We start from the raw sequence: 68,761 nt of genomic DNA on the forward strand, positions 1-68,761 counted from the left end.
TCCTGCTAGCAAAACCGCCGGGTTGAGGGAAGGGTTCAGACTGTGCCTGGGCCCTGTGGTCTCTTCCAGGTCAGTGTATGGCATTTCCTTCCCCTTGCCACAGGCACCTGGGAGCATGTCTGCACGTGGAGAAAGACTTTCCCGTGGGAAGCCGGGTTTTGTCAAACGGGTCCCAGTGCTCTGCTCCTCTCTTTTCACTCCTGCTGCCAGAAGCCCAGGGAGGATGGGAGGGCTTAGAACATGGCTGGGCACTGTGGTTTCTTCCAGAGAAGTGGAGGGCATTTGCTTTACCTTGCCACAACCACTTGGGATAGGGTGTGCACCTCAGGAAAACTGTCTCCGTGGGAAGCCGGCTTTTTGCAAAGGGGTCTCAGGGCCGTGTGCCTCGGCTGTCCCTCCGGCTCCCCAAAGCACAGGGACGAGGTGAGGGGCTTAGACCATGCCTGGGCAATGTTGTTTCTTACACCTGGGTGTGTGGCATTTTGTTGAGCTGGCTACCCCCACTTGGGATAGGTGTTCCACAGCAAGCACCTATTGTTCGTCGGAAGCCGTTTTTGCCCCAGGGGTCTCCGGGCTGTGTTCGTTGGGGTTGAACTCCTGCTAGCAAAACCGCCGGGTTGAGGGAAGGGTTCAGACTGTGCCTGGGCCCTGTGGTCTCTTCCAGGTCAGTGTATGGCATTTCCTTCCCCTTGCCCCAGGCACCTGGGAGCATGTCTGCACGTGGAGAAAGACTTTCCCGTGGGAAGCCGGGTTTTGTCAAACGGGTCCCAGTGCTCTGCTCCTCTCTTTTCACTCCTGCTGCCAGAAGCCCAGGGAGGATGGGAGGGCTTAGAACATGGCTGGGCACTGTGGTTTCTTCCAGAGAAGTGGAGGGCATTTCCTTTACCTTGCCACAACCACTTGGGATAGGGTGTGCACCTCAGGAAAACTCTCTCCGTGGGAAGCCGGCTTTTTGCAAAGGGGTTTCAGGGCCGTGGGCCTCGGCTGTCCTTCCGGGTCCCCAAAACACAGGGACGAGGTGAGGGGCTTAGACCATGCCTGGGCAATGTTGTTTCTTACACCTGGGTGTGTGGCATTTTGTTGAGCTGGCTACCCCCACTTGGGATAGGTGTTCCACAGCAAGCACCTATTGATCGTCGGAAGCCGTTTTTGCCCCAGGGGTCTCCGGGCTGTGTTCGTTGGGCTTGAACTCCTGCTAGCAAAACCGCCGGGTGAGGGAAGGGTTCAGACTGTGCCTGGGCCCTGTGGTCTCTTCCAGGTCAGTGTATGGCATTTCCTTCCCCTTGCCCCAGGCACCTGGGAGCATGTCTGCACGTGGAGAAAGACTTTCCCGTGGGAAGCCGGTTTTTGTCAAACGGGTCCCAGTGCTCTGCTCCTCTCTTTTCACTCCTGCTGCCAGAAGTCCAGGGAGGATGGGAGGGCTTAGAACATGGCTGGGCACTGTGGTTTCTTCCAGAGAAGTGGAGGGCATTTGCTTTACCTTGCCACAACCACTTGGGATAGGGTCTGCACCTCAGGAAAACTGTCTCCGTGGGAAGCCGGCTTTTTGCAAAGGGGTCTCAGGGCCGTGTGCCTTGGCTGTCCCTCCGGCTCCCCAAAGCACAGGGACGAGGTGAGGGGCTTAGACCATGCCTGGGCAATGTTGTTTCTTACACCTGGGTGTGTGGCATTTTGTTGAGCTGGCTACCCCCACTTGGGATAGGTGTTCCACAGCAAGCACCTATTGTTCGTCGGAAGCCGTTTTTGCCCCAGGGGTCTCCGGGCTGTGTTCGTTGGGGTTGAACTCCTGCTAGCAAAACCGCCGGGTTGAGGGAAGGGTTCAGACTGTGCCTGGGCCCTGTGGTCTCTTCCAGGTCAGTGTATGGCATTTCCTTCCCCTTGCCACAGGCACCTGGGAGCATGTCTGCCCGTGGAGAAAGACTTTCCCGTGGGAAGCCGGCTTTTGTCAAACGGGTCCCAGTGCTCTGCTCCTCTCTTTTCACTCCTGCTGCCAGAAGCCCAGGGAGGATGGGAGGGCTTAGAACATGGCTGGGCACTGTGGTTTCTTCCAGAGAAGCGGAGGGCATTTGCTTTACCTTGCCACAACCACTTGGGATAGGGTGTGCACCTCAGGAAAACTGTCTCCGTGGGAAGCCGGCTTTTTGCAAAGGGGTCTCAGGGCCGTGTGCCTCGGCTGTCCCTCCGTCTCACCAAAGCACAGGGACGAGGTGAGGGGCTTAGACCATGCCTGGGCAATGTTGTTTCTTACACCTGGGTGTGTGGCCTTTTTTTGAGCTGGCTACCCCCACTTGGGATAGGTGTTCCACAGCAAGCACCTATTGTTCGTCGGAAGCCGTTTTTGCCCCAGGGGTCTCCGGGCTGTGTTCGTTGGGGTTGAACTCCTGCTAGCAAAACCGCCGGGTTGAGGGAAGGGTTCAGACTGTGCCTGGGCCCTGTGGTCTCTTCCAGGTCAGTGTATGGCATTTCCTTCCCCTTGCCCCAGGCACCTGGGAGCATGTCTGCACGTGGAGAAAGACTTTCCCGTGGGAAGCCGGTTTTTGTCAAACGGGTCCCAGTGCTCTGCTCCTCTCTTTTCACTCCTGCTGCCAGAAGTCCAGGGAGGATGGGAGGGCTTAGAACATGGCTGGGCACTGTGGTTTCTTCCATAGAAGTGGAGGGCATTTGCTTTACCTTGCCACAACCACTTGGGATAGGGTCTGCACCTCAGGAAAACTGTTTCGGTGGGAAGCCGGCTTTTTGCAAAGGGGTCTCAGGGCCGTGAGCCTCGGGTGTCCCTCCGGCTCCCCAAAGCACAGGGACGAGGTGAGGTGCTTAGACCATGCCTGGGCAATGTTGTTTCTTACACCTGGGTGTGTGGCATTTTGTTGAGCTGGCTACCCCCACTTGGGATAGGTGTTCCACAGCAAGCACCTATTGTTCGTCGGAAGCCGTTTTTGCCCCAGGGGTCTCCGGGCTGTGTTCGTTGGGGTTGAACTCCTGCTAGCAAAACCGCCGGGTTGAGGGAAGGGTTCAGACTGTGCCTGGGCCCTGTGGTCTCTTCCAGGTCAGTGTATGGCATTTCCTTCCCCTTCCCACAGGCACCTGGGAGCATGTCTGCACGTGGAGAAAGACTTTCCGGTGGGAAGCCGGGTTTTGTCAAACGGGTCCCAGTGCTCTGCTCCTCTCTTTTCACTCCTGCTGCCAGAAGCCCAGGGAGGATGGGAGGGCTTAGAACATGGCTTGGCACTGTGGTTTCTTCCAGAGAAGTGGAGGGCATTTGCTTTACCTTGCCACAACCACTTGGGATAGGGTCTGAACCTCAGGAAAACTGTCTCCGTAGGAAGCCGGCTTTTTGCAAAGGGGTCTCAGGGCCGTGTGCTTCGGCTGTCCCTCCGACTCCCCAAAGCACAGGGACGAGGTGAGGGGCTTAGACCAAGCCTGGGCAATGTTGTTTCTTACACCTGGGTGTGTGGCATTTTGTTGAGCTGGCTACCCCCACTTGGGATAGGTGTTCCACAGCAAGCACCTATTGTTCGTCGGAAGCCGTTTTTGCCCCAGGGGTCTCCGGGCTGTGTTCGTTGGGGTTGAACTCCTGCTAGCAAAACCGCCGGGTTGAGGGAAGGGTTCAGACTGTGCCTGGGCCCTGTGGTCTCTTCCAGGTCAGTGTATGGCATTTCCTTCCCCTTGCCCCAGGCACCTGGGAGCATGTCTGCACGTGGAGAAAGACTTTCCCGTGGGAAGCCGGTTTTTGTCAAACGGGTCCCAGTGCTCTGCTCCTCTCTTTTCACTCCTGCTGCCAGAAGTCCAGGGAGGATGGGAGGGCTTAGAACATGGCTGGGCACTGTGGTTTCTTCCAGAGAAGTGGAGGGCATTTGCTTTACCTTGCCACAACCACTTGGGATAGGGTCTGCACCTCAGGAAAACTGTTTCGGTGGGAAGCCGGCTTTTTGCAAAGGGGTCTCAGGGCCGTGAGCCTCGGGTGTCCCTCCGGCTCCCCAAAGCACAGGGACGAGGTGAGGTGCTTAGACCATGCCTGGGCAATGTTGTTTCTTACACCTGGGTGTGTGGCATTTTGTTGAGCTGGCTACCCCCACTTGGGATAGGTGTTCCACAGCAAGCACCTATTGTTCGTCGGAAGCCGTTTTTGCCCCAGGGGTCTCCGGGCTGTGTTCGTTGGGGTTGAACTCCTGCTAGCAAAACCGCCGGGTTGAGGGAAGGGTTCAGACTGTGCGTGGGCCCTGTGCTCTCTTCCAGGTCAGTGTATGGCATTTCCTTCCCCTTGCCACAGGCACCTGGGAGCATGTCTGCACGTGGAGAAAGACTTTCCCGTGGGAAGCCAGGTTTTGTCAAACGGGTCCCAGTGCTCTGCTCCTCTCTTTTCTCTCCTGCTGCCAGAAGCCCAGGGAGGATGGGAGGGCTTAGAACATGGCTGGGCACTGTGGTTTCTTCCAGAGAAGTGGAGGGCATTTGCTTTACCTTGCCACAACCACTTGGGATAGGGTCTGCACCTCAGGAAAACTGTCTCCGTGGGAAGCCGGCTTTTTGCAAAGGGGTCTCAGGGCCGTGTGCCTTGGCTGTCCCTCCGGCTCCCCAAAGCACAGGGACGAGGTGAGGGGCTTAGACCATGCCTGGGCAATGTTGTTTCTTACACCTGGGTGTGTGGCATTTTGTTGAGCTGGCTACCCCCACTTGGGATAGGTGTTCCACAGCAAGCACCTATTGTTCGTCGGAAGCCGTTTTTGCCCCAGGGGTCTCCGGGCTGTGTTCGTTGGGGTTGAACTCCTGCTAGCAAAACCGCCGGGTTGAGGGAAGGGTTCAGACTGTGCCTGGGCCCTGTGGTCTCTTCCAGGTCAGTGTATGGCATTTCCTTCCCCTTGCCACAGGCACCTGGGAGCATGTCTGCACGTGGAGAAAGACTTTCCCGTGGGAAGCCGGGTTTTGTCCAACGGGTCCCAGTGCTCTGCTCCTCTCTTTTCACTCCTGCTGCCAGAAGCCCAGGGAGGATGGGAGGGCTTAGAACATGGCTGGGCACTGTGGTTTCTTCCAGAGAAGTGGAGGGCATTTGCTTTACCTTGCCACAACCACTTGGGATAGGGTCTGAACCTAAGGAAAACTGTCTCCGTGGGAAGCCGGCTTTTTGCAAAGGGGTCTCAGGGCCGTGTGCTTCGGCTGTCCCTCCGACTCCCCAAAGCACAGGGACGAGGTGAGGGGCTTAGACCAAGCCTGGGCAATGTTGTTTCTTACACCTGGGTGTGTGGCATTTTGTTGAGCTGGCTACCCCCACTTGGGATAGGTGTTCCACAGCAAGCACCTATTGTTCGTCGGAAGCCGTTTTTGCCCCAGGGGACTCCGGGCTGTGTTCGTTGGGGTTGAACTCCTGCTAGCAAAACCGCCGGGTTGAGGGAAGGGTTCAGACTGTGCCTGGGCCCTGTGGTCTCTTCCAGGTCAGTGTATGGCATTTCCTTCCCCTTGCCCCAGGCACCTGGGAGCATGTCTGCACGTGGAGAAAGACTTTCCCGTGGGAAGCCGGTTTTTGTCAAACGGGTCCCAGTGCTCTGCTCCTCTCTTTTCACTCCTGCTGCCAGAAGTCCAGGGAGGATGGGAGGGCTTAGAACATGGCTGGGCACTGTGGTTTCTTCCAGAGAAGTGGAGGGCATTTGCTTTACCTTGCCACAACCACTTGGGATAGGGTGTGCACCTCAGGAAAACTGTCTCCGTGGGAAGCCGGCTTTTTGCAAGGGGGTCTCAGGGCCGTGTGCCTCGGCTGACCCTCCAGCTCCCCAAAGCACAGGGACGAGGTGAGGGGCTTAGACCATGCCTCGGCAATGTTGTTTCTTACACCTGGGTGTGTGGCATTTTGTTGAGCTGCCTACCCCCACTTGGGATAGGTGTTCCACAGCAAGCACCTATTGTTCGTCGGAAGCCGTTTTTGCCCCAGGGGTCTCCGGGCTGTGTTCGTTGGGGTTGAACTCCTGCTAGCAAATCCGCCGGGTTGAGGGAAGGGTTCAGACTGTGCCTGGGCCCTGTGGTCTCTTCCAGGTCTGTGTATGGCATTTCCTTCCCCATGCCCCAGGCACCTGGGAGCATGTCTGCACGTGGAGAAAGACTTTCCCGTGGGAAGCCGGGTTTTGTCAAACGGGTCCCAGTGCTCTGCTCCTCTCTTTTCACTCCTGCTGCCAGAAGCCCAGGGAGGATGGGAGGGCTTAGAACATGGCTGGGCACTGTGGTTTCTTCCAGAGAAGTGGAGGGCATTTGCTTTACCTTGCCACAACCACTTGGGATAGGGTCTGCACCTCAGGAAAACTGTCTCCGTGGGAAGCCGGCTTTTTGCAAAGGGGTCTCAGGGCCGTGTGCTTCGGCTGTCCCTCCGGCTCCCCAAAGCACAGGGACGAGGTGAGGTGCTTAGACCATGCCTGGGCAATGTTGTTTCTTACACCTGGGTGTGTGGCATTTTGTTGAGCTGGCTACCCCCACTTGGGATAGGTGTTCCACAGCAAGCACCTATTGTTCGTCGGAAGCCGTTTTTGCCCCAGGGGTCTCCGGGCTGTGTTCGTTGGGGTTGAACTCCTGCTAGCAAAACCGCCGGGTTGAGGGAAGGGTTCAGACTGTGCGTGGGCCCTGTGCTCTCTTCCAGGTCAGTGTATGGCATTTCCTTCCCCTTGCCACAGGCACCTGGGAGCATGTCTGCACGTGGAGAAAGACTTTCCCGTGGGAAGCCAGGTTTTGTCAAACGGGTCCCAGTGCTCTGCTCCTCTCTTTTCTCTCCTGCTGCCAGAAGCCCAGGGAGGATGGGAGGGCTTAGAACATGGCTGGGCACTGTGGTTTCTTCCAGAGAAGTGGAGGGCATTTGCTTTACCTTGCCACAACCACTTGGGATAGGGTCTGCACCTCAGGAAAACTGTCTCCGTGGGAAGCCGGCTTTTTGCAAAGGGGTCTCAGGGCCGTGTGCCTTGGCTGTCCCTCCGGCTCCCCAAAGCACAGGGACGAGGTGAGGGGCTTAGACCATGCCTGGGCAATGTTGTTTCTTACACCTGGGTGTGTGGCATTTTGTTGAGCTGGCTACCCCCACTTGGGATAGGTGTTCCACAGCAAGCACCTATTGTTCGTCGGAAGCCGTTTTTTGCCCCAGGGGTCTCCGGGCTGTGTTCGTTGGGGTTGAACTCCTGCTAGCAAAACCGCCGGGTTGAGGGAAGGGTTCAGACTGTGCCTGGGCCCTGTGGTCTCTTCCAGGTCAGTGTATGGCATTTCCTTCCCCTTGCCACAGGCACCTGGGAGCATGTCTGCACGTGGAGAAAGACTTTCCCGTGGGAAGCCGGGTTTTGTCCAACGGGTCCCAGTGCTCTGCTCCTCTCTTTTCACTCCTGCTGCCAGAAGCCCAGGGAGGATGGGAGGGCTTAGAACATGGCTGGGCACTGTGGTTTCTTCCAGAGAAGTGGAGGGCATTTGCTTTACCTTGCCACAACCACTTGGGATAGGGTCTGAACCTAAGGAAAACTGTCTCCGTGGGAAGCCGGCTTTTTGCAAAGGGGTCTCAGGGCCGTGTGCTTCGGCTGTCCCTCCGACTCCCCAAAGCACAGGGACGAGGTGAGGGGCTTAGACCAAGCCTGGGCAATGTTGTTTCTTACACCTGGGTGTGTGGCATTTTGTTGAGCTGGCTACCCCCACTTGGGATAGGTGTTCCACAGCAAGCACCTATTGTTCGTCGGAAGCCGTTTTTGCCCCAGGGGACTCCGGGCTGTGTTCGTTGGGGTTGAACTCCTGCTAGCAAAACCGCCGGGTTGAGGGAAGGGTTCAGACTGTGCCTGGGCCCTGTGGTCTCTTCCAGGTCTGTGTATGGCATTTCCTTCCCCATGCCCCAGGCACCTGGGAGCATGTCTGCACGTGGAGAAAGACTTTCCCGTGGGAAGCCGGGTTTTGTCAAACGGGTCCCAGTGCTCTGCTCCTCTCTTTTCACTCCTGCTGCCAGAAGCCCAGGGAGGATGGGAGGGCTTAGAACATGGCTGGGCACTGTGGTTTCTTCCAGAGAAGTGGAGGGCATTTGCTTTACCTTGCCACAACCACTTGGGATAGGGTCTGCACCTCAGGAAAACTGTCTCCGTGGGAAGCCGGCTTTTTGCAAAGGGGTCTCAGGGCCGTGTGCTTCGGCTGTCCCTCCGGCTCCCCAAAGCACAGGGACGAGGTGAGGGGCTTAGACCATGCCTGGGCAATGTTGTTTCTTACACTTGGGTGTGTGGCATTTTGTTGAGCTGGCTACCCCCACTTGGGATAGGTGTTCCACAGCAAGCACCTATTGTTCCTCGGAAGCCGTTTTTGCCCCAGGGGTCTCCGGGCTGTGTTCGTTGGGGTTGAACTCCTGCTAGCAAAACCGCCGGCTTGAGGGAAGGGTTCAGACTGTGCCTGGGCCCTGTGGTCTCTTCCAGGTCAGTGTATGGCATTTCCTTCCCCTTCCCCAGGCACCTGGGAGCATGTCTGCACGTGGAGAAAGACTTTCCCGTGGGAAGCCGGGTTTTGTCAAACGAGTCCCAGTGCTCTGCTCCTCTCTTTTCACTCCTGCTGCCAGAAGCCCAGGGAGGATGGGAGGGCTTAGAACATGGCTGGGCACTGTGGTTTCTTCCAGAGAAGTGGAGGGCATTTGCTTTACCTTGCCACAACCACTTGGGATAGGGTCTGCACCTCAGGAAAACTCTCTCCGTGGGAAGCCGGCTTTTTGCAAAGGGAACTCAGGGCCGTGTGCCTCGGCTGTCCGTCCGGCTCCCCAAAGCACAGGGACGAGGTGAGGGGCTTAGACCATGCCTCGGCAATGTTGTTTCTTACACCTGGGTGTGTGGCATTTTGTTGAGCTGGCTACCCCCACTTGGGATAGGTGTTCCACAGCAAGCACCTATTGTTCGTCGGAAGCCGTTTTTGCCCCAGGGGTCTCCGGGCTATGTTCGTTGGAGTTGAACTCTTGCTAGCAAAACCGCCGGGTTGAGGGAAGGGTTCAGACTGTGCCAGGGCCCTGTGGTCTCTTCCAGGTCAGTGTATGGCATTTCCTTCCCCTTGCCCCAGGCACCTGGGAGCATGTCTGCACGTGGAGAAAGACTTTCCCGTGGGAAGCCGGTTTTTGTGAAACGGGTCCCAGTGCTCTGCTCCTCTCTTTTCACTCCTGCTGCCAGAAGCCCAGGGAGGATGGGAGGGCTTAGAACATGGCTGGGCACTGTGGTTTCTTCCAGAGAAGTGGAGGGCATTTGCTTTACCTTGCCACAACCACTTGGGATAGGGTCTGCACCTCAGGAAAACTGTCTCCGTGGGAAGCCGGCTTTTTCCAAAGGGTCTCAGGGCCGTGGGCCTCGGCTGTCCCTCCGGCTCCCCAAAGCACAGGGACGAGGTGAGGGGCTTAGACCATGCCTGGGCAATGTTGTTTCTTACACCTGGGTGTGTGGCATTTTGTTGAGCTGGCTACCCCCACTTGGGATAGGTGTTCCACAGCAAGCACCTATTGTTCGTCGGAAGCCGTTTTTGCCCCAGGGGTCTCCGGGCTGTGTTCGTTGGGGTTGAACTCCTGCTAGCAAAACCGCCGGGTTGAGGGAAGGGTTCACACTGTGCGTGGGCCCTGTGCTCTCTTCCAGGTCAGTGTATGGCATTTCCTTCCCCTTGCCACAGGCACCTGGGAGCATGTCTGCACGTGGAGAAAGACTTTTCGTGGGAAGCCAGGTTTTGTCAAACGGGTCCCAGTGCTCTGCTCCTCTCCTTTCTCTCCTGCTGCCAGAAGCCCAGGGAGGATGGGAGGGCTTAGAACATGGCTGGGCACTGTGGTTTCTTCCAGAGAAGTGGAGGGCATTTGCTTTACCTTGCCACAACCACTTGGGATAGGGTCTGCACCTCAGGAAAACTGTCTCCGTGGGAAGCCGGCTTTTTGCAAAGGGGTCTCAGGGCCGTGTGCCTTGGCTGTCCCTCCGGCTCCCCAAAGCACAGGGACGAGGTGAGGGGCTTAGACCATGCCTGGGCAATGTTGTTTCTTACACCTGGGTGTGTGGCATTTTGTTGAGCTGGCTACCCCCACTTGGGATAGGTGTTCCACAGCAAGCACCTATTGTTCGTCGGAAGCCGTTTTTGCCCCAGGGGTCTCCGGGCTGTGTTCGTTGGGGTTGAACTCCTGCTACCAAAACCGCCGGGTTGAGGGAAGGGTTCAGACTGTGCCTGGGCCCTGTGGTCTCTTCCAGGTCAGTGTATGGCATTTCCTTCCCCTTGCCACAGGCACCTGGGAGCATGTCTGCACGTGGAGAAAGACTTTCCCGTGGGAAGCCGGGTTTTGTCCAACGGGTCCCAGTGCTCTGCTCCTCTCTTTTCACTCCTGCTGCCAGAAGCCCAGGGAGGATGGGAGGGCTTAGAACATGGCTGGGCACTGTGGTTTCTTCCAGAGAAGTGGAGGGCATTTGCTTTACCTTGCCACAACCACTTGGGATAGGGTTTGAACCTAAGGAAAACTGTCTCCGTGGGAAGCCGGCTTTTTGCAAAGGGGTCTCAGGGCCGTGTGCTTCGGCTGTCCCTCCGGCTCCCCAAAGCACAGGGACGAGGTGAGGGGCTTAGACCAAGCCTGGGCAATGTTGTTTCTTACACCTGGGTGTGTGGCATTTTGTTGAGCTGGCTACCCCCACTTGGGATAGGTGTTCCACAGCAAGCACCTATTGTTCGTCGGAAGCCGTTTTTGCCCCAGGGGACTCCGGGCTGTGTTCGTTGGGGTTGAACTCCTGCTAGCAAAACCGCCGGGTTGAGGGAAGGGTTCAGACTGTGCCTGGGCCCTGTGGTCTCTTCCAGGTCAGTGTATGGCATTTCCTTCCCCTTGCCCCAAGCACCTGGGAGCATGTCTGCACGTGGAGAAAGACTTTCCCGTGGGAAGCCGGTTTTTGTCAAACGGGTCCCAGTGCTCTGCTCCTCTCTTTTCACTCCTGCTGCCAGAAGCCCAGGGAGGATGGGAGGGCTTAGAACATGGCTGGGCACTGTGGTTTCTTCCAGAGAAGTGGAGGGCATTTGCTTTACCTTGCCACAACCACTTGGGATAGGGTGTGCACCTCAGGAAAACTGTCTCCGTGGGAAGCCGGCTTTTTGCAAGGGGGTCTCAGGGCCGTGTGCCTCGGCTGACCCTCCGGCTCCCCAAAGCACAGGGACGAGGTGAGGGGCTTAGACCATGCCTCGGCAATGTTGTTTCTTACACCTGGGTGTGTGGCATTTTGTTGAGCTGGCTACCCCCACTTGGGATAGGTGTTCCACAGCAAGCACCTATTGTTCGTCGGAAGCCGTTTTTGCCCCAGGGGTCTCCGGGCTGTGTTCGTTGGGGTTGAACTCCTGCTAGCAAAACCGCCGGGTTGAGGGAAGGGTTCAGACTGTGCCTGGGCCCTGTGGTCTCTTCCAGGTCTGTGTATGGCATTTCCTTCCCCTTGCCCCAGGCACCTGGGAGCATGTCTGCACGTGGAGAAAGACTTTCCCGTGGGAAGCCGGGTTTTGTCAAACGGGTCCCAGTGCTCTGCTCCTCTCTTTTCACTCCTGCTGCCAGAAGCCCAGGGAGGATGGGAGGGCTTAGAACATGGCTGGGCACTGTGGTTTCTTCCAGAGAAGTGGAGGGCATTTGCTTTACCTTGCCACAACCACTTGGGATAGGGTCTGCACCTCAGGAAAACTGTCTCCGTGGGAAGCCGGCTTTTTGCAAAGGGGTCTCAGGGCCGTGTGCTTCGGCTGTCCTTCCGGCTCCCCAAAGCACAGGGACGAGGTGAGGGGCTTAGACCATGCCTGGGCAATGTTGTTTCTTACACTTGGGTGTGTGGCATTTTGTTGAGCTGGCTACCCCCACTTGGGATAGGTGTTCCACAGCAAGCACCTATTGTTCGTCGGAAGCCGTTTTTGCCCCAGGGGTCTCCGGGCTGTGTTCGTTGGGGTTGAACTCCTGCTAGCAAAACCGCCGGGTTGAGGGAAGGGTTCAGACTGTGCCTGGGCCCTGTGGTCTCTTCCAGGTCAGTGTATGGCATTTCCTTCCCCTTCCCCAGGCACCTGGGAGCATGTCTGCACGTGGAGAAAGACTTTCCCGTGGGAAGCCGGGTTTTGTCAAACGGGTCCCAGTGCTCTGCTCCTCTCTTTTCACTCCTGCTGCCAGAAGCCCAGGGAGGATGGGAGGGCTTAGAACATGGCTGGGCACTGTGGTTTCTTCCAGAGAAGTGGAGGGCATTTGCTTTACCTTGCCACAACCACTTGGGATAGGGTCTGCACCTCAGGAAAACTGTCTCCGTGGGAAGCCGGCTTTTTGCAAAGGGAACTCAGGGCCGTGTGCCTCGGCTGTCCGTCCGGCTCCCCAAAGCACAGGGACGAGGTGAGGGGCTTAGACCATGCCTCGGCAATGTTGTTTCTTACACCTGGGTGTGTGGCATTTTGTTGAGCTGGCTACCCCCACTTGGGATAGGTGTTCCACAGCAAGCACCTATTGTTCGTCGGAAGCCGTTTTTGCCCCAGGGGTCTCCGGGCTATGTTCGTTGGAGTTGAACTCCTGCTAGCAAAACCGCCGGGTTGAGGGAAGGGTTCAGACTGTGCCAGGGCCCTGTGGTCTCTTCCAGGTCAGTGTATGGCATTTCCTTCCCCTTGCCCCAGGCACCTGGGAGCATGTCTGCACGTGGAGAAAGACTTTCCCGTGGGAAGCCGGTTTTTGTCAAACGGGTCCCAGTGCTCTGCTCCTCTCTTTTCACTCCTGCTGCCAGAAGCCCAGGGAGGATGGGAGGGCTTAGAACATGGCTGGGCACTGTGGTTTCTTCCAGAGAAGTGGAGGGCATTTGCTTTACCTTGCCACAACCACTTGGGATAGGGTCTGCACCTCAGGAAAACTGTCTCCGTGGGAAGCCGGCTTTTTCCAAAGGGTCTCAGGGCCGTGGGCCTCGGCTGTCCCTCCGGCTCCCCAAAGCACAGGGACGAGTGAGGGGCTTAGACCATGCCTGGGCAATGTTGTTTCTTACACCTGGGTGTGTGGCATTTTGTTGAGCTAGCTACCCCCACCTCGGATAGGTGTTCCACAGCAAGCACCTATTGTTCGTCAGAAGCCGTTTTTGCCCCAGGGGTCTCCGGGCTGTGTTCGTTGGGGTTGAACTCCTGCTAGCAAACCCGCCGGGTTGAGGGAAGGGTTCAGACTGTGCCTGGGCCCTGTGGTCTCTTCCAGGTCAGTGTATGGCATTTCCTTCCCCTTGCCCCAGGCACCTGGGAGCATGTCTGCACGTGGAGAAAGACTTTCCCGTGGGAAGCCGGTTTTTGTCAAACGGGTCCCAGTGCTCTGCTCCTCTCTTTTCACTCCTGCTGCCAGAAGCCCAGGGAGGATGGGAGGGCTTAGAACATGGCTGGGCACTGTGGTTTCTTCCAGAGAAGTGGAGGGCATTTGCTTTACCTTGCCACAACCACTTGGGATAGGGTGTGCACCTCAGGAAAACTGTCTCCGTGGGAAGCCGGCTTTTTGCAAAGGGGTCTCAGGGCCGTGTGCCTCGGCTGTCCCTCCGGCTCCCCAAAGCACAGGGACGAGGTGAGGGGCTTAGACCATGCCTGGGCAATGTTGTTTCTTACACCTGGGTGTGTGGCCTTTTGTTGAGCTGGCTACCCCCACTTGGGATAGGTGTTCCACAGCAAGCACCTATTGTTCGTCGGAAGCCGTTTTTGCCCCAGGGGTCTCCGGGCTGTGTTCGTTGGGGTTGAACTCCTGCTAGCAAAACCGCCGGGTTGAGGGAAGGGTTCAGACTGTGCCTGGGCCCTGTGGTCTCTTCCAGGTCAGTGTATGGCATTTCCTTCCCCTTGCCCCAGGCACCTGGGAGCATGTCTGCACGTGGAGAAAGACTTTCCCGTGGGAAGCCAGTTTTTGTCAAACGGGTCCCAGTGCTCTGCTCCTCTCTTTTCACTCCTGCTGCCAGAAGCCCAGGGAGGATGGGAGGGCTTAGAACATGGCTGGGCACTGTGGTTTCTTGCAGAGAAGTGGAGGGCATTTGCTTTACCTTGCCACAGCCACTTGGGATAGGGTGTGCACCTCAGGAAAACTGTCTCTGTGGGAAGCCGGCTTTTTGCAAAGGGGTCTCAGGGCCGTGTGCCTCGGCTGTCCCTCCGGCTCCCCAAAGCACAGGGACGAGGTGAGGGGCTTAGACCATGCCTGGGCAATGTTGTTTCTTACACCTGGGTGTGTGGCATTTTGTTGAGCTGGCTACCCCCACTTGGGATAGGTGTTCCACAGCAAGCACCTATTGTTCGTCGGAAGCCGTTTTTCCCCAGGGGTCTCCGGGCTGTGTTCGTTGGGGTTGAATTCCTGCTAGCAAAACCGCCGGGTTGAGGGGAGGGTTCAGACTGTGCCTGGGCCCTGTGGTCTCTTCCAGGTCAGTGTATGGCATTTCCTTCCCCTTGCCACAGGCACCTGGGAGCATGTCTGCACGTGGAGAAAGACTTTCCCGTGGGAAGCCGGTTTTTGTCAAACGGGTCCCAGTGCTCTGCTCCTCTCTTTTCACTCCTGCTGCCAGAAGCCCAGGGAGGATGGGAGGGCTTAGAACATGGCTGGGCACTGTGGTTTCTTCCAGAGAAGTGGAGGGCATTTGCTTTACCTTGCCACAACCACTTGGGATAGGGTGTGCATCTCAGGAAAACTGTCTCCGTGGGAAGCCGGCTTTTTGCAAGGGGGTCTCAGGGCCGTGTGCCTCGGCTGTCCCTCCGGCTCCCCAAAGCACAGGGACGAGGTGAGGGGCTTAGACCATGCCTGGGCAATGTTGTTTCTTACACCTGGGTGTGTGGCATTTTGTTGAGCTGGCTACCCCCACTTGGGATAGGTGTTCCACAGCAAGCACCTATTGTTCGTCGGAAGCCGTTTTTGCCCCAGGGGTCTCCGGGCTGTGTTCGTTGGGGTTGAACTCCTGCTAGCAAAACCGCCGGGTTGAGGGAAGGGTTCAGACTGTGCCTGGGCCCTGTGGTCTCTTCCAGGTCAGTGTATGGCATTTCCTTCCCCTTGCCCCAGGCACCTGGGAGCATGTCTGCACGTGGAGAAAGACTTTCCCGTGGGAAGCCGGTTTTTGTCAAACGGGTCCCAGTGCTCTGCTCCTCTCTTTTCACTCCTGCTGCCAGAAGTCCAGGGAGGATGGGAGGGCTTAGAACATGGCTGGGCACTGTGGTTTCTTCCAGAGAAGTGGAGGGCATTTGCTTTACCTTGCCACAACCACTTGGGATAGGGTGTGCACCTCAGGAAAACTGTCTCCGTGGGAAGCCGGCTTTTTGCAAGGGGGTCTCAGGGCCGTGTGCCTCGGCTGACCCTCCGGCTCCCCAAAGCACAGGGACGAGGTGAGGGGCTTAGACCATGCCTCGGCAATGTTGTTTCTTACACCTGGGTGTGTGGCATTTTGTTGAGCTGGCTACCCCCACTTGGGATAGGTGTTCCACAGCAAACACCTATTGTTCGTCGGAAGCCGTTTTTGCCCCAGGGGTCTCCGGGCTGTGTTCGTTGGGGTTGAACTCCTGCTAGCAAATCCGCCGGGTTGAGGGAAGGGTTCAGACTGTGCCTGCGCCCTGTGGTCTCTTCCAGGTCTGTGTATGGCATTTCCTTCCCCTTGCCCCAGGCACCTGGGAGCATGTCTGCACGTGGAGAAAGACTTTCCCGTGGGAAGCCGGGTTTTGTCAAACGGGTCCCAGTGCTCTGCTCCTCTCTTTTCACTCCTGCTGCCAGAAGCCCAGGGAGGATGGGAGGGCTTAGAACATGGCTGGGCACTGTGGTTTCTTGCAGAGAAGTGGAGGGCATTTGCTTTACCTTGCCACAACCACTTGGGATAGGGTCTGCACCTCAGGAAAACTGTCTCCGTGGGAAGCCGGCTTTTTGCAAAGGGGTCTCAAGGCCGTGTGCTTCGGCTGTCCCTCCGGCTCCCCAAAGCACAGGGACGAGGTGAGGGGCTTAGACCATGCCTGGGCAATGTTGTTTCTTACACCTGGGTGTGTGGCATTTTGTTGAGCTGGCTACCCCCACTTGGGATAGGTGTTCCACAGCAAGCACCTATTGTTCGTCGGAAGCCGTTTTTGCCCCAGGGGTCTCCGGGCTGTGTTCGTTGGGGTTGAACTCCTGCTAGCAAAACCGCTGGGTTGAGGGAAGTGTTCAGACTGTGCCTGGGCACTGTGGTCTCTTCCAGGTCAGTGTATGGCATTTCCTTCCCCTTCCCACAGGCACCTGGGAGCATGTCTGCACGTGGAGAAAGACTTTCCCGTGGGAAGCCGGGTTTTGTCAAACGGGTCCCAGTGCTCTGCTCCTCTCTTTTCACTCCTGCTGCCAGAAGCCCAGGGAGGATGGGAGGGCTTAGAACATGGCTTGGCACTGTGGTTTCTTCCAGAGAAGTGGAGGGCATTTGCTTTACCTTGCCACAACCACTTGGGATAGGGTCTGAACCTCAGGAAAACTGTCTCCGTGGGAAGCCGGCTTTTTGCAAAGGGGTCTCAGGGCCGTGTGCTTCGGCTGTCCCTCCGACTCCCCAAAGCACAGGGACGAGGTGAGGGGCTTAGACCAAGCCTGGGCAATGTTGTTTCTTACACCTGGGTGTGTGGCATTTTGTTGAGCTGGCTACCCCCACTTGGGATAGGTGTTCCACAGCAAGCACCTATTGTTCGTCGGAAGCCGTTTTTGACCCAGGGGTCTCCGGGCTGTGTTCGGTGGGGTTGAACTCCTGCTAGCAAAACCGCCGGGTTGAGGGAAGTGTTCAGACTGTGCCTGGGCCCTGTGGTCTCTTCCAGGTCAGTGTATGGCATTTCCTTCCCCTTGCCCCAGGCACCTGGGAGCATGTCTGCACGTGGAGAAAGACTTTCCCGTGGGAAGCCGGTTTTTGTCAAACGGGTCCCAGTGCTCTGCTCCTCTCTTTTCACTCCTGCTGCCAGAAGTCCAGGGAGGATGGGAGGGCTTAGAACATGGCTGGGCACTGTGGTTTCTTCCAGAGAAGTGGAGGGCATTTGCTTTACCTTGCCACAACCACTTGGGATAGGGTGTGCACCTCAGGAAAACTGTCTCCGTGGGAAGCCGGCTTTTTGCAAGGGGGTCTCAGGGCCGTGTGCCTCGGCTGACCCTCCGGCTCCCCAAAGCACAGGGACGAGGTGAGGGGCTTAGACCATGCCTCGGCAATGTTGTTTCTTACACCTGGGTGTGTGGCATTTTGTTGAGCTGGCTACCCCCACTTGGGATAGGTGTTGCACAGCAAACACCTATTGTTCGTCGGAAGCCGTTTTTGCCCCAGGGGTCTCCGGGCTGTGTTCGTTGGGGTTGAACTCCTGCTAGCAAATCCGCCGGGTTGAGGGAAGGGTTCAGACTGTGCCTGGGCCCTGTGGTCTCTTCCAGGTCTGTGTATGGCATTTCCTTCCCCTTGCCCCAGGCACCTGGGAGCATGTCTGCACGTGGAGAAAGACTTTCCCGTGGGAAGCCGGGTTTTGTCAAACGGGTCCCAGTGCTCTGCTCCTCTCTTTTCACTCCTGCTGCCAGAAGCCCAGGGAGGATGGGAGGGCTTAGAACATGGCTGGGCACTGTGGTTTCTTCCAGAGAAGTGGAGGGCATTTGCTTTACCTTGCCACAACCACTTGGGATAGGGTCTGCACCTCAGGAAAACTGTCTCCGTGGGAAGCCGGCTTTTTGCAAAGGGGTCTCAGGGCCGTGTGCTTCGGCTGTCCCTCCGGCTCCCCAAAGCACAGGGACGAGGTGAGGGGCTTAGACCATGCCTGGGCAATGTTGTTTCTTACACTTGGGTGTGTGGCATTTTGTTGAGCTGGCTACCCCCACTTGGGATAGGTGTTCCACAGCAAGCACCTATTGTTCGTCGGAAGCCGTTTTTGCCCCAGGGGTCTCCGGGCTATGTTCGTTGGAGTTGAACTCCTGCTAGCAAAACCGCCGGGTTGAGGGAAGGGTTCAGACTGTGCCAGGGCCCTGTGGTCTCTTCCAGGTCAGTGTATGGCATTTCCTTCCCCTTGCCCCAGGCACCTGGGAGCATGTCTGCACGTGGAGAAAGACTTTCCCGTGGGAAGCCGGTTTTTGTCAAACGGGTCCCAGTGCTCTGCTCCTCTCTTTTCACTCCTGCTGCCAGAAGCCCAGGGAGGATGGGAGGGCTTAGAACATGGCTGGGCACTGTGGTTTCTTCCAGAGACGTGGAGGGCATTTGCTTTACCTTGCCACAACCACTTGGGATAGGGTGTGCACCTCAGGAAAACTGTCTCCGTGGGAAGCCGGCTTTTTGCAAAGGGGTCTCAGGGCCGTGTGCCTCGGCTGTCCCTCCGGCTCCCCAAAGCACAGGGACGAGGTGAGGGGCTTAGACCGTGCCTGGGCAATGTTGTTTCTTACACCTGGGTGTGTGGCATTTTGTTGAGCTGGCTACCCCCACTTGGGATAGGTGTTCCACAGCAAGCACCTATTGTTCGTCGGAAGCCGTTTTTGCCCCAGGGGTCTTCGGGCTGTGTTCGTTGGGGTTGAACTCCTGCTAGCAAAACCGCCGGGTTGAGGGAAGGGTTCAGACTGTGCCTGGGCCCTGTGGTCTCTTCCAGGTCAGTGTATGGCATTTCCTTCCCCTTGCCCCAGGCACCTGGGAGCATGTCTGCACGTGGAGAAAGACTTTCCCGTGGGAAGCCAGTTTTTGTCAAACGGGTCCCAGTGGTCTGCTCCTCTCTTTTCACTCCTGCTGCCAGAAGCCCAGGGAGGATGGGAGGGCTTAGAACATGGCTGGGCACTGTGGTTTCTTGCAGAGAAGTGGAGGGCATTTGCTTTACCTTGCCACAACCACTTGGGATAGGGTGTGCACCTCAGGAAAACTGTCTCCGTGGGAAGCCGGCTTTTTGCAAAGGGGTCTCAGGGCCGTGTGCCTCGGCTGTCCCTCCGGCTCCCCAAAGCACAGGGACGAGGTGAGGGGCTTAGACCATGCCTGGGCAATGTTGTTTCTTACACCTGGGTGTGTGGCATTTTGTTGAGCTGGCTACCCCCACTTGGGATAGGTGTTCCACAGCAAGCACCTATTGTTCGTCGGAAGCCGTTTTTCCCCAGGGGTCTCCGGGCTGTGTTCGTTGGGGTTGAATTCCTGCTAGCAAAACCGCCGGGTTGAGGGAAGGGTTCAGACTGTGCCTGGGCCCTGTGGTCTCTTCCAGGTCAGTGTATGGCATTTCCTTCCCCTTGCCCCAGGCACCTGGGAGCATGTCTGCACGTGGAGAAAGACTTTCCCGTGGGAAGCCGGGTTTTGTCCAACGGGTCCCAGTGCTCTGCTCCTCTCTTTTCACTCCTGCTGCCAGAAGCCCAGGGAGGATGGGAGGGCTTAGAACATGGCTGGGCACTGTGGTTTCTTCCAGAGAAGTGGAGGGCATTTGCTTTACCTTGCCACAACCACTTGGGATAGGGTCTGCACCTCAGGAAAACTGTCTCCGTGGGAAGCCGGCTTTTTGCAAAGGGGTCTCAGGGCCGTGTGCCTCGGCTTCCCTCCGGATCCCCAAAGCACAGGGACGAAGTGAGGGGCTTAGACCATGCCTGGGCAATGTTGTTTCTTACACCTGGGTGTGTGGCATTTTGTTGAGCTGGCTACCCCCACTTGGGATAGGTGTTCCACAGCAAGCACCTATTGTTCGTCGGTAGCCGTTTTTGCCCCAGGGGTCTCCGGGCTGTGTTCGTTGGGGTTGAACTCCTGCTAGCAAAACCGCCGGGTTGAGGGAAGGGTTCAGACTGTGCCTGGGCCCTGTGGTCTCTTCCAGGTCAGTGTATGGCATTTCCTTCCCCTTGCCACAGGCACCTGGGAGCATGTCTGCACATGGAGAAAGACTTTCCCGTGGGAAGCCGGTTTTTGTCAAACGGGTCCCAGTGCTCTGCTCCTCTCTTTTCACTCCTGCTGCCAGAAGCCCAGGGAGGATGGGAGGGCTTAGAACATGGCTTGGCACTGTGGTTTCTTCCAGAGAAGTGGAGGGCATTTTCTTTACCTTGCCACAACCACTTGGGATAGGGTCTGCACCTCAGGAAAACTGTCTCCGTGGGAAGCCGGCTTTTTGCAAGGGGGTCTCAGGGCCGTGTGCCTCGGCTGTCCCTCCGGCTCCCCAAAGCACAGGGACGAGGTGAGGGGCTTAGACCATGCCTGGGCAATGTTGTTTCTTACACCTGGGTGTGTGGCATTTTGTTGAGCTGGCTACCCCCACTTGGGATAGGTGTTCCACAGCAAGCACCTATTGTTCGTCGGAAGCCGTTTTTGCCCCAGGGGTCTCCGGGCTGTGTTCGTTGGGGTTGAACTCCTGCTAGCAAAACCGCCGGGTTGAGGGAAGGGTTCAGACTGTGCCTGGGCCCTGTGGTCTCTTCCAGGTCAGTGTATGGCATTTCCTTCCCCTTGCCCCAGGCACCTGGGAGCATGTCTGCACGTGGATAAAGACTTTCCCGTGGGACGCCGGTTTTTGTCAAACGGGTCCCAGTGCTCTGCTCCTCTCTTTTCACTCCTGCTGCCCGAAGCCCAGGGAGGATGGGAGGGCTTAGAACATGGCTGGGCACTGTGCTTTCTTCCAGAGAAGTGGAGGGCATTTGCTTTACCATGCCACAACCACTTGGGATAGGGTCTGCACCTCAGGAAAACTGTCTCCGTGGGAAGCCGGCTTTTTGCAAAGCGGTCTCAGGGCCGTGTGCTTCGGCTGTCCCTCCGGCTCCCCAAAGCACAGGGACGAGGTGAGGGGCTTAGACCATGCCTGGGCAATGTTGTTTCTTACACCTGGGTGTGTGGCCTTTTGTTGAGCTGGCTACCCCCACTTGGGATAGGTGTTCCACAGCAAGCACCTATTGTTCGTCGGAAGCCGTTTTTGCCCCAGGGGTCTCCGGGCTGTGTTCGTTGGGGTTGAACTCCTGCTAGCAAAACCGCCGGGTTGAGGGAAGCGTTCAGACTGTGCTTGGGCCCTGTGGTCTCTGCCAGGTCAGTGTATGGCATTTCCTTCCCCATGCCACAGGCACCTGGGAGCATGTCTGCACGTGGAGAAAGACTTTCCCGTGGGAAGCCGGGTTTTGTCAAACCGTTCCCAGTGCTCTGCTCCTCTCTTTTCTCTCCTGCTGCCAGAAGCCCAGGGAGGATGGGAGGGCTTAGAACATGGCTGGGCACTGTGGTTTCTTCCAGAGAAGTGGAGGGCATTTGCTTTACCTTGCCACAACCACTTGGGATAGGGTGTGCACCTCAGGAAAACTGTCTCCGTGGGAAGCCGGCTTTTTGCAAGGGGGTCTCAGGGCCGTGTGCCTCGGCTGACCCTCCGGCTCCCCAAAGCACAGGGACGAGGTGAGGGGCTTAGACCATGCCTGGGCAATGTTGTTTCTTACACCTGGGTGTGTGGCATTTTGTTGAGCTGGCTACCCCCACTTGGGATAGGTGTTCCACAGCAAGCACCTATTGTTCGTCGGAAGCCGTTTTTGCCCCAGGGGTCTCCGGGCTGTGTTCGTTGGGGTTGAACTCCTGCTAGCAAAACCGCCGGGTTGAGGGAAGGGTTCAGACTATGCCTGGGCCCTGTGGTCTCTTCCAGGTCAGTGTATGGCATTTCCTTCCCCTTCCCCAGGCACCTGGGAGCATGTCTGCACGCGGAGAAAGACTTTCCCGTGGGAAGCCGGGTTTTGTCAAACGGGTCCCAGTGCTCTGCTCCTCTCTTTTCACTCCTGCTGCCAGAAGCCCAGGGAGGATGGGAGGGCTTAGAACATGGCTGGGCACTGTGGTTTCTTCCAGAGAAGTGGAGGGCATTTGCTTTACCTTGCCACAACCACTTGGGATAGGGTCTGCACCTCAGGAAAACTGTCTCCGTGGGAAGCCGGCTTTTTGCAAAGGGAACTCAGGGCCGTGTGCCTCGGCTGTCCGTCCGGCTCCCCAAAGCACAGGGAGGAGGTGAGGGGCTTAGACCATGCCTCGGCAATGTTGTTTCTTACACCTGGGTGTGTGGCATTTTGTTGAGCTGGCTACCCCCACTTGGGATAGGTGTTCCACAGCAAGCACCTATTGTTCGTCGGAAGCCGTTTTTGCCCCAGGGGTCTCCGGGCTATGTTCGTTGGAGTTGAACTCCTGCTAGCAAAACCGCCGGGTTGAGGGAAGGGTTCAGACTGTGCCAGGGCCCTGTGGTCTCTTCCAGGTCAGTGTATGGCATTTCCTTCCCCTTGCCCCAGGCACCTGGGAGCATGTCTGCACGTGGAGAAAGACTTTCCCGTGGGAAGCCGGTTTTTGTCAAACGGGTCCCAGTGCTCTGCTCCTCTCTTTTCACTCCTGCTGCCAGAAGCCCAGGGAGGATGGGAGGGCTTAGAACATGGCTGGGCACTGTGGTTTCTTCCAGAGAAGTGGAGGGCATTTGCTTTACCTTGCCACAACCACTTGGGATAGGGTCTGCACCTCAGGAAAACTGTCTCCGTGGGAAGCCGGCTTTTTCCAAAGAGTCTCAGGGCCGTGTGCCTCGGCTGTCCCTCCGGCTCCCCAAAGCACAGGGACGAGGTGAGGGGCTTAGACCATGCCTGGGCAATGTTGTTTCTTACACCTGGGTGTGTGGCATTTTGTTGAGCTAGCTACCCCCACCTCGGATAGGTGTTCCACAGCAAGCACCTATTGTTCGTCGGAAGCCGTTTTTGCCCCAGGGGTCTCCGGGCTGTGTTCGTTAGGGTTGAACTCCTGCTAGCAAACCCGCCGGGTTGAGGGAAGGGTTCAGACTGTGCCTGGGCCCTGTGGTCTCTTCCAGGTCAGTGTATGGCATTTCCTTCCCCTTGCCCCAGGCACCTGGGAGCATGTCTGCACGTGGAGAAAGACTTTCCCGTGGGAAGCCGGTTTTTGTCAAACGGGTCCCAGTGCTCTGCTCCTCTCTTTTCACTCCTGCTGCCAGAAGCCCAGGGAGGATGGGAGGGCTTAGAACATGGCTGGGCACTGTGGTTTCTTCCAGAGAAGTGGAGGGCATTTGCTTTACCTTGCCACAACCACTTGGGATAGGGTGTGCACCTCAGGAAAACTGTCTCCGTGGGAAGCCGGCTTTTTGCAAAGGGGTCTCAGGGCCGTGTGCCTCGGCTGTCCCTCCGGCTCCCCAAAGCACAGGGACGAGGTGAGGGGCTTAGACCGTGCCTGGGCAATGTTGTTTCTTACACCTGGGTGTGTGGCATTTTGTTGAGCTGGCTACCCCCACTTGGGATAGGTGTTCCACAGCAAGCACCTATTGTTCGTCGGAAGCCGTTTTTGCCCCAGGGGTCTCCGGGCTGTGTTCGTTGGGGTTGAACTCCTGCTAGCAAAACCGCCGGGTTGAGGGAAGGGTTCAGACTGTGCCTGGGCCCTGTGGTCTCTTCCAGGTCAGTGTATGGCATTTCCTTCCCCTTGCCCCAGGCACCTGGGAGCATGTCTGCACGTGGATAAAGACTTTCCCGTGGGACGCCGGTTTTTGTCAAACGGGTCCCAGTGCTCTGCTCCTCTCTTTTCACTCCTGCTGCCCGAAGCCCAGGGAGGATGGGAGGGCTTAGAACATGGCTGGGCACTGTGCTTTCTTCCAGAGAAGTGGAGGGCATTTGCTTTACCATGCCACAACCACTTGGGATAGGGTCTGCACCTCAGGAAAACTGTCTCCGTGGGAAGCCGGCTTTTTGCAAAGCGGTCTCAGGGCCGTGTGCTTCGGCTGTCCCTCCGGCTCCCCAAAGCACAGGGACGAGGTGAGGGGCTTAGACCATGCCTGGGCAATGTTGTTTCTTACACCTGGGTGTGTGGCATTTTGTTGAGCTGGCTACCCCCACTTGGGATAGGTGTTCCACAGCAAGCACCTATTGTTCGTCGGAAGCCGTTTTTGCCCCAGGGGTCTCCGGGCTGTGTTCGTTGGGGTTGAACTCCTGCTAGCAAAACCGCCGGGTTGAGGGAAGGGTTCAGACTGTGCCTGGGCCCTGTGGTCTCTTCCAGGTCAGTGTATGGCATTTCCTTCCCCTTGCCCCAGGCACCTGGGAGCATGTCTGCACGTGGAGAAAGACTTTCCCGTGGGAAGCCGGTTTTTGTCCAACGGGTCCCAGTGCTCTGCTCCTCTCTTTTCACTCCTGCTGCCAGAAGCCCAGGGAGGATGGGAGGGCTTAGAACATGGCTGGGCACTGTGGTTTCTTCCAGAGAAGTGGAGGGCATTTGCTTTACCTTGCCACAACCACTTGGGATAGGGTCTGCACCTCAGGAAAACTGTCTCCGTGGGAAGCCGGCTTTTTGCAAGGGGGTCTCAGGGCCGTGTGCCTCGGCTGTCCCTCCGGCTCCCCAAAGCACAGGGACGAGGTGAGGGGCTTAGACCATGCCTGGGCAATGTTGTTTCTTACACCTGGGTGTGTGGCCTTTTGTTGAGCTGGCTACCCCCACTTGGGATAGGTGTTCCACAGCAAGCACCTATTGTTCGTCGGAAGCCGTTTTTGCCCCAGGGGTCTCCGGGCTGTGTTCGTTGGGGTTGAACTCCTGCTAGCAAAACCGCCGGGTTGAGGGAAGCGTTCAGACTGTGCTTGGGCCCTGTGGTCTCTGCCAGGTCAGTGTATGGCATTTCCTTCCCCTTGCCCCAGGCACCTGGGAGCATGTCTGCACGTGGATAAAGACTTTCCCGTGGGAAGCCGGTTTTTGTCAAACGGGTCCCAGTGCTCTGCTCCTCTCTTTTCTCTCCTGCTGCCAGAAGCCCAGGGAGGATGGGAGGGCTTAGAACATGGCTGGGCACTGTGGTTTCTTCCAGAGAAGTGGAGGGCATTTGCTTTACCTTGCCACAACCACTTGGGATAGGGTCTGCACCTCAGGAAAACTGTCTCCGTGGGAAGCCGGCTTTTTGCAAAGGGAACTCAGGGCCGTGTGCCTCGGCTGTCCGTCCGGCTCCCCAAAGCACAGGGACGAGGTGAGGGGCTTAGACCATGCCTCGGCAATGTTGTTTCTTACACCTGGGTGTGTGGCATTTTGTTGAGCTGGCTACCCCCACTTGGGATAGGTGTTCCACAGCAAGCACCTATTGTTCGTCGGAAGCCGTTTTTGCCCCAGGGGTCTCCGGGCTATGTTCGTTGGAGTTGAACTCCTGCTAGCAAAACCGCCGGGTTGAGGGAAGGGTTCAGACTGTGCCAGGGCCCTGTGGTCTCTTCCAGGTCAGTGTATGGCATTTCCTTCCCCTTGCCCCAGGCACCTGGGAGCATGTCTGCACGTGGAGAAAGACTTTCCCGTGGGAAGCCGGTTTTTGTCAAACGGGTCCCAGTGCTCTGCTCCTCTCTTTTCACTCCTGCTGCCAGAAGCCCAGGGAGGATGGGAGGGCTTAGAACATGGCTGGGCACTGTGGTTTCTTCCAGAGAAGTGGAGGGCATTTGCTTTACCTTGCCACAACCACTTGGGATAGGGTCTGCACCTCAGGAAAACTGTCTCCGTGGGAAGCCGGCTTTTTCCAAAGGGTCTCAGGGCCGTGTGCCTCGGCTGTCCCTCCGGCTCCCCAAAGCACAGGGACGAGGTGAGGGGCTTAGACCATGCCTGGGCAATGTTGTTTCTTACACCTGGGTGTGTGGCATTTTGTTGAGCTAGCTACCCCCACCTCGGATAGGTGTTCCACAGCAAGCACCTATTGTTCGTCGGAAGCCGTTTTTGCCCCAGGGGTCTCCGGGCTGTGTTCGTTAGGGTTGAACTCCTGCTAGCAAACCCGCCGGGTTGAGGGAAGGGTTCAGACTGTGCCTGGGCCCTGTGGTCTCTTCCAGGTCAGTGTATGGCATTTCCTTCCCCTTGCCCCAGGCACCTGGGAGCATGTCTGCACGTGGAGAAAGACTTTCCCGTGGGAAGCCGGTTTTTGTCAAACGGGTCCCAGTGCTCTGCTCCTCTCTTTTCACTCCTGCTGCCAGAAGCCCAGGGAGGATGGGAGGGCTTAGAACATGGCTGGGCACTGTGGTTTTTTCCAGAGAAGTGGAGGGCATTTGCTTTACCTTGCCACAACCACTTGGGATAGGGTGTGCACCTCAGGAAAACTGTCTCCGTGGGAAGCCGGCTTTTTGCAAAGGGGTCTCAGGGCCGTGTGCCTCGGCTGTCCCTCCGGCTCCCCAAAGCACAGGGACGAGGTGAGGGGCTTAGACCGTGCCTGGGCAATGTTGTTTCTTACACCTGGGTGTGTGGCATTTTGTTGAGCTGGCTACCCCCACTTGGGATAGGTGTTCCACAGCAAGCACCTATTGTTCGTCGGAAGCCGTTTTTGCCCCAGGGGTCTCCGGGCTGTGTTCGTTGGGGTTGAACTCCTGCTAGCAAAACCGCCGGGTTGAGGGAAGGGTTCAGACTGTGCCTGGGCCCTGTGGTCTCTTCCAGGTCAGTGTATGGCATTTCCTTCCCCTTGCCCCAGGCACCTGGGAGCATGTCTGCACGTGGATAAAGACTTTCCCGTGGGACGCCGGTTTTTGTCAAACGGGTCCCAGTGCTCTGCTCCTCTCTTTTCACTCCTGCTGCCCGAAGCCCAGGGAGGATGGGAGGGCTTAGAACATGGCTGGGCACTGTGCTTTCTTCCAGAGAAGTGGAGGGCATTTGCTTTACCATGCCACAACCACTTGGGATAGGGTCTGCACCTCAGGAAAACTGTCTCCGTGGGAAGCCGGCTTTTTGCAAAGCGGTCTCAGGGCCGTGTGCTTCGGCTGTCCGTCCGGCTCCCCAAAGCACAGGGACGAGGTGAGGGGCTTAGACCATGCCTGGGCAATGTTGTTTCTTACACCTGGGTGTGTGGCATTTTGTTGAGCTGGCTACCCCCACTTGGGATAGGTGTTCCACAGCAAGCACCTATTGTTCGTCGGAAGCCGTTTTTGCCCCAGGGGTCTCCGGGCTGTGTTCGTTGGGGTTGAACTCCTGCTAGCAAAACCGCCGGGTTGAGGGAAGGGTTCAGACTGTGCCTGGGCCCTGTGGTCTCTTCCAGGTCAGTGTATGGCATTTCCTTCCCCTTGCCCCAGGCACCTGGGAGCATGTCTGCACGTGGAGAAAGACTTTCCCGTGGGAAGCCGGTTTTTGTCCAACGGGTCCCAGTGCTCTGCTCCTCTCTTTTCACTCCTGCTGCCAGAAGCCCAGGGAGGATGGGAGGGCTTAGAACATGGCTGGGCACTGTGGTTTCTTCCAGAGAAGTGGAGGGCATTTGCTTTACCTTGCCACAACCACTTGGGATAGGGTCTGCACCTCAGGAAAACTGTCTCCGTGGGAAGCCGGCTTTTTGCAAGGGGGTCTCAGGGCCGTGTGCCTCGGCTGTCCCTTCGGCTCCCCAAAGCACAGGGACGAGGTGAGGGGCTTAGACCATGCCTGGGCAATGTTGTTTCTTACACCTGGGTGTGTGGCCTTTTGTTGAGCTGGCTACCCCCACTTGGGATAGGTGTTCCACAGCAAGCACCTATTGTTCGTCGGAAGCCGTTTTTGCCCCAGGGGTCTCCGGGCTGTGTTCGTTGGGGTTGAACTCCTGCTAGCAAAACCGCCGGGTTGAGGGAAGCGTTCAGACTGTGCTTGGGCCCTGTGGTCTCTGCCAGGTCAGTGTATGGCATTTCCTTCCCCATGCCACAGGCACCTGGGAGCATGTCTGCACGTGGAGAAAGACTTTCCCGTGGGAAGCCGGGTTTTGTCAAACCGTTCCCAGTGCTCTGCTCCTCTCTTTTCTCTCCTGCTGCCAGAAGCCCAGGGAGGATGGGAGGGCTTAGAACATGGCTGGGCACTGTGGTTTCTTCCAGAGAAGTGGAGGGCATTTGCTTTACCTTGCCACAACCACTTGGGATAGGGTCTGCACCTCAGGAAAACTGTCTCCGTGGGAAGCCGGCTTTTTGCAAAGGGGTCTCAGGGCCGTGTGCCTCGGCTGTCCCTCCGGCTCCCCAAAGCACAGGGACGAGGTGAGGGGCTTAGACCATGCCTGGGCAATGTTGTTTCTTACACCTGGGTGTGTGGCATTTTGTTGAGCTGGCTACCCCCACTTGGGATAGGTGTTCCACAGCAAGCACCTATTGTTCGTCGGAAGCCGTTTTTGCCCCAGGGGTCTCCGGGCTATGTTCGTTGGAGTTGAACTCCTGCTAGCAAAACCGCCGGGTTGAGGGAAGGGTTCAGACTGTGCCAGGGCCCTGTGGTCTCTTCCAGGTCAGTGTATGGCATTTCCTTCCCCTTGCCCCAGGCACCTGGGAGCATGTCTGCACGTGGAGAAAGACTTTCCCGTGGGAAGCCGGTTTTTGTCAAACGGGTCCCAGTGCTCTGCTCCTCTCTTTTCACTCCTGCTGCCAGAAGCCCAGGGAGGATGGGAGGGCTTAGAACATGGCTGGGCACTGTGGTTTCTTCCAGAGAAGTGGAGGGCATTTGCTTTACCTTGCCACAACCACTTGGGATAGGGTCTGCACCTCAGGAAAACTGTCTCCGTGGGAAGCCGGCTTTTTCCAAAGGGTCTCAGGGCCGTGTGCCTCGGCTGTCCCTCCGGCTCCCCAAAGCACAGGGACGAGGTGAGGGGCTTAGACCATGCCTGGGCAATGTTGTTTCTTACACCTGGGTGTGTGGCATTTTGTTGAGCTAGCTACCCCCACCTCGGATAGGTGTTCCACAGCAAGCACCTATTGTTCGTCGGAAGCCGTTTTTGCCCCAGGGGTCTCCGGGCTGTGTTCGTTAGGGTTGAACTCCTGCTAGCAAACCCGCCGGGTTGAGGGAAGGGTTCAGACTGTGCCTGGGCCCTGTGGTCTCTTCCAGGTCAGTGTATGGCATTTCCTTCCCCTTGCCCCAGGCACCTGGGAGCATGTCTGCACGTGGAGAAAGACTTTCCCGTGGGAAGCCGGTTTTTGTCAAACGGGTCCCAGTGCTCTGCTCCTCTCTTTTCACTCCTGCTGCCAGAAGCCCAGGGAGGATGGGAGGGCTTAGAACATGGCTGGGCACTGTGGTTTCTTCCAGAGAAGTGGAGGGCATTTGCTTTACCTTGCCACAACCACTTGGGATAGGGTGTGCACCTCAGGAAAACTGTCTCCGTGGGAAGCCGGCTTTTTGCAAAGGGGTCTCAGGGCCGTGTGCCTCGGCTGTCCCTCCGGCTCCCCAAAGCACAGGGACGAGGTGAGGGGCTTAGACCGTGCCTGGGCAATGTTGTTTCTTACACCTGGGTGTGTGGCATTTTGTTGAGCTGGCTACCCCCACTTGGGATAGGTGTTCCACAGCAAGCACCTATTGTTCGTCGGAAGCCGTTTTTGCCCCAGGGGTCTCCGGGCTGTGTTCGTTGGGGTTGAACTCCTGCTAGCAAAACCGCCGGGTTGAGGGAAGGGTTCAGACTGTGCCTGGGCCCTGTGGTCTCTTCCAGGTCAGTGTATGGCATTTCCTTCCCCTTGCCCCAGGCACCTGGGAGCATGTCTGCACGTGGATAAAGACTTTCCCGTGGGACGCCGGTTTTTGTCAAACGGGTCCCAGTGCTCTGCTCCTCTCTTTTCACTCCTGCTGCCCGAAGCCCAGGGAGGATGGGAGGGCTTAGAACATGGCTGGGCACTGTGCTTTCTTCCAGAGAAGTGGAGGGCATTTGCTTTACCATGCCACAACCACTTGGGATAGGGTCTGCACCTCAGGAAAACTGTCTCCGTGGGAAGCCGGCTTTTTGCAAAGCGGTCTCAGGGCCGTGTGCTTCGGCTGTCCCTCCGGCTCCCCAAAGCACAGGGACGAGGTGAGGGGCTTAGACCATGCCTGGGCAATGTTGTTTCTTACACCTGGGTGTGTGGCATTTTGTTGAGCTGGCTACCCCCACTTGGGATAGGTGTTCCACAGCAAGCACCTATTGTTCGTCGGAAGCCGTTTTTGCCCCAGGGGTCTCCGGGCTGTGTTCGTTGGGGTTGAACTCCTGCTAGCAAAACCGCCGGGTTGAGGGAAGGGTTCAGACTGTGCCTGGGCCCTGTGGTCTCTTCCAGGTCAGTGTATGGCATTTCCTTCCCCTTGCCCCAGGCACCTGGGAGCATGTCTGCACGTGGAGAAAGACTTTCCCGTGGGAAGCCGGTTTTTGTCCAACGGGTCCCAGTGCTCTGCTCCTCTCTTTTCACTCCTGCTGCCAGAAGCCCAGGGAGGATGGGAGGGCTTAGAACATGGCTGGGCACTGTGGTTTCTTCCAGAGAAGTGGAGGGCATTTGCTTTACCTTGCCACAACCACTTGGGATAGGGTCTGCACCTCAGGAAAACTGTCTCCGTGGGAAGCCGGCTTTTTGCAAGGGGGTCTCAGGGCCGTGTGCCTCGGCTGTCCCTCCGGCTCCCCAAAGCACAGGGACGAGGTGAGGGGCTTAGACCATGCCTGGGCAATGTTGTTTCTTACACCTGGGTGTGTGGCCTTTTGTTGAGCTGGCTACCCCCACTTGGGATAGGTGTTCCACAGCAAGCACCTATTGTTCGTCGGAAGCCGTTTTTGCCCCAGGGGTCTCCGGGCTGTGTTCGTTGGGGTTGAACTTCTGCTAGCAAAACCGCCGGGTTGAGGGAAGCGTTCAGACTGTGCTTGGGCCCTGTGGTCTCTGCCAGGTCAGTGTATGGCATTTCCTTCCCCATGCCACAGGCACCTGGGAGCATGTCTGCACGTGGAGAAAGACTTTCCCGTGGGAAGCCGGGTTTTGTCAAACCGTTCCCAGTGCTCTGCTCCTCTCTTTTCTCTCCTGCTGCCAGAAGCCCAGGGAGGATGGGAGGGCTTAGAACATGGCTGGGCACTGTGGTTTCTTCCAGAGAAGTGGAGGGCATTTGCTTTACCTTGCCACAACCACTTGGGATAGGGTGTGCACCTCAGGAAAACTGTCTCCGTGGGAAGCCGGCTTTTTGCAAGGGGGTCTCAGGGCCGTGTGCCTCGGCTGACCCTCCGGCTCCCCAAAGCACAGGGACGAGGTGAGGGGCTTAGACCATGCCTGGGCAATGTTGTTTCTTACACCTGGGTGTGTGGCATTTTGTTGAGCTGGCTACCCCCACTTGGGATAGGTGTTCCACAGCAAGCACCTATTGTTCGTCGGAAGCCGTTTTTGCCCCAGGGGTCTCCGGGCTGTGTTCGTTGGGGTTGAACTCCTGCTAGCAAAACCGCCGGGTTGAGGGAAGGGTTCAGACTGTGCCTGGGCCCTGTGGTCTCTTCCAGGTCAGTGTATGGCATTTCCTTCCCCTTCCCCAGGCACCTGGGAGCATGTCTGCACGCGGAGAAAGACTTTCCCGTGGGAAGCCGGGTTTTGTCAAACGGGTCCCAGTGCTCTGCTCCTCTCTTTTCACTCCTGCTGCCAGAAGCCCAGGGAGGATGGGAGGGCTTAGAACATGGCTGGGCACTGTGCTTTCTTCCAGAGAAGTGGAGGGCATTTGCTTTACCATGCCACAACCACTTGGGATAGGGTCTGCACCTCAGGAAAACTGTCTCCGTGGGAAGCCGGCTTTTTGCAAAGCGGTCTCAGGGCCGTGTGCTTCGGCTGTCCCTCCGGCTCCCCAAAGCACAGGGACGAGGTGAGGGGCTTAGACCATGCCTGGGCAATGTTGTTTCTTACACCTGGGTGTGTGGCATTTTGTTGAGCTGGCTACCCCCACTTGGGATAGGTGTTCCACAGCAAGCACCTATTGTTCGTCGGAAGCCGTTTTTGCCCCAGGGGTCTCCGGGCTGTGTTCGTTGGGGTTGAACTCCTGCTAGCAAAACCGCCGGGTTGAGGGAAGGGTTCAGACTGTGCCTGGGCCCTGTGGTCTCTTCCAGGTCAGTGTATGGCATTTCCTTCCCCTTGCCCCAGGCACCTGGGAGCATGTCTGCACGTGGAGAAAGACTTTCCCGTGGGAAGCCGGTTTTTGTCCAACGGGTCCCAGTGCTCTGCTCCTCTCTTTTCACTCCTGCTGCCAGAAGCCCAGGGAGGATGGGAGGGCTTAGAACATGGCTGGGCACTGTGGTTTCTTCCAGAGAAGTGGAGGGCATTTGCTTTACCTTGCCACAACCACTTGGGATAGGGTCTGCACCTCAGGAAAACTGTCTCCGTGGGAAGCCGGCTTTTTGCAAGGGGGTCTCAGGGCCGTGTGCCTCGGCTGTCCCTCCGGCTCCCCAAAGCACAGGGACGAGGTGAGGGGCTTAGACCATGCCTGGGCAATGTTGTTTCTTACACCTGGGTGTGTGGCCTTTTGTTGAGCTGGCTACCCCCACTTGGGATAGGTGTTCCACAGCAAGCACCTATTGTTCGTCGGAAGCCGTTTTTGCCCCAGGGGTCTCCGGGCTGTGTTCGTTGGGGTTGAACTTCTGCTAGCAAAACCGCCGGGTTGAGGGAAGCGTTCAGACTGTGCTTGGGCCCTGTGGTCTCTGCCAGGTCAGTGTATGGCATTTCCTTCCCCATGCCACAGGCACCTGGGAGCATGTCTGCACGTGGAGAAAGACTTTCCCGTGGGAAGCCGGGTTTTGTCAAACCGTTCCCAGTGCTCTGCTCCTCTCTTTTCTCTCCTGCTGCCAGAAGCCCAGGGAGGATGGGAGGGCTTAGAACATGGCTGGGCACTGTGGTTTCTTCCAGAGAAGTGGAGGGCATTTGCTTTACCTTGCCACAACCACTTGGGATAGGGTGTGCACCTCAGGAAAACTGTCTCCGTGGGAAGCCGGCTTTTTGCAAGGGGGTCTCAGGGCCGTGTGCCTCGGCTGACCCTCCGGCTCCCCAAAGCACAGGGACGAGGTGAGGGGCTTAGACCATGCCTGGGCAATGTTGTTTCTTACACCTGGGTGTGTGGCATTTTGTTGAGCTGACTACCCCCACTTGGGATAGGTGTTCCACAGCAAGCACCTATTGTTCGTCGGAACCCGTTTTTGCCCCAGGGGTCTCCGGGCTGTGTTCGTTGGGGTTGAACTCCTGCTAGCAAAACCGCCGGGTTGAGGGAAGGGTTCAGACTGTGCTTGGGCCCTGTGCTCTCTTCCAGGTCAGTGTATGGCATTTCCTTCCCCTTGCCACAGGCACCTGGGAGCATGTCTGTACGTGGAGAAAGACTTTCCCGTGGGAAGCCGGGTTTTGTCAAACGGGTCCCAGTGCTCTGCTCCTCTCTTTTCACTCCTGCTGCCAGAAGCCCAGGGAGGATGGGAGGGCTTAGAACATGGCTGGGCACTGTGATTTCTTCCAGAGAAGTGGAGGGCATTTGCTTTACCTTGCCACAACCACTTGGGATAGGGTCTGCACCTCAGGAAAACTGTCTCCGTGGGAAGCCGGCTTTCTGCAAGGGGGTCTCAGGGCCGTGTGCCTCGGCTGACCCTCCGGCTCCCCAAAGCACAGGGACGAGGTGAGGGGCTTAGACCATGCCTGGGCAATGTTGTTTCTTACACCTGGGTGTGTGGCATTTTGTTGAGCTGGCTACCCCCACTTGGGATAGGTGTTCCACAGCAAGCACCTATTGTTCTTCGGAAGCCGTTTTTGCCCCAGGGGTCTCCGGGCTGTGTTCGTTGGGGTTGAACTCCTGCTAGCAAAACCGCCGGGTTGAGGGAAGGGTTCAGACTGTGCCTGGGCCCTGTGGTCTCTTCCAGGTCAGTGTATGGCATTTCCTTCCCCTTGCCCCAGGCACCTGGGAGCATGTCTGCACGTGGAGAAAGACTTTCCCGTGGGAAGCCGGGTTTTGTCAAACGGGTCCCAGTGCTCTGCTCCTCTCTTTTCACTCCTGCTGCCAGAAGCCCAGGGAGGATGGGAGGGCTTAGAACATGGCTGGGCACTGTGGTTTCTTCCAGAGAAGTGGAGGGCATTTGCTTTACCTTGCCACAACCACTTGGGATAGGGTCTGCACCTCAGGAAAACTGTTTCCGTGGGAAGCCGGCTTTTTGCAAAGGGGTCTCAGGGCCGTGTGCCTCGGCTGTCCGTCCGGCTCCCCAAAGCACAGGGACGAGGTGAGGGGCTTAGACCATGCCTGGGCAATGTTGTTTCTTACACCTGGGTGTGTGGCATTTTGTTGAGCTGGCTACCCCCACTTGGGATAGGTGTTCCACAGCAAGCACCTATTGTTCGTCGGAAGCCGTTTTTGCCCCAGGGTTCTCCGGGCTGTGTTCGTTGGGGTTGAACTCCTGCTAGCAAAACCGCCGGGTTGAGGGAAGGGTTCAGACTGTGCCTGGGCCCTGTGGTCTCTTCCAGGTCAGTGTATGGCATTTCCTTCCCCTTGCCACAGGCACCTGGGAGCATGTCTGCACGTGGAGAAAGATTTTCCCGTGGGAAGCCGGTTTTTGTCCAACGGGTCCCAGTGCTCTGCTCCTCTCTTTTCACTCCTGCTGCCAGAAGCCCAGGGAGGATGGGAGGGCTTAGATCATGGCTGGGCACTGTGGTTTCTTCCACAGAAGTGGAGGGCATTTGCTTTACCTTGCCACAACCACTTGGGATAGGGTCTGCACCTCAGGAAAACTGTCTCCGTGGGAAGCCGGCGTTTTGCAAAGGGGTCTCAGGGCCGTGTGCCTCGGCTGTCCCTCCGGCTCCCCAAAGCACAGGGACGAGGTGAGGGGCTTAGACCATGCCTGGGCAATGTTGTTTCTTACACCTGGGTGTGTGGCATTTTGTTGAGCTGACTACCCCCACTTGGGATAGGTGTTCCACAGCAAGCACCTATTGTTCGTCGGAACCCGTTTTTGCCACAGGGGTCTCCGGGCTGTGTTCGTTGGGGTTGAACTCCTGCTAGCAAAACCGCCGGGTTGAGGGAAGGGTTCAGACTGTGCCTGGGCCCTGTGGTCTCTTCCAGGTCAGTGTATGGCATTTCCTTCCCCTTGCCACAGGCACCTGGGAGCATGTCTGCACGTGGAGAAAGACTTTCCCGTGGGAAGCCGGGTTTTGTCAAACGGGTCCCAGTGCTCTGCTCCTCTCTTTTCACTCCTGCTGCCAGAAGCCCAGGGAGGATGGGAGGGCTTAGAACATGGCTGGGCACTGTGATTTCTTCCAGAGAAGTGGAGGGCATTTGCTTTACCTTGCCACAACCACTTGGGATAGGGTCTGCACCTCAGGAAAACTGTCTCCGTGGGAAGCCGGCTTTTTGCAAGGGGGTCTCAGGGCCGTGTGCCTCGGCTGACCCTCCGGCTCCCCAAAGCACAGGGACGAGGTGAGGTGCTTAGACCATGCCTGGGCAATGTTGTTTCTTACACCTGGGTGTGTGGCATTTTGTTGAGCTGGCTACCCCCACTTGGGATAGGTGTTCCACAGCAAGCACCTATTGTTCTTCGGAAGCCGTTTTTGCCCCAGGGGTCTCCGGGCTGTGTTCGTTGGGGTTGAACTCCTGCTAGCAAAACCGCCGGGTTGAGGGAAGGGTTCAGACTGTGCCTGGGCCCTGTGGTCTCTTCCAGGTCAGTGTATGGCATTTCCTTCCCCTTGCCCCAGGCACCTGGGAGCATGTCTGCACGTGGAGAAAGACTTTCCCGTGGGAAGCCGGGTTTTGTCCAACGGGTCCCAGTGCTCTGCTCCTCTCTTTTCACTCCTGCTGCCAGAAGCCCAGGGAGGATGGGAGGGCTTAGAACATGGCTGGGCACTGTGGTTTCTTCCAGAGAAGTGGAGGGCATTTGCTTTACCTTGCCACAACCACTTGGGATAGGGTCTGCACCTGAGGAAAACTGTCTCCGTGGGAAGCCGGCTTTTTTCAAAGGGGTCTCAGGGCCGTGTGCCTCGGCTGTCCCTCCGGCTCCCCAAAGCACAGGGACGAGGTGAGGGGCTTAGACCATGCCTGGGCAATGTTGTTTCTTACACCTGGGTGTGTGGCATTTTGTTGAGCTGGCTACCCCCACTTGGGATAGGTGTTCCACAGCAAGCACCTATTGTTCGTCGGAAGCCGTTTTTGCCCCAGGGGTCTCCGGGCTGTGTTCGTTGGGGTTGAACTCCTGCTAGCAAAACCGCCGGTTTGAGGGAAGGGTTCAGACTGTGCCTGGGCCCTGTGGTCTCTTCCAGGTCAGTGTATGGCATTTCCTTCCCCTTGCCCCAGGCACCTGGGAGCATGTCTGCACGTGGAGAAAGACTTTCCCGTGGGAAGCCGGGTTTTGTCAAACGGGTCCCAGTGCTCTGCTCCTCTCTTTTCACTCCTGCTGCCAGAAGCCCAGGGAGGATGGGAGGGCTTAGAACATGGCTGGGCACTGTGGTTTCTTCCAGAGAAGTGGAGGGCATTTGCTTTACCTTGCCACAACCACTTGGGATAGGGTCTGCACCTCAGGAAAACTGTTTCCGTGGGAAGCCGGCTTTTTGCAAAGGGGTCTCAGGGCCGTGTGCCTCGGCTGTCCCTCCGGCTCCCCAAAGCACAGGGACGAGGTGAGGGGCTTAGACCATGCCTGGGCAATGTTGTTTCTTACACCTGGGTGTGTGGCATTTTGTTGAGCTGGCTACCCCCACTTGGGATAGGTGTTCCACAGCAAGCACCTATTGTTCGTCGGAAGCCGTTTTTGCCCCAGGGTTCTCCGGGCTGTGTTCGTTGGGGTTGAACTCCTGCTAGCAAAACCGCCGGGTTGAGGGAAGGGTTCAGACTGTGCCTGGGCCCTGTGGTCTCTTCCAGGTCAGTGTATGGCATTTCCTTCCCCTTGCCACAGGCACCTGGGAGCATGTCTGCACGTGGAGAAAGATTTTCCCGTGGGAAGCCGGTTTTTGTCCAACGGGTCCCAGTGCTCTGCTCCTCTCTTTTCACTCCTGCTGCCAGAAGCCCAGGGAGGATGGGAGGGCTTAGATCATGGCTGGGCACTGTGGTTTCTTCCACAGAAGTGGAGGGCATTTGCTTTACCTTGCCACAACCACTTGGGATAGGGTCTGCACCTCAGGAAAACTGTCTCCGTGGGAAGCCGGCGTTTTGCAAAGGGGTCTCAGGGCCGTGTGCCTCGGCTGTCCCTCCGGCTCCCCAAAGCACAGGGACGAGGTGAGGGGCTTAGACCATGCCTGGGCAATGTTGTTTCTTACACCTGGGTGTGTGGCATTTTGTTGAGCTGACTACCCCCACTTGGGATAGGTGTTCCACAGCAAGCACCTATTGTTCGTCGGAACCCGTTTTTGCCACAGGGGTCTCCGGGCTGTGTTCGTTGGGGTTGAACTCCTGCTAGCAAAACCGCCGGGTTGAGGGAAGGGTTCAGACTGTGCCTGGGCCCTGTGCTCTCTTCCAGGTCAGTGTATGGCATTTCCTTCCCCTTGCCACAGGCACCTGGGAGCATGTCTGCACGTGGAGAAAGACTTTCCCGTGGGAAGCCGGGTTTTGTCAAACGGGTCCCAGTGCTCTGCTCCTCTCTTTTCACTCCTGCTGCCAGAAGCCCAGGGAGGATGGGAGGGCTTAGAACATGGCTGGGCACTGTGATTTCTTCCAGAGAAGTGGAGGGCATTTGCTTTACCTTGCCACAACCACTTGGGATAGGGTCTGCACCTCAGGAAAACTGTCTCCGTGGGAAGCCGGCTTTTTGCAAGGGGGTCTCAGGGCCGTGTGCCTCGGCTGACCCTCCGGCTCCCCAAAGCACAGGGACGAGGTGAGGTGCTTAGACCATGCCTGGGCAATGTTGTTTCTTACACGTGGGTGTGTGGCATTTTGTTGAGCTGGCTACCCCCACTTGGGATAGGTGTTCCACAGCAAGCACCTATTGTTCTTCGGAAGCCGTTTTTGCCCCAGGGGTCTCCGGGCTGTGTTCGTTGGGGTTGAACTCCTGCTAGCAAAACCGCCGGGTTGAGGGAAGGGTTCAGACTGTGCCTGGGCCCTGTGGTCTCTTCCAGGTCAGTGTATGGCATTTCCTTCCCCTTGCCCCAGGCACCTGGGAGCATGTCTGCACGTGGAGAAAGACTTTCCCGTGGGAAGCCGGGTTTTGTCCAACGGGTCCCAGTGCTCTGCTCCTCTCTTTTCACTCCTGCTGCCAGAAGCCCAGGGAGGATGGGAGGGCTTAGAACATGGCTGGGCACTGTGGTTTCTTCCAGAGAAGTGGAGGGCATTTGCTTTACCTTGCCACAACCACTTGGGATAGGGTCTGCACCTGAGGAAAACTGTCTCCGTGGGAAGCCGGCTTTTTTCAAAGGGGTCTCAGGGCCGTGTGCCTCGGCTGTCCCTCCGGCTCCCCAAAGCACAGGGACGAGGTGAGGGGCTTAGACCATGCCTGGGCAATGTTGTTTCTTACACCTGGGTGTGTGGCATTTTGTTGAGCTGGCTACCCCCACTTGGGATAGGTGTTCCACAGCAAGCACCTATTGTTCGTCGGAAGCCGTTTTTGCCCCAGGGGTCTCCGGGCTGTGTTCGTTGGGGTTGAACTCCTGCTAGCAAAACCGCCGGGTTGAGGGAAGGGTTCAGACTGTGCCTGGGCCCTGTGGTCTCTTCCAGGTCAGTGTATGGCATTTCCTTCCCCTTGCCCCAGGCACCTGGGAGCATGTCTGCACGTGGAGAAAGACTTTCCTGTGGGAAGCCATTTTTTGTCAAATGGGTCCCAGTGCTCTGCTCCTCTCTTTTCACTCCTGCTGCCAGAAGCCCAGGGAGGATGGGAGGGCTTAGAACATGGCTGGGCACTGTGGTTTCTTCCAGAGAAGTGGAGGGCATTTGCTTTACCTTGCCACAACCACTGGGGATAGGGTCTGCACCTCAGGAAAACTGTCTCCGTGGGAAGCCGGCTTTTTGCAAAGGGGTCTCAGGGCCGTGTGCCTCGGCTGTCCCTCCGGCTCCCCAAAGCACAGGGACGAGGTGAGGGGCTTAGACCATGCCTGGGCACTGTTGTTTCTTACACCTGGGTGTGTGGCATTTTGTTGAGCTGGCTACCCCCACTTGGGATAGGTGTTCCACAGCAAGCACCTATTCTTCGTCGGAAGCCGTTTTTGCCCCAGGGGTCTCCGGGCTGTGTTCGTTGGGGTTGAACTCCTGCTAGCAAAACCGCCGGGTTGAGGGAAGGGTTCAGACTGTGCCTGGGCCCTGTGGTCTCTTCCAGGTCAGTGTATGGCATTTCCTTCCCCTTGCCCCAGGCACCTGGGAGCATGTCTGCACGTGGAGAAAGACTTTCCCGTGGGAAGCCGGTTTTTGTCAAACGGGTCCCAGTGCTCTGCTCCTCTCTTTTCACTCCTGCTGCCAGAAGCCCAGGGAGGATGGGAGGGCTTAGAACATGGCTGGGCACTGTGGTTTCTTCCAGAGAAGTGGAGGGCATTTGCTTTACCTTGCCACAACCACTTGGGATAGGGTGTGCACCTCAGGAAAACTGTCTCCGTGGGAAGCCGGCTTTTTGCAAAGGGGTCTCAGGGCCGTGTGCCTCGGCTGTCCCTCCGGCTCCCCAAAGCACAGGGACGAGGTGAGGGGCTTAGACCATGCCTGGGCAATGTTGTTTCTTACACCTGGGTGTGTGGCATTTTGTTGAGCTGGCTACCCCCACTTGGGATAGGTGTTCCACAGCAAGCACCTATTGTTCGTCGGAAGCCGTTTTTGCCCCAGGGGTCTCCGGTCTGTGTTCCTTGGGGTTGAACTCCTGCTAGCAAAACCGCCGGGTTGAGGTAAGGGTTCAGACTGTGCCTGGGCCCTGTGGTCTCTTCCAGGTCAGTGTATGGCATTTCCTTCCCCTTGCCCCAGGCACCTGGGAGCATGTCTGCACGTGGAGAAAGACTTTCCCGTGGGAAGCCGGGTTTTGTCCAACGGGTCCCAGTGCTCTGCTCCTCTCTTTTCACTCCTGCTGCCAGAAGCCCAGGGAGGATGGGAGGGCTTAGAACATGGCTGGGCACTGTGGTTTCTTCCAGAGAAGTGGAGGGCATTTGCTTTACCTTGCCACAACCACTTGGGATAGGGTCTGCACCTCAGGAAAACTGTCTCCGTGGGAAGCCGGCTTTTTGCAAGGGGGTCTCAGGGCCGTGTGCCTCGGCTGACCCTCCGGCTCCCCAAAGCACAGGGACGAGGTGAGGTGCTTAGACCATGCCTGGGCAATGTTGTTTCTTACACCTGGGTGTGTGGCATTTTGTTGAGCTGGCTACCCCCACTTGGGATAGGTGTTCCACAGCAAGCACCTATTCTTCGTCGGAAGCCGTTTTTGCCCCAGGGGTCTCCGGGCTGTGTTCGTTGGGGTTGAACTCCTGCTAGCAAAACCGCCGGGTTGAGGGAAGGGTTCAGACTGTGCCTGGGCCCTGTGGTCTCTTCCAGGTCAGTGTATGGCATTTCCTTCCCCTTGCCCCAGGCACCTGGGAGCATGTCTGCACGTGGAGAAAGACTTTCCCGTGGGAAGCCGGGTTTTGTCAAACGGGTCCCAGTGCTCTGCTCCTCTCTTTTCACTCCTGCTGCCAGAAGCCCAGGGAGGATGGGAGGGCTTAGAACATGGCTGGGCACTGTGGTTTCTTCCAGAGAAGTGGAGGGCATTTGCTTTACCTTGCCACAACCACTTGGGATAGGGTCTGCACCTCAGGAAAACTGTCTCCGTGGGAAGCCGGCTTTTTGCAAAGGGGTCTCAGGGCCGTGTGCCTCGGCTGTCCCTCCGGCTCCCCAAAGCACAGGGACGAGGTGAGGGGCTTAGACCATGCCTGGGCAATGTTGTTTCTTACACCTGGGTGTGTGGCATTTTTTTGAGCTGGCTACCCCCACTTGGGATAGGTGTTCCACAGCAAGCACCTATTGTTCGTCGGAAGCCGTTTTTGCCCCAGGGGTCTCCGGGCTGTGTTCGTTGGGGTTGAACTCCTGCTAGCAAAACCGCCGGGTTGAGCAAGGGTTCAGACTGTGCCTGGGCCCTGTGGTCTCTTCCAGGTCAGTGTATGGCATTTCCTTCCCCTTGCCCCAGGCACCTGGGAGCATGTCTGCACGTGGAGAAAGACTTTCCTGTGGGAAGCCGTTTTTTGTCAAATGGGTCCCAGTGCTCTGCTCCTCTCTTTTCACTCCTGCTGCCAGAAGCCCAGGGAGGATGGGAGGGCTTAGAACATGGCTGGGCACTGTGGTTTCTTCCAGAGAAGTGGAGGGCATTTGCTTTACCTTGCCACAACCACTTGGGATAGGGTGTGCACCTCAGGAAAACTGTCTCCGTGGGAAGCCGGCTTTTTGCAAAGGGGTCTCAGGGCCGTGTGCCTCGGCTGTCCCTCCGGCTCCCCAAAGCACAGGGACGAGGTGAGGGGCTTAGACCATGCCTGGGCAATGTTGTTTCTTACACCTGGGTGTGTGGCATTTTGTTGAGCTGGCTACCCCCACTTGGGATAGGTGTTCCACAGCAAGCACCTATTGTTCGTCGGAAGCCGTTTTTGCCCCAGGGGTCTCCGGGCTGTGTTCGTTGGGGTTGAACTCCTGCTAGCAAAACCGCCGGGTTGAGGGAAGGGTTCAGACTGTGCCTGGGCCCTGTGGTCTCTTCCAGGTCAGTGTATGGCATTTCCTTCCCCTTGCCCCAGGCACCTGGGAGCATGTCTGCACGTGGAGAAAGACTTTCCCGTGGGAAGCCGGGTTTTGTCCAACGGGTCCCAGTGCTCTGCTCCTCTCTTTTCACTCCTGCTGCCAGAAGCCCAGGGAGGATGGGAGGGCTTAGATCATGGCAGGGCACTGTGGTTTCTTCCACAGAAGTGGAGGGCATTTGCTTTACCTTGCCACAATCACTTGGGATAGGGTCTGCACCTCAGGAAAACTGTCTCCGTGGAAAGCCGGCTTTTTGCAAAGGGGTCTCAGGGCCGTGTGCCTCGGCTGTCCCTCCGGCTCCCCAAAGCACAGGGACGAGGTGAGGGGCTTAGACCATGCCTGGGCAATGTTGTTTCTTACACCTGGGTGTGTGGCATTTTGTTGAGCTGGCTACCCCCACTTGGGATAGGTGTTCCACAGCAAGCACCTATTGTTCGTCGGAAGCCGTTTTTGCCCCAGGGGTCTCCGGGCTGTGTTCGTTGGGGTTGAACTCCTGCTAGCAAAACCGCCGGGTTGAGGGAAGGGTTCAGACTGTGCCTGGGCCCTGTGGTCTCTTCCAGGTCAGTGTATGGCATTTCCTTCCCCTTGCCCCAGGCACCTGGGAGCATGTCTGCACGTGGAGAAAGACTTTCCCGTGGGAAGCCGGTTTTTGTCAAACGGGTCCCAGTGCTCTGCTCCTCTCTTTTCACTCCTGCTGCCAGAAGCCCAGGGAGGATGGGAGGGCTTAGAACATGGCTGGGCACTGTGGTTTCTTCCAGAGAAGTGGAGGGCATTTGCTTTACCTTGCCACAACCACTTGGGATAGGGTGTGCACCTCAGGAAAACTGTCTCCGTGGGAAGCCGGCTTTTTGCAAAGGGGTCTCAGGGCCGTGTGCCTCGGCTGTCCCTCCGGCTCCCCAAAGCACAGGGACGAGGTGAGGGGCTTAGACCATGCCTGGGCAATGTTGATTCTTACACCTGGGTGTGTGGCATTTTGTTGAGCTGGCTACCCCCACTTGGGATAGGTGTTCCACAGCAAGCACCTATTGTTCGTCGGAAGCCGTTTTTGCCCCAGGGGTCTCCGGTCTGTGTTCCTTGGGGTTGAACTCCTGCTAGCAAAACCGCCGGGTTGAGGGAAGGGTTCAGACTGTGCCTGGGCCCTGTGGTCTCTTCCAGGTCAGTGTATGGCATTTCCTTCCCCTTGCCCCAGGCACCTGGGAGCATGTCTGTACGTGGAGAAAGACTTTCCCGTGGGAAGCCGGGTTTTGTCCAACGGGTCCCAGTGCTCTGCTCCTCTCTTTTCACTCCTGCTGCCAGAAGCCCAGGGAGGATGGGAGGGCTTAGAACATGGCTGGGCACTGTGGTTTCTTCCAGAGAAGTGGAGGGCATTTGCTTTACCTTGCCACAACCACTTGGGATAGGGTTTGAACCTAAGGAAAACTGTCTCCGTGGGAAGCCGGCTTTTTGCAAAGGGGTCTCAGGGCCGTGTGCTTCGGCTGTCCCTCCGGCTCCCCAAAGCACAGGGACGAGGTGAGGGGCTTAGACCATGCCTGGGCAATGTTGTTTCTTACACCTGGGTGTGTGGCATTTTGTTGAGCTGGCTACCCCCACTTGGGATAGGTGTTCCACAGCAAGCACCTATTGTTCGTCGGAAGCCGTTTTTGCCCCAGGGGTCTCCGGGCTGTGTTCGTTGGGGTTGAACTCCTGCTAGCAAAACCGCCGGGTTGAGGGAAGGGTTCAGACTGTGCCTGGGCCCTGTGGTCTCTTCCAGGTCTGTGTATGGCATTTCCTTCCCCTTGCCCCAGGCACCTGGGAGCATGTCTGCACGTGGAGAAAGACTTTCCCGTGGGAAGCCGGGTTTTGTCAAACGGGTCCCAGTGCTCTGCTCCTCTCTTTTCACTCCTGCTGCCAGAAGCCCAGGGAGGATGGGAGGGCTTAGAACATGGCTGGGCACTGTGGTTTCTTGCAGAGAAGTGGAGGGCATTTGCTTTACCTTGCCACAACCACTTGGGATAGGGTCTGCACCTCAGGAAAACTGTTTCCGTGGGAAGCCGGCTTTTTGCAAAGGGGTCTCAGGGCCGTGTGCCTCGGCTGTCCCTCCGGCTCCCCAAAGCACAGGGACGAGGTGAGGGGCTTAGACCATGCCTGGGCAATGTTGTTTCTTACACCTGGGTGTGTGGCATTTTGTTGAGCTGGCTACCCCCACTTGGGATAGGTGTTCCACAGCAAGCACCTATTGTTCGTCGGAAGCCGTTTTTGCCCCAGGGGTCTCCGGGCTGTGTTCCTTGGGGTTGAACTCCTGCTAGCAAAACCGCCGCGTTGAGGGAAGGGTTCAGACTGTGCCTGGGCCCTGTGGTCTCTTCCAGGTCAGTGTATGGCATTTCCTTCCCCTTGCCACAGGCACCTGGGAGCATGTCTGCACGTGGAGAAAGACTTTCCCGTGGGAAGCCGGGTTTTGTCAAACGGGTCCCAGTGCTCTGCTCCTCTCTTTTCACTCCTGCTGCCAGAAGCCCAGGGAGGATGGGAGGGCTTAGAACATGGCTGGGCACTGTGGTTTCTTCCAGAGAAGTGGAGGGCATTTGCTTTACCTTGCCACAACCACTTGGGATAGGGTGTGCACCTCAGGAAAACTGTCTCCGTGGGAAGCCGGCTTTCTGCAAGGGGGTCTCAGGGCCGTGTGCCTCGGCTGACCCTCCGGCTCCCCAAAGCACAGGGACGAGGTGAGGGGCTTAGACCATGCCTCGGCAATGTTGTTTCTTACACTTGGGTGTGTGGCATTTTGTTGAGCTGGCTACCCCCACTTGGGATAGGTGTTCCACAGCAAGCACCTATTGTTCGTCGGAAGCCGTTTTTGCCCCAGGGGTCTCCGGGCTGTGTTCGTTGGGGTTGAACTCCTGCTAGCAAAACCGCCGGGTTGAGGGAAGGGTTCAGACTGTGCCTGGGCCCTGTGGTCTCTTCCAGGTCAGTGTATGGCATTTCCTTCCCCTTCCCCAGGCACCTGGGAGCATGTCTGCACGTGGAGAAAGACTTTCCCGTGGGAAGCCGGGTTTTGTCAAACGGGTCCCAGTGCTCTGCTCCTCTCTTTTCACTCCTGCTGCCAGAAGCCCAGGGAGGATGGGAGGGCTTAGAACATGGCTGGGCACTGTGGTTTCTTCCAGAGAAGTGGAGGGCATTTGCTTTACCTTGCCACAACCACTTGGGATAGGGTCTGCACCTCAGGAAAACTGTCTCCGTGGGAAGCCGGCTTTTTGCAAAGGGAACTCAGGGCCGTGTGCCTCGGCTGTCCGTCCGGCTCCCCAAAGCACAGGGACGAGGTGAGGGGCTTAGACCATGCCTCGGCAATGTTGTTTCTTACACCTGGGTGTGTGGCATTTTGTTGAGCTGGCTACCCCCACTTGGGATAGGTGTTCCACAGCAAGCACCTATTGTTCGTCGGAAGCCGTTTTTGCCCCAGGGGTCTCCGGGCTATGTTCGTTGGAGTTGAACTCCTGCTAGCAAAACCGCCGGGTTGAGGGAAGGGTTCAGACTGTGCCAGGGCCCTGTGGTCTCTTCCAGGTCAGTGTATGGCATTTCCTTCCCCTTGCCCCAGGCACCTGGGAGCATGTCTGCACGTGGAGAAAGACTTTCCCGTGGGAAGCCGGTTTTTGTCAAACGGGTCCCAGTGCTCTGCTCCTCTCTTTTCACTCCTGCTGCCAGAAGCCCAGGGAGGATGGGAGGGCTTAGAACATGGCTGGGCACTGTGGTTTCTTCCAGAGAAGTGGAGGGCATTTGCTTTACCTTGCCACAACCACTTGGGATAGGGTCTGCACCTCAGGAAAACTGTCTCCGTGGGAAGCCGGCTTTTTCCAAAGGGTCTCAGGGCCGTGGGCCTCGGCTGTCCCTCCGGCTCCCCAAAGCACAGGGACGAGTGAGGGGCTTAGACCATGCCTGGGCAATGTTGTTTCTTACACCTGGGTGTGTGGCATTTTGTTGAGCTAGCTACCCCCACCTCGGATAGGTGTTCCACAGCAAGCACCTATTGTTCGTCGGAAGCCGTTTTTGCCCCAGGGGTCTCCGGGCTGTGTTCGTTGGGGTTGAACTCCTGCTAGCAAACCCGCCGGGTTGAGGGAAGGGTTCAGACTGTGCCTGGGCCCTGTGGTCTCTTCCAGGTCAGTGTATGGCATTTCCTTCCCCTTGCCCCAGGCACCTGGGAGCATGTCTGCACGTGGAGAAAGACTTTCCCGTGGGAAGCCGGTTTTTGTCAAACGGGTCCCAGTGCTCTGCTCCTCTCTTTTCACTCCTGCTGCCAGAAGCCCAGGGAGGATGGGAGGGCTTAGAACATGGCTGGGCACTGTGGTTTCTTCCAGAGAAGTGGAGGGCATTTGCTTTACCTTGCCACAACCACTTGGGATAGGGTGTGCACCTCAGGAAAACTGTCTCCGTGGGAAGCCGGCTTTTTGCAAAGGGGTCTCAGGGCCGTGTGCCTCGGCTGTCCCTCCGGCTCCCCAAAGCACAGGGACGAGGTGAGGGTCTTAGACCGTGCCTGGGCAATGTTGTTTCTTACACCTGGGTGTGTGGCATTTTGTTGAGCTGGCTACCCCCACTTGGGATAGGTGTTCCACAGCAAGCACCTATTGTTCGTCGGAAGCCGTTTTTGCCCCAGGGGTCTCCGGGCTGTGTTCGTTGGGGTTGAACTCCTGCTAGCAAAACCGCCGGGTTGAGGGAAGGGTTCAGACTATGCCTGGGCCCTGTGGTCTCTTCCAGGTCAGTGTATGGCATTTCCTTCCCCTTGCCCCAGGCACCTGGGAGCATGTCTGCACGTGGAGAAAGACTTTCCCGTGGGAACCCATTTTTTGTCAAACGGGTCCCAGTGCTCTGCTCCTCTCTTTTCACTCCTGCTGCCAGAAGCCCAGGGAGGATGGGAGGGCTTAGAACATGGCTGGGCACTGTGGTTTCTTGCAGAGAAGTGGAGGGCATTTGCTTTACCTTGCCACAGCCACGTGGGATAGGGTGTGCACCTCAGGAAAACTGTCTCCGTGGGAAGCCGGCTTTTTGCAAAGGGGTCTCAGGGCCGTGTGCCTCGGCTGTCCCTCCGGCTCCCCAAAGCACAGGGACGAGGTGAGGGGCTTAGACCATGCCTGGGCAATGTTGTTTCTTACACCTGGGTGTGTGGCATTTTGTTGAGCTGGCTACCCCCACTTGGGATAGGTGTTCCACAGCAAGCACCTATTGTTCGTCGGAAGCCGTTTTTCCCCAGGGGTCTCCGGGCTGTGTTCGTTGGGGTTGAATTCCTGCTAGCAAAACCGCCGGGTTGAGGGGAGGGTTCAGACTGTGCCTGGGCCCTGTGGTCTCTTCCAGGTCAGTGTATGGCATTTCCTTCCCCTTGCCACAGGCACCTGGGAGCATGTCTGCACGTGGAGAAAGACTTTCCCGTGGGAAGCCGGTTTTTGTCAAACGGGTCCCAGTGCTCTGCTCCTCTCTTTTCACTCCTGCTGCCAGAAGCCCAGGGAGGATGGGAGGGCTTAGAACATGGCTGGGCACTGTGGTTTCTTCCAGAGAAGTGGAGGGCATTTGCTTTACCTTGCCACAACCACTTGGGATAGGGTGTGCATCTCAGGAAAACTGTCTCCGTGGGAAGCCGGCTTTTTGCAAGGGGGTCTCAGGGCCGTGTGCCTCGGCTGTCCCTCCGGCTCCCCAAAGCACAGGGACGAGGTGAGGGGCTTAGACCATGCCTGGGCAATGTTGTTTCTTACACCTGGGTGTGTGGCATTTTGTTGAGCTGGCTACCCCCACTTGGGATAGGTGTTCCACAGCAAGCACCTATTGTTCGTCGGAAGCCGTTTTAGCCCCAGGGGTCTCCGGGCTGTGTTCGTTGGGGTTGAACTCCTGCTAGCAAAACCGCCGGGTTGAGGGAAGGGTTCAGACTGTGCCTGGGCCCTGTGGTCTCTTCCAGGTCAGTGTATGGCATTTCCTTCCCCTTGCCCCAGGCACCTGGGAGCATGTCTGCACGTGGAGAAAGACTTTCCCGTGGGAAGCCGGTTTTTGTCAAACGGGTCCCAGTGCTCTGCTCCTCTCTTTTCACTCCTGCTGCCAGAAGTCCAGGGAGGATGGGAGGGCTTAGAACATGGCTGGGCACTGTGGTTTCTTCCAGAGAAGTGGAGGGCATTTGCTTTACCTTGCCACAACCACTTGGGATAGGGTGTGCACCTCAGGAAAACTGTCTCCGTGGGAAGCCGGCTTTTTGCAAGGGATCTCAGGGCCGTGTGCCTCGGCTGACCCTCCGGCTCCCCAAAGCACAGGGACGAGGTGAGGGGCTTAGACCATGCCTGGGCAATGTTGTTTCTTACACCTGGGTGTGTGGCATTTTGTTGAGCTGGCTACCCCCACTTGGGATAGGTGTTCCACAGCAAACACCTATTGTTCGTCGGAAGCCGTTTTTGCCCCAGGGGTCTCCGGGCTGTGTTCGTTGGGGTTGAACTCCTGCTAGCAAATCCGCCGGGTTGAGGGAAGGGTTCAGACTGTGCCTGGGCCCTGTGGTCTCTTCCAGGTCTGTGTATGGCATTTCCTTCCCCTTGCCCCAGGCACCTGGGAGCATGTCTGCACGTGGAGAAAGACTTTCCCGTGGGAAGCCGGGTTTTGTCAAACGGGTCCCAGTGCTCTGCTCCTCTCTTTTCACTCCTGCTGCCAGAAGCCCAGGGAGGATGGGAGGGCTTAGAACATGGCTGGGCACTGTGGTTTCTTCCAGAGAAGTGGAGGGCATTTGCTTTACCTTGCCACAACCACTTGGGATAGGGTCTGCACCTCAGGAAAACTGTCTCCGTGGGAAGCCGGCTTTTTGCAAAGGGGTCTCAGGGCCGTGTGCTTCGGCTGTCCCTCCGGCTCCCCAAAGCACAGGGACGAGGTGAGGGGCTTAGACCATGCCTGGGCAATGTTGTTTCTTACACTTGGGTGTGTGGCATTTTGTTGAGCTGGCTACCCCCACTTGGGATAGGTGTTCCACAGCAAGCACCTATTGTTCGTCGGAAGCCGTTTTTGCCCCAGGGGTCTCCGGGCTGTGTTCGCTGGGGTTGAACTCCTGCTAGCAAAACCGCCGGGTTGAGGGAAGGGTTCAGACTGTGCCTGGGCCCTGTGGTCTCTTCCAGGTCAGTGTATGGCATTTCCTTCCCCTTGCCACAGGCACCTGGGAGCATGTCTGCACGTGGAGAAAGACTTTCCCGTGGGAAGCCGGGTTTTGTCAAACGGGTCCCAGTGCTCTGCTCCTCTCTTTTCACTCCTGCTGCCAGAAGCCCAGGGAGGATGGGAGGGCTTAGAACATGGCTGGGCACTGTGGTTTCTTCCAGAGAAGTGGAGGGCATTTGCTTTACCTTGCCACAACCACTTGGGATAGGGTGTGCACCTCAGGAAAACTGTCTCCGTGGGAAGCCGGCTTTTTGCAAAGGGGTCTCAGGGCCGTGTGCCTCGGCTTCCCTCCGGCTCCCCAAAGCACAGGGACGAGGTGAGGGGCTTAGACCATGCCTGGGCAATGTTGTTTCTTACACCTGGGTGTGTGGCATTTTGTTGAGCTGGCTACCCCCACTTGGGATAGGTGTTCCACAGCAAGCACCTATTGTTCGTCGGTAGCCGTTTTTGCCCCAGGGGTCTCCGGGCTGTGTTCGTTGGGGTTGAACTCCTGCTAGCAAAACCGCTGGGTTGAGGGAAGTGTTCAGACTGTGCCTGGGCACTGTGGTCTCTTCCAGGTCAGTGTATGGCATTTCCTTCCCCTTCCCACAGGCACCTGGGAGCATGTCTGCACGTGGAGAAAGACTTTCCCGTGGGAAGCCGGGTTTTGTCAAACGGGTCCCAGTGCTCTGCTCCTCTCTTTTCACTCCTGCTGCCAGAAGCCCAGGGAGGATGGGAGGGCTTAGAACATGGCTTGGCACTGTGGTTTCTTCCAGAGAAGTGGAGGGCATTTGCTTTACCTTGCCACAACCACTTGGGATAGGGTCTGAACCTCAGGAAAACTGTCTCCGTGGGAAGCCGGCTTTTTGCAAAGGGGTCTCAGGGCCGTGTGCTTCGGCTGTCCCTCCGACTCCCCAAAGCACAGGGACGAGGTGAGGGGCTTAGACCAAGCCTGGGCAATGTTGTTTCTTACACCTGGGTGTGTGGCATTTTGTTGAGCTGGCTACCCCCACTTGGGATAGGTGTTCCACAGCAAGCACCTATTGTTCGTCGGAAGCCGTTTTTGCCCCAGGGGTCTCCGGGCTGTGTTCGTTGGGGTTGAACTCCTGCTAGCAAAACCGCCGGGTTGAGGGAAGGGTTCAGACTGTGCCTGGGCCCTGTGGTCTCTTCCAGGTCAGTGTATCGCATTTCCTTCCCCTTGCCCCAGGCACCTGGGAGCATGTCTGCACGTGGAGAAAGACTTTCCCGTGGGAAGCCGGTTTTTGTCAAACGGGTCCCAGTGCTCTGCTCCTCTCTTTTCACTCCTGCTGCCAGAAGTCCAGGGAGGATGGGAGGGCTTAGAACATGGCTGGGCACTGTGGTTTCTTCCAGAGAAGTGGAGGGCATTTGCTTTACCTTGCCACAACCACTTGGGATAGGGTGTGCACCTCAGGAAAACTGTCTCCGTGGGAAGCCGGCTTTTTGCAAGGGGGTCTCAGGGCCGTGTGCCTCGGCTGACCCTCCGGCTCCCCAAAGCACAGGGACGAGGTGAGGGGCTTAGACCATGCCTCGGCAATGTTGTTTCTTACGCCTGGGTGTGTGGCATTTTGTTGAGCTGGCTACCCCCACTTGGGATAGGTGTTCCACAGCAAACACCTATTGTTCGTCGGAAGCCGTTTTTGCCCCAGGGGTCTCCGGGCTGTGTTCGTTGGGGTTGAACTCCTGCTAGCAAATCCGCCGGGTTGAGGGAAGGGTTCAGACTGTGCCTGGGCCCTGTGGTCTCTTCCAGGTCTGTGTATGGCATTTCCTTCCCCTTGCCCCAGGCACCTGGGAGCATGTCTGCACGTGGAGAAAGACTTTCCCGTGGGAAGCCGGGTTTTGTCAAACGGGTCCCAGTGCTCTGCTCCTCTCTTTTCACTCCTGCTGCCAGAAGCCCAGGGAGGATGGGAGGGCTTAGAACATGGCTGGGCACTGTGGTTTCTTCCAGAGAAGTGGAGGGCATTTGCTTTACCTTGCCACAACCACTTGGGATAGGGTGTGCACCTCAGGAAAACTGTCTCCGTGGGAAGCCGGCTTTTTGCAAAGGGGTCTCAGGGCCGTGTGCTTCGGCTGTCCCTCCGGCTCCCCAAAGCAGAGGGACGAGGTGAGGGGCTTAGACCATGCCTGGGCAATGTTGTTTCTTACACTTGGGTGTGTGGCATTTTGTTGAGCTGGCTACCCCCACTTGGGATAGGTGTTCCACAGCAAGCACCTATTGTTCGTCGGAAGCCGTTTTTGCCCCAGGGGTCTCCGGGCTGTGTTCGTTGGGGTTGAACTCCTGCTAGCAAAACCGCCGGGTTGAGGGAAGGGTTCAGACTGTGCCTGGGCCCTGTGGTCTCTTCCAGGTCAGTGTATGGCATTTCCTTCCCCTTCCCCAGGCACCTGGGAGCATGTCTGCACGCGGAGAAAGACTTTCCCGTGGGAAGCCGGGTTTTGTCAAACGGGTCCCAGTGCTCTGCTCCTCTCTTTTCACTCCTGCTGCCAGAAGCCCAGGGAGGATGGGAGGGCTTAGAACATGGCTGGGCACTGTGGTTTCTTCCAGAGAAGTGGAGGGCATTTGCTTTACCTTGCCACAACCACTTGGGATAGGGTCTGCACCTCAGGAAAACTGTCTCCGTGGGAAGCCGGCTTTTTGCAAAGGGGTCTCAGGGCCGTGTGCCTCGGCTGTCCGTCCGGCTCCCCAAAGCACAGGGACGAGGTGAGGGGCTTAGACCATGCCTCGGCAATGTTGTTTCTTACACCTGGGTGTGTGGCATTTTGTTGAGCTGGCTACCCCCACTTGGGATAGGTGTTCCACAGCAAGCACCTATTGTTCGTCGGAAGCCGTTTTTGCCCCAGGGGTCTCCGGGCTATGTTCGTTGGAGTTGAACTCCTGCTAGCAAAACCGCCGGGTTGAGGGAAGGGTTCAGACTGTGCCAGGGCCCTGTGGTCTCTTCCAGGTCAGTGTATGGCATTTCCTTCCCCTTGCCCCAGGCACCTGGGAGCATGTCTGCACGTGGAGAAAGACTTTCCCGTGGGAAGCCGGTTTTTGTCAAACGGGTCCCAGTGCTCTGCTCCTCTCTTTTCACTCCTGCTGCCAGAAGCCCAGGGAGGATGGGAGGGCTTAGAACATGGCTGGGCACTGTGGTTTCTTCCAGAGAAGTGGAGGGCATTTGCTTTACCTTGCCACAACCACTTGGGATAGGGTCTGCACCTCAGGAAAACTGTCTCCGTGGGAAGCCGGCTTTTTCCAAAGGGTCTCAGGGCCGTGTGCCTCGGCTGTCCCTCCGGCTCCCCAAAGCACAGGGACGAGGTGAGGGGCTTAGACCATGCCTGGGCAATGTTGTTTCTTACACCTGGGTGTGTGGCATTTTGTTGAGCTAGCTACCCCCACTCGGATAGGTGTTCCACAGCAAGCACCTATTGTTCGTCGGAAGCCGTTTTTGCCCCAGGGGTCTCTGGGCTGTGTTCGTTAGGGTTGAACTCCTGCTAGCAAACCCGCCGGGTTGAGGGAAGGGTTCAGACTGTGCCTGGGCCCTGTGGTCTCTTCCAGGTCAGTGTATGGCATTTCCTTCCCCTTGCCCCAGGCACCTGGGAGCATGTCTGCACGTGGAGAAAGACTTTCCCGTAGGAAGCCGGTTTTTATCAAGCGGGTCCCAGTGCTCTGCTCCTCTCTTTTCACTCCTGCTGCCAGAAGCCCAGGGAGGATGGGAGGGCTTAGAACATGGCTGGGCACTGTGGTTTCTTCCAGAGACGTGGAGGGCATTTGCTTTACCTTGCCACAACCACTTGGGATAGGGTGTGCACCTCAGGAAAACTGTCTCCGTGGGAAGCCGGCTTTTTGCAAAGGGGTCTCAGGGCCGTGTGCCTCGGCTGTCCCTCCGGCTCCCCAAAGCACAGGGACGAGGTGAGGGGCTTAGACCGTGCCTGGGCAATGTTGTTTCTTACACCTGGGTGTGTGGCATTTTGTTGAGCTGGCTACCCACACTTGGGATAGGTGTTCCACAGCAAGCACCTATTGTTCGTCGGAAGCCGTTTTTGCCCCAGGGGTCTCCGGGCTGTGTTCGTTGGGGTTGAACTCCTGCTAGCAAAACCACCGGGTTGAGGGAAGGGTTCAGACTGTGCCTGGGCCCTGTGGTCTCTTCCAGGTCAGTGTATGGCATTTCCTTCCCCTTGCCCCAGGCACCTGGGAGCATGTCTGCACGTGGAGAAAGACTTTCCCGTGGGAAGCCAGTTTTTGTCAAACGGGTCCCAGTGCTCTGCTCCTCTCTTTTCACTCCTGCTGCCAGAAGCCCAGGGAGGATGGGAGGGCTTAGAACATGGCTGGGCACTGTGGTTTCTTGCAGAGAAGTGGAGGGCATTTGCTTTACCTTGCCACAACCACTTGGGATAGGGTGTGCACCTCAGGAAAACTGTCTCCGTGGGAAGCCGGCTTTTTGCAAAGGGGTCTCAGGGCCGTGTGCCTCGGCTGTCCCTCCGGCTCCCCAAAGCACAGGGACGAGGTGAGGGGCTTAGACCATGCCTGGGCAATGTTGTTTCTTACACCTGGGTGTGTGGCATTTTGTTGAGCTGGCTACCCCCACTTGGGATAGGTGTTCCACAGCAAGCACCTATTGTTCGTCGGAAGCCGTTTTTGCCCCAGGGGTCTCCGGGCTGTGTTCGTTGGGGTTGAACTCCTGCTAGCAAAACCGCCGGGTTGAGGGAAGCGTTCAGACTGTGCTTGGGCCCTGTGGTCTCTGCCAGGTCAGTGTATGGCATTTCCTTCCCCATGCCACAGGCACCTGGGAGCATGTCTGCACGTGGAGAAAGACTTTCCCGTGGGAAGCCGGGTTTTGTCAAACCGTTCCCAGTGCTCTGCTCCTCTCTTTTCTCTCCTGCTGCCAGAAGCCCAGGGAGGATGGGAGGGCTTAGAACATGGCTGGGCACTGTGGTTTCTTCCAGAGAAGTGGAGGGCATTTGCTTTACCTTGCCACAACCACTTGGGATAGGGTGTGCACCTCAGGAAAACTGTCTCCGTGGGAAGCCGGCTTTTTGCAAGGGGGTCTCAGGGCCGTGTGCCTCGGCTGACCCTCCGGCTCCCCAAAGCACAGGGACGAGGTGAGGGGCTTAGACCATGCCTGGGCAATGTTGTTTCTTACACCTGGGTGTGTGGCATTTTGTTGAGCTGGCTACCCCCACTTGGGATAGGTGTTCCACAGCAAGCACCTATTGTTCGTCGGAAGCCGTTTTTGCCCCAGGGGTCTCCGGGCTATGTTCGTTGGAGTTGAACTCCTGCTAGCAAAACCGCCGGGTTGAGGGAAGGGTTCAGACTGTGCCAGGGCCCTGTGGTCTCTTCCAGGTCAGTGTATGGCATTTCCTTCCCCTTGCCCCAGGCACCTGGGAGCATGTCTGCACGTGGAGAAAGACTTTCCCGTGGGAAGCCGGGTTTTGTCAAACGGGTCCCAGTGCTCTGCTCCTCTCTTTTCACTCCTGCTGCCAGAAGCCCAGGGAGGATGGGAGGGCTTAGAACATGGCTGGGCACTGTGGTTTCTTCCAGAGAAGTGGAGGGCATTTGCTTTACCTTGCCACAACCACTTGGGATAGGGTCTGCACCTCAGGAAAACTGTCTCCGTGGGAAGCCGGCTTTTTCCAAAGGGTATCAGGGCCGTGTGCCTCGGCTGTCCCTCCGGCTCCCCAAAGCACAGGGACGAGGTGAGGGGCTTAGACCATGCCTGGGCAATGTTGTTTCTTACACCTGGGTGTGTGGCATTTTGTTGAGCTAGCTACCCCCACCTCGGATAGGTGTTCCACAGCAAGCACCTATTGTTCGTCGGAAGCCGTTTTTGCCCCAGGGGTCTCCGGGCTGTGTTCGTTAGGGTTGAACTCCTGCTAGCAAACCCGCCGGGTTGAGGGAAGGGTTCAGACTGTGCCTGGGCCCTGTGGTCTCTTCCAGGTCAGTGTATGGCATTTCCTTCCCCTTGCCCCAGGCACCTGGGAGCATGTCTGCACGTGGAGAAATACTTTCCCGTGGGAAGCCGGTTTTTGTCAAACGGGTCCCAGTGCTCTGCTCCTCTCTTTTCACTCCTGCTGCCAGAAGCCCAGGGAGGATGGGAGGGCTTAGAACATGGCTGGGCACTGTGGTTTCTTCCAGAGAAGTGGAGGGCATTTGCTTTACCTTGCCACAACCACTTGGGATAGGGTGTGCACCTCAGGAAAACTGTCTCCGTGGGAAGCCGGCTTTTTGCAAAGGGGTCTCAGGGCCGTGTGCCTCGGCTGTCCCTCCGGCTCCCCAAAGCACAGGGACGAGGTGAGGGGCTTAGACCATGCCTGGGCAATGTTGTTTCTTACACCTGGGTGTGTGGCCTTTTGTTGAGCTGGCTACCCCCACTTGGGATAGGTGTTCCACAGCAAGCACCTATTGTTCGTCGGAAGCCGTTTTTGCCCCAGGGGTCTCCGGGCTGTGTTCGTTGGGGTTGAACTCCTGCTAGCAAAACCGCCGGGTTGAGGGAAGGGTTCAGACTGTGCCTGGGCCCTGTGGTCTCTTCCAGGTCAGTGTATGGCATTTCCTTCCCCTTGCCCCAGGCACCTGGGAGCATGTCTGCACGTGGAGAAAGACTTTCCCGTGGGAAGCCTGGTTTTGTCAAACGGGTCCCAGTGCTCTGCTCCTCTCTTTTCACTCCTGCTGCCAGAAGCCCAGGGAGGATGGGAGGGCTTAGAACATGGCTGGGCACTGTGGTTTCTTCCAGAGAAGTGGAGGGCATTTGCTTTACCTTGCCACAACCACTTGGGATAGGGTCTGCACCTCAGGAAAACTGTTTCCGTGGGAAGCCGGCTTTTTGCAAAGGGGTCTCAGGGCCGTGTGCCTCGGCTGTCCCTCCGGCTCCCCAAAGCACAGGGACGAGGTGAGGGGCTTAGACCATGCCTGGGCAATGTTGTTTCTTACACCTGGGTGTGTGGCATTTTGTTGAGCTGGCTACCCCCACTTGGGATAGGTGTTCCACAGCAAGCACCTATTGTTCGTCGGAAGCCGTTTTTGCCCCAGGGTTCTCCGGGCTGTGTTCGTTGGGGTTGAACTCCTGCTAGCAAAACCGCCGGGTTGAGGGAAGGGTTCAGACTGTGCCTGGGCCCTGTGGTCTCTTCCAGGTCAGTGTATGGCATTTCCTTCCCCTTGCCACAGGCACCTGGGAGCATGTCTGCACGTGGAGAAAGATTTTCCCGTGGGAAGCCGGTTTTTGTCCAACGGGTCCCAGTGCTCTGCTCCTCTCTTTTCACTCCTGCTGCCAGAAGCCCAGGGAGGATGGGAGGGCTTAGATCATGGCTGGGCACTGTGGTTTCTTCCACAGAAGTGGAGGGCATTTGCTTTACCTTGCCACAACCACTTGGGATAGGGTCTGCACCTCAGGAAAACTGTCTCCGTGGGAAGCCGGCGTTTTGCAAAGGGGTCTCAGGGCCGTGTGCCTCGGCTGTCCCTCCGGCTCCCCAAAGCACAGGGACGAGGTGAGGGGCTTAGACCATGCCTGGGCAATGTTGTTTCTTACACCTGGGTGTGTGGCATTTTGTTGAGCTGACTACCCCCACTTGGGATAGGTGTTCCACAGCAAGCACCTATTGTTCGTCGGAAGCCGTTTTTGCCCCAGGGGTCTCCGGGCTATGTTCGTTGGAGTTGAACTCCTGCTAGCAAAACCGCCGGGTTGAGGGAAGGGTTCAGACTGTGCCAGGGCCCTGTGGTCTCTTCCAGGTCAGTGTATGGCATTTCCTTCCCCTTGCCCCAGGCACCTGGGAGCATGTCTGCACGTGGAGAAAGACTTTCCCGTGGGAAGCCGGTTTTTGTCAAACGGGTCCCAGTGCTCTGCTCCTCTCTTTTCACTCCTGCTGCCAGAAGCCCAGGGAGGATGGGAGGGCTTAGAACATGGCTGGGCACTGTGGTTTCTTCCAGAGAAGTGGAGGGCATTTGCTTTACCTTGCCACAACCACTTGGGATAGGGTCTGCACCTCAGGAAAACTGTCTCCGTGGGAAGCCGGCTTTTTCCAAAGGGTATCAGGGCCGTGTGCCTCGGCTGTCCCTCCGGCTCCCCAAAGCACAGGGACGAGGTGAGGGGCTTAGACCATGCCTGGGCAATGTTGTTTCTTACACCTGGGTGTGTGGCATTTTGTTGAGCTAGCTACCCCCACCTCGGATAGGTGTTCCACAGCAAGCACCTATTGTTCGTCGGAAGCCGTTTTTGCCCCAGGGGTCTCCGGGCTGTGTTCGTTAGGGTTGAACTCCTGCTAGCAAACCCGCCGGGTTGAGGGAAGGGTTCAGACTGTGCCTGGGCCCTGTGGTCTCTTCCAGGTCAGTGTATGGCATTTCCTTCCCCTTGCCCCAGGCACCTGGGAGCATGTCTGCACGTGGAGAAAGACTTTCCCGTGGGAAGCCGGTTTTTGTCAAACGGGTCCCAGTGCTCTGCTCCTCTCTTTTCACTCCTGCTGCCAGAAGCCCAGGGAGGATGGGAGGGCTTAGAACATGGCTGGGCACTGTGGTTTCTTCCAGAGAAGTGGAGGGCATTTGCTTTACCTTGCCACAACCACTTGGGATAGGGTGTGCACCTCAGGAAAACTGTCTCCGTGGGAAGCCGGCTTTTTGCAAAGGGGTCTCAGGGCCGTGTGCCTCGGCTGTCCCTCCGGCTCCCCAAAGCACAGGGACGAGGTGAGGGGCTTAGACCGTGCCTGGGCAATGTTGTTTCTTACACCTGGGTGTGTGGCATTTTGTTGAGCTGGCTACCCCCACTTGGGATAGGTGTTCCACAGCAAGCACCTATTGTTCGTCGGAAGCCGTTTTTGCCCCAGGGTTCTCCGGGCTGTGTTCCTTGGGGTTGAACTCCTGCTAGCAAAACCGCCGGGTTGAGGGAAGGGTTCAGACTGTGCCTGGGCCCTGTGGTCTCTTCCAGGTCAGTGTATGGCATTTCCTTCCCCTTGCCCCAGGCACCTGGGAGCATGTCTGCACGTGGATAAAGACTTTTCCGTGGGACGCCGGTTTTTGTCAAACGGGTCCCAGTGCTCTGCTCCTCTCTTTTCACTCCTGCTGCCCGAAGCCCAGGGAGGATGGGAGGGCTTAGAACATGGCTGGGCACTGTGGTTTCTTCCAGAGAAGTGGAGGGCATTTGCTTTACCTTGCCACAACCACTTGGGATAGGGTCTGCACCTCAGGAATACTGTCTCCGTGGGAAGCCGGCTTTTTGCAAGGGGGTCTCAGGGCCGTGTGCCTCGGCTGTCCCTTCGGCTCCCCAAAGCACAGGGACGAGGTGAGGGGCTTAGACCATGCCTGGGCAATGTTGTTTCTTACACCTGGGTGTGTGGCCTTTTGTTGAGCTGGCTACCCCCACTTGGGATAGGTGTTCCACAGCAAGCACCTATTGTTCGTCGGAAGCCGTTTTTGCCCCAGGGGTCTCCGGGCTGTGTTCGTTGGGGTTGAACTCCTGCTAGCAAAACCGCCGGGTTGAGGGAAGCGTTCAGACTGTGCTTGGGCCCTGTGGTCTCTGCCAGGTCAGTGTATGGCATTTCCTTCCCCATGCCACAGGCACCTGGGAGCATGTCTGCACGTGGAGAAAGACTTTCCCGTGGGAAGCCGGGTTTTGTCAAACCGTTCCCAGTGCTCTGCTCCTCTCTTTTCTCTCCTGCTGCCAGAAGCCCAGGGAGGATGGGAGGGCTTAGAACATGGCTGGGCACTGTGGTTTCTTCCAGAGAAGTGGAGGGCATTTGCTTTACCTTGCCACAACCACTTGGGATAGGGTCTGCACCTCAGGAAAACTGTCTCCGTGGGAAGCCGGCTTTTTGCAAAGGGGTCTCAGGGCCGTGTGCCTCGGCTGTCCCTCCGGCTCCCCAAAGCACAGGGACGAGGTGAGGGGCTTAGACCATGCCTGGGCAATGTTGTTTCTTACACCTGGGTGTGTGGCATTTTGTTGAGCTGGCTACCCCCACTTGGGATAGGTGTTCCACAGCAAGCACCTATTGTTCGTCGGAAGCCGTTTTTGCCCCAGGGGTCTCCGGGCTGTGTTCGTTGGGGTTGAACTCCTGCTAGCAAAACCGCCGGGTTGAGGGAAGGGTTCAGACTGTGCCTGGGCCCTGTGGTCTCTTCCAGGTCAGTGTATGGCATTTCCTTCCCCTTGCCACAGGCACCTGGGAGCATGTCTGCACGCGGAGAAAGATTTTCCCGTGGGAAGCCGGTTTTTGTCCAACGGGTCCCAGTGCTCTGCTCCTCTCTTTTCACTCCTGCTGCCAGAAGCCCAGGGAGGATGGGAGGGCTTAGATCATGGCTGGGCACTGTGGTTTCTTCCACAGAAGTGGAGGGCATTTGCTTTACCTTGCCACAACCACTTGGGATAGGGTCTGCACCTCAGGAAAACTGTCTCCGTGGGAAGCCGGCGTTTTGCAAAGGGGTCTCAGGGCCGTGTGCCTCGGCTGTCCCTCCGGCTCCCCAAAGCACAGGGACGAGGTGAGGGGCTTAGACCATGCCTGGGCAATGTTGTTTCTTACACCTGGGTGTGTGGCATTTTGTTGAGCTGACTACCCCCACTTGGGATAGGTGTTCCACAGCAAGCACCTATTGTTCGTCGGAACCCGTTTTTGCCCCAGGGGACTCCGGGCTGTGTTCGTTGGGGTTGAACTCCTGCTAGCAAAACCGCCGGGTTGAGGGAAGGGTTCAGACTGTGCTTGGGCCCTGTGCTCTCTTCCAGGTCAGTGTATGGCATTTCCTTCCCCTTGCCACAGGCACCTGGGAGCATGTCTGCACGTGGAGAAAGACTTTCCCGTGGGAAGCCGGGTTTTGTCAAACGGGTCCCAGTGCTCTGCTCCTCTCTTTTCACTCCTGCTGCCAGAAGCCCAGGGAGGATGGGAGGGCTTAGAACATGGCTGGGCACTGTGATTTCTTCCAGAGTAGTGGAGGGCATTTGCTTTACCTTGCCACAACCACTTGGGATAGGGTCTGCACCTCAGGAAAACTGTCTCCGTGGGAAGCCGGCTTTTTGCAAGGGGGTCTCAGGGCCGTGTGCCTCGGCTGACCCTCCGGCTCCCCAAAGCACAGGGACGAGGTGAGGGGCTTAGACCATGCCTGGGCAATGTTGTTTCTTACACCTGGGTGTGTGGCCTTTTGTTGAGCTGGCTACCCCCACTTGGGATAGGTGTTCCACAGCAAGCACCTATTGTTCGTCGGAAGCCGTTTTTGCCCCAGGGGTCTCCGGGCTGTGTTCGTTGGGGTTGAACTCCTGCTAGCAAAACCGCCGGGTTGAGGGAAGGGTTCAGACTGTGCCTGGGCCCTGTGGTCTCTTCCAGGTCAGTGTATGGCATTTCCTTCCCCTTGCCCCAGGCACCTGGGAGCATGTCTGCACGTGGAGAAAGACTTTCCCGTGGGAAGCCGGGTTTTGTCAAACGGGTCCCAGTGCTCTGCTCCTCTCTTTTCACTCCTGCTGCCAGAAGCCCAGGGAGGATGGGAGGGCTTAGAACATGGCTGGGCACTGTGGTTTCTTCCAGAGAAGTGGAGGGCATTTGCTTTACCTTGCCACAACCACTTGGGATAGGGTCTGCACCTCAGGAAAACTGTTTCCGTGGGAAGCCGGCTTTTTGCAAAGGGGTCTCAGGGCCGTGTGCCTCGGCTGTCCCTCCGGCTCCCCAAAGCACAGGGACGAGGTGAGGGGCTTAGACCATGCCTGGGCAATGTTGTTTCTTACACCTGGGTGTGTGGCATTTTGTTGAGCTGGCTACCCCCACTTGGGATAGGTGTTCCACAGCAAGCACCTATTGTTCGTCGGAAGCCGTTTTTGCCCCAGGGTTCTCCGGGCTGTGTTCGTTGGGGTTGAACTCCTGCTAGCAAAACCGCCGGGTTGAGGGAAGGGTTCAGACTGTGCCTGGGCCCTGTGGTCTCTTCCAGGTCAGTGTATGGCATTTCCTTCCCCTTGCCACAGGCACCTGGGAGCATGTCTGCACGTGGAGAAAGATTTTCCCGTGGGAAGCCGGTTTTTGTCCAACGGGTCCCAGTGCTCTGCTCCTCTCTTTTCACTCCTGCTGCCAGAAGCCCAGGGAGGATGGGAGGGCTTAGATCATGGCTGGGCACTGTGGTTTCTTCCACAGAAGTGGAGGGCATTTGCTTTACCTTGCCACAACCACTTGGGATAGGGTCTGCACCTCAGGAAAACTGTCTCCGTGGGAAGCCGGCGTTTTGCAAAGGGGTCTCAGGGCCGTGTGCCTCGGCTGTCCCTCCGGCTCCCCAAAGCACAGGGACGAGGTGAGGGGCTTAGACCATGCCTGGGCAATGTTGTTTCTTACACCTGGGTGTGTGGCATTTTGTTGAGCTGACCACCCCCACTTGGGATAGGTGTTCCACAGCAAGCACCTATTGTTCGTCGGAACCCGTTTTTGCCACAGGGGTCTCCGGGCTGTGTTCGTTGGGGTTGAACTCCTGCTAGCAAAACCGCCGGGTTGAGGGAAGGGTTCAGACTGTGCCTGGGCCCTGTGCTCTCTTCCAGGTCAGTGTATGGCATTTCCTTCCCCTTGCCACAGGCACCTGGGAGCATGTCTGCACGTGGAGAAAGACTTTCCCGTGGGAAGCCGGGTTTTGTCAAACGGGTCCCAGTGCTCTGCTCCTCTCTTTTCACTCCTGCTGCCAGAAGCCCAGGGAGGATGGGAGGGCTTAGAACATGGCTGGGCACTGTGATTTCTTCCAGAGAAGTGGAGGGCATTTGCTTTACCTTGCCACAACCACTTGGGATAGGGTCTGCACCTCAGGAAAACTGTCTCCGTGGGAAGCCGGCTTTTTGCAAGGGGGTCTCAGGGCCGTGTGCCTCGGCTGACCCTCCGGCTCCCCAAAGCACAGGGACGAGGTGAGGTGCTTAGACCATGCCTGGGCAATGTTGTTTCTTACACCTGGGTGTGTGGCATTTTGTTGAGCTGGCTACCCCCACTTGGGATAGGTGTTCCACAGCAAGCACCTATTGTTCGTCGGAAGCCGTTTTTGCCCCAGGGGTCTCCGGGCTGTGTTCGTTGGGGTTGAACTCCTGCTAGCAAAACCGCCGGGTTGAGGGAAGGGTTCAGACTGTGCCTGGGCCCTGTGGTCTCTTCCAGGTCAGTGTATGGCATTTCCTTCCCCTTGCCCCAGGCACCTGGGAGCATGTCTGCACGTGGAGAAAGACTTTCCCGTGGGAAGCCGGGTTTTGTCAAACGGGTCCCAGTGCTCTGCTCCTCTCTTTTCACTCCTGCTGCCAGAAGCCCAGGGAGGATGGGAGGGCTTAGAACATGGCTGGGCACTGTGGTTTCTTCCAGAGAAGTGGAGGGCATTTGCTTTACCTTGCCACAACCACTTGGGATAGGGTCTGCACCTGAGGAAAACTGTCTCCGTGGGAAGCCGGCTTTTTTCAAAGGGGTCTCAGGGCCGTGTGCCTCGGCTGTCCCTCCGGCTCCCCAAAGCACAGGGACGAGGTGAGGGGCTTAGACCATGCCTGGGCAATGTTGTTTCTTACACCTGGGTGTGTGGCATTTTGTTGAGCTGGCTACCCCCACTTGGGATAGGTGTTCCACAGCAAGCACCTATTCTTCGTCGGAAGCCGTTTTTGCCCCAGGGGTCTCCGGGCTGTGTTCGTTGGGGTTGAACTCCTGCTAGCAAAACCGCCGGGTTGAGGGAAGGGTTCAGACTGTGCCTGGGCCCTGTGGTCTCTTCCAGGTCAGTGTATGGCATTTCCTTCCCCTTGCCCCAGGCACCTGGGAGCATGTCTGCACGTGGAGAAAGACTTTCCTGTGGGAAGCCATTTTTTGTCAAATGGGTCCCAGTGCTCTGCTCCTCTCTTTTCACTCCTGCTGCCAGAAGCCCAGGGAGGATGGGAGGGCTTAGAACATGGCTGGGCACTGTGGTTTCTTCCAGAGAAGTGGAGGGCATTTGCTTTACCTTGCCACAACCACTTGGGATAGGGTCTGCACCTCAGGAAAACTGTCTCCGTGGGAAGCCGGCTTTTTGCAAAGGGGTCTCAGGGCCGTGTGCCTCGGCTGTCCCTCCGGCTCCCCAAAGCACAGGGACGAGGTGAGGGGCTTAGACCATGCCTGGGCACTGTTGTTTCTTACACCTGGGTGTGTGGCATTTTGTTGAGCTGGCTACCCCCACTTGGGATAGGTGTTCCACAGCAAGCACCTATTCTTCGTCGGAAGCCGTTTTTGCCCCAGGGGTCTCCGGGCTGTGTTCGTTGGGGTTGAACTCCTGCTAGCAAAACCGCCGGGTTGAGGGAAGTGTTCAGACTGTGCCTGGGCCCTGTGGTCTCTTCCAGGTCAGTGTATGGCATTTCCTTCCCCTTGCCCCAGGCACCTGGGAGCATGTCTGCACGTGGAGAAAGACTTTCCCGTGGGAAGCCGGTTTTTGTCAAACGGGTCCCAGTGCTCTGCTCCTCTCTTTTCACTCCTGCTGCCAGAAGCCCAGGGAGGATGGGAGGGCTTAGAACATGGCTGGGCACTGTGGTTTCTTCCAGAAAAGTGGAGGGCATTTGCTTTACCTTGCCACAACCACTTGGGATAGGGTCTGCACCTCAGGAAAACTGTCTCCGTGGGAAGCCGGCTTTTTGCAAAGGGGTCTCAGGGCCGTGTGCCTCGGCTGTCCCTCCGGCTCCCCAAAGCACAGGGACGAGGTGAGGGGCTTAGACCATGCCTGGGCAATGTTGTTTCTTACACCTGGGTGTGTGGCATTTTGTTGAGCTGGCTACCCCCACTTGGGATAGGTGTTCCACAGCAAGCACCTATTGTTCGTCGGAAGCCGTTTTTGCCCCAGGGGTCTCCGGTCTGTGTTCCTTGGGGTTGAACTCCTGCTAGCAAAACCGCCGGGTTGAGGGAAGGGTTCAGACTGTGCCTGGGCCCTGTGGTCTCTTCCAGGTCAGTGTATGGCATTTCCTTCCCCTTGCCCCAGGCACCTGGGAGCATGTCTGCACGTGGAGAAAGACTTTCCCGTGGGAAGCCGGGTTTTGTCCAACGGGTCCCAGTGCTCTGCTCCTCTCTTTTCACTCCTGCTGCCAGAAGCCCAGGGAGGATGGGAGGGCTTAGAACATGGCTGGGCACTGTGGTTTCTTCCAGAGAAGTGGAGGGCATTTGCTTTACCTTGCCACAACCACTTGGGATAGGGTCTGCACCTCAGGAAAACTGTCTCCGTGGGAAGCCGGCTTTTTGCAACGGGGTCTCAGGGCCGTGTGCCTCGGCTGACCCTCCGGCTCCCCAAAGCACAGGGACGAGGTGAGGTGCTTAGACCATGCCTGGGCAATGTTGTTTCTTACACCTGGGTGTGTGGCATTTTGTTGAGCTGGCTACCCCCACTTGGGATAGGTGTTCCACAGCAAGCACCTATTCTTCGTCGGAAGCCGTTTTTGCCCCAGGGGTCTCCGGGCTGTGTTCGTTGGGGTTGAACTCCTGCTAGCAAAACCGCCGGGTTGAGGGAAGGGTTCAGACTGTGCCTGGGCCCTGTGGTCTCTTCCAGGTCAGTGTATGGCATTTCCTTCCCCTTGCCCCAGGCACCTGGGAGCATGTCTGCACGTGGAGAAAGACTTTCCCGTGGGAAGCCGGGTTTTGTCAAACGGGTCCCAGTGCTCTGCTCCTCTCTTTTCACTCCTGCTGCCAGAAGCCCAGGGAGGATGGGAGGGCTTAGAACATGGCTGGGCACTGTGGTTTCTTCCAGAGAAGTGGAGGGCATTTGCTTTACCTTGCCACAACCACTTGGGATAGGGTCTGCACCTCAGGAAAACTGTCTCCGTGGGAAGCCGGCTTTTTGCAAAGGGGTCTCAGGGCCGTGTGCCTCGGCTGTCCCTCCGGCTCCCCAAAGCACAGGGACGAGGTGAGGGGCTTAGACCATGCCTGGGCAATGTTGTTTCTTACACCTGGGTGTGTGGCATTTTGTTGAGCTGGCTACCCCCACTTGGGATAGGTGTTCCACAGCAAGCACCTATTGTTCGTCGGAAGCCGTTTTTGCCCCAGGGGTCTCCGGGCTGTGTTCGTTGGGGTTGAACTCCTGCTAGCAAAACCGCCGGGTTGAGCAAGGGTTCAGACTGTGCCTGGGCCCTGTGGTCTCTTCCAGGTCAGTGTATGGCATTTCCTTCCCCTTGCCCCAGGCACCTGGGAGCATGTCTGCACGTGGAGAAAGACTTTCCTGTGGGAAGCCGTTTTTTGTCAAATGGGTCCCAGTGCTCTGCTCCTCTCTTTTCACTCCTGCTGCCAGAAGCCCAGGGAGGATGGGAGGGCTTAGAACATGGCTGGGCACTGTGGTTTCTTCCAGAGAAGTGGAGGGCATTTGCTTTACCTTGCCACAACCACTTGGGATAGGGTGTGCACCTCAGGAAAACTGTCTCCGTGGGAAGCCGGCTTTTTGCAAAGGGGTCTCAGGGCCGTGTGCCTCGGCTGTCCCTCCGGCTCCCCAAAGCACAGGGACGAGGTGAGGGGCTTAGACCATGCCTGGGCAATGTTGTTTCTTACACCTGGGTGTGTGGCATTTTGTTGAGCTGGCTACCCCCACTTGGGATAGGTGTTCCACAGCAAGCACCTATTGTTCGTCGGAAGCCGTTTTTGCCCCAGGGGTCTCCGGGCTGTGTTCGTTGGGGTTGAACTCCTGCTAGCAAAACCGCCGGGTTGAGGGAAGGGTTCAGACTGTGCCTGGGCCCTGTGGTCTCTTCCAGGTCAGTGTATGGCATTTCCTTCCCCTTGCCCCAGGCACCTGGGAGCATGTCTGCACGTGGAGAAAGACTTTCCCGTGGGAAGCCGGGTTTTGTCCAACGGGTCCCAGTGCTCTGCTCCTCTCTTTTCACTCCTGCTGCCAGAAGCCCAGGGAGGATGGGAGGGCTTAGATCATGGCAGGGCACTGTTGTTTCTTCCACAGAAGTGGAGGGCATTTGCTTTACCTTGCCACAATCACTTGGGATAGGGTCTGCACCTCAGGAAAACTGTCTCCGTGGAAAGCCGGCTTTTTGCAAAGGGGTCTCAGGGCCGTGTGCCTCGGCTGTCCCTCCGGCTCCCCAAAGCACAGGGACGAGGTGAGGGGCTTAGACCATGCCTGGGCAATGTTGTTTCTTACACCTGGGTGTGTGGCATTTTGTTGAGCTGGCTACCCCCACTTGGGATAGGTGTTCCACAGCAAGCACCTATTGTTCGTCGGAAGCCGTTTTTGCCCCAGGGGTCTCCGGGCTGTGTTCGTTGGGGTTGAACTCTTGCTAGCAAAACCGCCGGGTTGAGGGAAGGGTTCAGACTGTGCCTGGGCCCTGTGGTCTCTTCCAGGTCAGTGTATGGCATTTCCTTCCCCTTGCCCCAGGCACCTGGGAGCATGTCTGCACGTGGAGAAAGACTTTCCCGTGGGAAGCCGGTTTTTGTCAAACGGGTCCCAGTGCTCTGCTCCTCTCTTTTCACTCCTGCTGCCAGAAGCCCAGGGAGGATGGGAGGGCTTAGAACATGGCTGGGCACTGTGGTTTCTTCCAGAGAAGTGGAGGGCATTTGCTTTACCTTGCCACAACCACTTGGGATAGGGTGTGCACCTCAGGAAAACTGTCTCCGTGGGAAGCTGGCTTTTTGCAAAGGGGTCTCAGGGCCGTGTGCCTCGGCTGTCCCTCCGGCTCCCCAAAGCACAGGGACGAGGTGAGGGGCTTAGACCATGCCTGGGCAATGTTGTTTCTTACACCTGGGTGTGTGGCATTTTGTTGAGCTGGCTACCCCCACTTGGGATAGGTGTTCCACAGCAAGCACCTATTGTTCGTCGGAAGCCGTTTTTGCCCCAGGGGTCTCCGGTCTGTGTTCCTTGGGGTTGAACTCCTGCTAGCAAAACCGCCGGGTTGAGGGAAGGGTTCAGACTGTGCCTGGGCCCTGTGGTCTCTTCCAGGTCAGTGTATGGCATTTCCTTCCCCTTGCCCCAGGCACCTGGGAGCATGTCTGCACGTGGAGAAAGACTTTCCCGTGGGAAGCCGGGTTTTGTCCAACGGGTCCCAGTGCTCTGCTCCTCTCTTTTCACTCCTGCTGCCAGAAGCCCAGGGAGGATGGGAGGGCTTAGAACATGGCTGGGCACTGTGGTTTCTTCCAGAGAAGTGGAGGGCATTTGCTTTACCTTGCCACAACCACTTGGGATAGGGTCTGCACCTCAGGAAAACTGTCTCCGTGGGAAGCCGGCTTTTTGCAAGGGGGTCTCAGGGCCGTGTGCCTCGGCTGACCCTCCGGCTCCCCAAAGCACAGGGACGAGGTGAGGTGCTTAGACCATGCCTGGGCAATGTTGTTTCTTACACCTGGGTGTGTGGCATTTTGTTGAGCTGGCTACCCCCACTTGGGATAGGTGTTCCACAGCAAGCACCTATTGTTCGTCGGAAGCCGTTTTTGCCCCAGGGGTCTCCGGGCTGTGTTCGTTGGGGTTGAACTCCTGCTAGCAAAACCGCCGGGTTGAGCAAGGGTTCAGACTGTGCCTGGGCCCTGTGGTCTCTTCCAGGTCAGTGTATGGCATTTCCTTCCCCTTGCCCCAGGCACCTGGGAGCATGTCTGCACGTGGAGAAAGACTTTCCTGTGGGAAGCCGTTTTTTGTCAAATGGGTCCCAGTGCTCTGCTCCTCTCTTTTCACTCCTGCTGCCAGAAGCCCAGGGAGGATGGGAGGGCTTAGAACATGGCTGGGCACTGTGGTTTCTTCCAGAGAAGTGGAGGGCATTTGCTTTACCTTGCCACAACCACTTGGGATAGGGTGTGCACCTCAGGAAAACTGTCTCCGTGGGAAGCCGGCTTTTTGCAAAGGGGTCTCAGGGCCGTGTGCCTCGGCTGTCCCTCCGGCTCCCCAAAGCACAGGGACGAGGTGAGGGGCTTAGACCATGCCTGGGCAATGTTGTTTCTTACACCTGGGTGTGTGGCATTTTGTTGAGCTGGCTACCCCCACTTGGGATAGGTGTTCCACAGCAAGCACCTATTGTTCGTCGGAAGCCGTTTTTGCCCCAGGGGTCTCCGGGCTGTGTTCGTTGGGGTTGAACTCCTGCTAGCAAAACCGCCGGGTTGAGGGAAGGGTTCAGACTGTGCCTGGGCCCTGTGGTCTCTTCCAGGTCAGTGTATGGCATTTCCTTCCCCTTGCCCCAGGCACCTGGGAGCATGTCTGCACGTGGAGAAAGACTTTCCCGTGGGAAGCCGGGTTTTGTCCAACGGGTCCCAGTGCTCTGCTCCTCTCTTTTCACTCCTGCTGCCAGAAGCCCAGGGAGGATGGGAGGGCTTAGATCATGGCAGGGCACTGTTGTTTCTTCCACAGAAGTGGAGGGCATTTGCTTTACCTTGCCACAATCACTTGGGATAGGGTCTGCACCTCAGGAAAACTGTCTCCGTGGAAAGCCGGCTTTTTGCAAAGGGGTCTCAGGGCCGTGTGCCTCGGCTGTCCCTCCGGCTCCCCAAAGCACAGGGACGAGGTGAGGGGCTTAGACCATGCCTGGGCAATGTTGTTTCTTACACCTGGGTGTGTGGCATTTTGTTGAGCTGGCTACCCCCACTTGGGATAGGTGTTCCACAGCAAGCACCTATTGTTCGTCGGAAGCTGTTTTTGCCCCAGGGGTCTCCGGGCTGTGTTCGTTGGGGTTGAACTCCTGCTAGCAAAACCGCCGGGTTGAGGGAAGGGTTCAGACTGTGCCTGGGCCCTGTGGTCTCTTCCAGGTCAGTGTATGGCATTTCCTTCCCCTTGCCCCAGGCACCTGGGAGCATGTCTGCACGTGGAGAAAGACTTTCCCGTGGGAAGCCGGTTTTTGTCAAACGGGTCCCAGTGCTCTGCTCCTCTCTTTTCACTCCTGCTGCCAGAAGCCCAGGGAGGATGGGAGGGCTTAGAACATGGCTGGGCACTGTGGTTTCTTCCAGAGAAGTGGAGGGCATTTGCTTTACCTTGCCACAACCACTTGGGATAGGGTGTGCACCTCAGGAAAACTGTCTCCGTGGGAAGCTGGCTTTTTGCAAAGGGGTCTCAGGGCCGTGTGCCTCGGCTGTCCCTCCGGCTCCCCAAAGCACAGGGACGAGGTGAGGGGCTTAGACCATGCCTGGGCAATGTTGTTTCTTACACCTGGGTGTGTGGCATTTTGTTGAGCTGGCTACCCCCACTTGGGATAGGTGTTCCACAGCAAGCACCTATTGTTCGTCGGAAGCCGTTTTTGCCCCAGGGGTCTCCGGTCTGTGTTCCTTGGGGTTGAACTCCTGCTAGCAAAACCGCCGGGTTGAGGGAAGGGTTCAGACTGTGCCTGGGCCCTGTGGTCTCTTCCAGGTCAGTGTATGGCATTTCCTTCCCCTTGCCCCAGGCACCTGGGAGCATGTCTGCACGTGGAGAAAGACTTTCCCGTGGGAAGCCGGGTTTTGTCCAACGGGTCCCAGTGCTCTGCTCCTCTCTTTTCACTCCTGCTGCCAGAAGCCCAGGGAGGATGGGAGGGCTTAGAACATGGCTGGGCACTGTGGTTTCTTCCAGAGAAGTGGAGGGCATTTGCTTTACCTTGCCACAACCACTTGGGATAGGGTCTGCACCTCAGGAAAACTGTCTCCGTGGGAAGCCGGCTTTTTGCAAG

This window comes from Ursus americanus, unplaced genomic scaffold (assembly GCF_024610735.1).
Source record: "Ursus americanus isolate L20-20 unplaced genomic scaffold, mUrsAme1.1.p SCAF_54, whole genome shotgun sequence".
Lineage (NCBI taxonomy): Eukaryota > Metazoa > Chordata > Mammalia > Carnivora > Ursidae > Ursus > Ursus americanus.